We start from the raw sequence: 72,089 nt of genomic DNA, 5'->3' as shown, positions 1-72,089 counted from the left end.
ACTGAGTGCAAACACTGTGTAACACTCCAAGTGTTGATATTCTCAAAGCAACACCAGAATCAACACTTGTTAACTCGGAAAAAATTAACTCTGAAAAAACAACACTAAACAACACTCAAGATTTTGCTTTGTGAATTGTCTCTTTGACGATCTTTAAATGATCACTCTTCCAGTGAGACTCTTGATTGTGTACAAGCAGCTAATTGGCTTTTACAGTGCAGCCAACCCAACAGTGATAACTGATATTCTATTTTAACAGAATCAAATCTTCAAAACAGTTGTCAGCACACAAAACTGCTTGACATGTAGAATCCTAATTGCACCTTTTAAGCCCTGTTCTGACGCGCAATTGAGACACAGAAAAATTGTAATGAGAGTGGACCATGAGATAGATGCCTATAGTCAAAAGTTGAGCTGATTTTGTTTACCAAGAAAGTGAGTAATATTTTTAAGTAACTAAAAATAAAGCAAAACACTAATCAGAAATTAAAGTTTTTAAGCCAGAAATAAGATCTGTAAACTAAAAGAAAGTAATTTCTAAAGAAACACTAAACCACACAGTATTTTTCACTTTCAAATATTTAAGGAATACACATACTGATCTATATATGGTTGTTCTGGAAATGTCACATATTTTGTATCCCTGTGCACTTTGAGTTTGATTGTCTTGATAACCATGATATTAAAATTTAGTGCATTAAACGGTGGAGTCCAAAATAAAACTAAATGGAATCCTAACAGAACAAGAAGAAAACACTCTTTTTCCGGTATTCTTCTCAAAAAAAACTTGTATCAAAATTGAATCCCTTATTCAGAAAATAACAAAATGTGCACAAAAGTAAAAAAGACAACTCTAGAGTTGCAGCAAATAATTAAAGTAAATTTCAAATTATAACAAACCCATTCTAAGTTATTTAGAATTTTTTTTTGTGATCCTTGCAAGCATTCATTTGGTATGGTGCAACAAAAGCTACTGTTTTGTCATTGCATTTTTAACTAAATATGGCAGCTCTAAACATAAAGTTAAAGCAATATGCAAAAAATTATATTAATTTTAATATAGACATTTATTTTTCTCCATTGATTAATGTGGGAATTATATGTTAAAAGAATATTCTTGATATTTTGAATTTTAAAATATTTGTCTAAAATAAGTCATTTTACCATCTTGTTTTTATTTATTTTTAATAAATTTTATGATTTTTGTTGATGACATTAGTACAGATGGCATTTTGTGTTTCTTTTGCTGTGTTACGTGAGTGGCCTACAAAACTGTGTGACATCATGGGGCATGGGTAACGATGGCCATCTTTAAAAGAGGGAACTGAGTGCTTACTACATGTGTGCACTTTGTTTATCCAAGAAACAACTCATTGGCCAAAGATTAACTCCTTGCATTATTTCTTTTCCTTTGCTTTAAAATCTTGCCTGTATTTCAATTTCTGTTTTGCTTTGTCTGCTTAATTTTAGTAGTTGTTTTAATTTAGTATTTTCTGACTGATCACCTGCGGTGGGTTGGCACCCTGCCCAGGATTGGTTCCTGCCTTGTGCCCTATGTTGGCTGGGATTGGCTCCAGCAGACCCCCGTGACCCTGTGTTTGGATTCAGCGGGTTGGAAACTGGATGGATGGATGACTGATCACTTTCACTACTCTTTCGGAAAATCCCCTGTAAACAACTTACTGTCATTTGCAAAGTCTTCCATTTAGTACCATTTGACATATTGAAGTACTGTACATACATGGCCTTGGATTAGGATTACTTTATATGATGGCTTAAAAATTAACAACTGATTTTAAAACAACTTGTTTAATATGCCTACACATTAAAATGTTATGATTTCTCAATTGTATGGCTTAGGTATTAAGCAACAATCCTATCATGCAGTTTTCACTTTATTGTAAATGAAATTAATATTGACATCTGTACTGCTATTTTAGCTTATTACTAGTTGATTACCCAGTGGCTTCATTCACTGAGTGCAACGGAAAAAAATAAAATGTAGTCTATAAGTTATTAAACAGTAAAACATTAACATTTAAGAAGTAAACATACATTGAGCACTACTGGAGTGGTTACGGGTAAACTACATTTTAAAGGCGCTATAACACAACATGTAAGTAGTAGATCCCTTGTGAAAGGCGCTACACGACCGTTGTGATATAGAAATTACATTTTCTATGTGATCGTCCAAATTTTTGCCTGACAACCTTGCACTACATGCCTGTGATTTACTTGTTAAAATAATTAATCACAAAAGCAAGCTTGAATGTTGTGGGGTTTTAGTGACCCGAACTTACCTTAAGGGACAGTAAGTAGATGTGCAGGGCAATTTACAAACAGAGTCCAGCTTTGATGGCGCCAATTACACTCATTTGCAAAGATTTCCACTCTCCCAGGAGCCGATGGGGGACTTGAAGTGTCACAAACAGTGCGAGAAGAGAGGACACTGCCCGAAACTGCAAAGCCCTCGACTCGGCGGAGCAGCCCGACATTCCTCACCTCCCATTGTCCACTTTGTTCTCACGACCCCTTGCAGCTGAAGGCGGTCTCATCTTCACATTGTTTACAGCATGGCGCAGTTAAAAAGTATAAAGACGGAAAGCTGTTTTCCTCATCGCTTCTACTGTACTATCAAGTACTGCCAACTAAAAAAAAGTTACAATGTGGCAGTTTCAGCGACAGTCGCGTGGACAAATAAATAAAACTTCTCTGTCAGAACGCGCCTAGCTAGTTCCTGTATTATAATATGTTCTGTGGTCATAGGTAATTTCCATATCGTGTGGTCATACGTAATTTCCGTTTCATACGTGATTTCCATATCACGTGGTCATACATAATTTCCGTTTCAAACGCGAAAAGAATTTTATATATATAGATGGATAAAGAGGCTGAAAATATCCCTGCATTATTTCCCAACCCCACAGTGAAAGATACAATAGTTGATTTCCGTAGCATTTACAAGAATAGGAGGAGAGTATAAAAGAAGTTTATTATTTAATGGCAAATACCCAAACTTAAGTGAAAGTCCAGCTTTATGGTGTATGAATTTTCATGTATACAGTTAAAAAATATGCTCTAAAACTTTTATTCCTGTGAACTCTTATTTTTTCATCTGAATTATTTTTGTGTTGATTTCAATGAGATTTTTTGGGCGCACTGGCATGCAGAGCCCCAATAAAAATTGCTTCCAATTTTCAAGTTATGTTTTTCATGATTTCAAAGATGTGTTTTTCATGTATTCTATCTGAACAACAATAAAATAGCTAAAATTAAATCGAATGTTTGCATATCTGAGCAACTATGTTTGTGGGAACATTTCTTGCTTGCCAGTCCTGTGTTATGTCATTAGAGGTTTGATTTATGAATGTTTTTCATTGTTTTAGACACTGTGAAGACTTTAAAATTGTAGTTCTGGATATTCTCTTGGATTGCCATCTAACAGTACCTATTTTTGTTTCTTGCTGGGACATGCTCTGTTAGCACTCATATTCACCTCTCTGCTGACACACTAAAGCCTGTCGGGCTCCTCTTACTGTTGCTTCTGCCTTGCTAATCCTGTTTCCTGTTGTATTCTGTATTTCAAACACCCAGAGGTACACATACGATACATTTCTTAACCTTAAATGTTTTGTTCAGTGCAAACAGAAGCAACCTTTCTTAACCATATTTTAGTGACTGTTTGACTGTTCAGATTGAGTATGTACAGTCATATATAAAAAGTTTGGGTACTCTACTTTCAACAAAAAAGATAACAGTGGCATGTCTTTCATTTCCTAGGAACATCTGAGTACGGGAGTGTTTTCCGAACAAAGAATTTTAGTGAAGCAGTATTTAGTTGTATGAAATGAAATCAAATGTGAAAAACTGGCTGTGCAAAAATTTGGGTACCCTTGTAATTTTCTTGAGTTGAATGCATGTAACAGCTCAACATTGATTACTTGCAACACCAAATTGGTTGGATTAGCTCGTTAAGCCTTGAGCTTCATAGACAGATGTGTCCAATCATGAGAAAAGGTATTTAAGGTGCTCAATTGCAAGTTGTGCTTCCTTTTGACTCTCTTCTGAAGAGTGACAGCATGGGATCCTCAAAGCAACTCTCAAAAGAACTGAAAACAAAGACTGTTCAGTATCATGGTTTAGGGGAAGGCTACAAAAAGCTATCACAGAGGTTTAAACTGTAAGTTTCAACTGTAAGGAATGTAATCAGGAAATGGAAGGCCACAGGCACAGTTGCTGTTAAACCCAGATCTGGCAGGCCAAGAAAAATACAGGAGCGGCATATGCACAGGATTGTGAGAATGGTTACAGACAACCCACACATCACCTCCAAAGACCTGCAAGAACATCTTGCTGCAGATGGTGTATCTGTACATTGTTCTACAATTCAGCACAATTTGCACAAAGAACATCTGTATGGCAGGGTGTTGACAAAAAAGCCCTTTCTGCACTCACGCCACAAACAGAGTCGCTTGTTGTATGAAAATACTCATTTAGACAAGCCAGATTCATTTTGGAACAAAGTGCTTTGGATTGATGAGACAAAAATTGAGTTATTTGGTCATAACAAAAAGCGCTTTGCATGGCGGAAGAAGAACACCGCATTCCAAGAAAACACCTGCTACCTACTTTCAAATTTGGTGGAGGTTCCATCATGATATGGGGCTCTGTGGCTAGTTCAGGGACTGGGGCCCTTGTTAAAGTCGAGGGTCGGATGAATTCAACCCAATATCAACAAATTCTTTAGGATAATGTTCAAGCATCAGTCACAAAGTTGAAGTTACACAGGGGTTAGATATTCCAACAAGATTATGACCCAAAATACAGTTCGAAATCTACAAAGGCATTCATGCAGAGGGAGAAGTACAATGTTCTGGAATGGCCGTCACAGTCCCATGACTTGAATATCATCGAAAATCTATGGGATATTTGAAGCAGGCTGTCCATGCATTTATCTGAACTGGAGAGATTTTGTATAGAAGAATGGTCAAAAATACCTCCATCCAGAATCCAGACACTCATCAAAGGCTATAGGAGGCGTCTAGAGGCCGTTATATTTGCAAAAGGAGGATCAACAAAGTATTGATGTAATATCTCTGTTGAGGTGCCCAAATTTATGCACCTGTCTAATTTTGTTATGATGCATATTGCATATTTTCTGTTAATCCAATAAATTTAATGCCACTGCTGAAATACTACTGTTTCCATAAGGCATGCCATATATTAAAAGGAAGTTGCTACTTTGAAAGCTCAGCCAATGATAAACAAAAATCCAAAGAATTAAGAGGGGTCCCCAAACTTTTTCATATGACTGTATTTCAAAGAATGTGTCTATTAATTTCTTCAGAGATGTTTGATTATAACTATGTGATTTTTGCTGATGGTCTTGATTATAATTAAATTTTTGTCTTGAATGTATGTTATGTCATAGTAAACCCTGAACATTTACTGTGATCAACAGGGGGCATCACAGAACACCAGACACAAATACACAGATAAGTCCTGTGTTCAAAATAGAGGTTTTTATTTGAAAGATATAACTCCATACAGCACTGCTAACAACTCTTCTCCCAGAGGAATCTTACCTCTCTCCTCTCCTGGCACCGACTCGCCTGGATAAGGCAGTGCAGCTCTTTTTATTAAAGACCCGGGAGTACTTCCAGTGCTATGGCATTGTCCGTTTGGAAGCACTTCTGGGTTATACGGAAGTTCCATAAAATAGAGGGTGTACCCACGGACCCCAAAAGGGTTGCCCCACTGGGCTATAATTCCTAGCATTCCTAGCATTCCCTGCAAGTGTCCAAATAGGATCTGAAGCCAAGGGATACTTCTGTCTAGTGATCAGCCTTGATACGGAGCCTACCCCAATCTCTCCATTGTATTGGTCTCCTGGGTGGTTATTGGAATGGAGCCAATCCTGGCAGGGACACCAGCCCATGTGTATTGTCCAAAAACTCAAAAAGGAAAACATTTTCAAAAGAAAGGTTTAATACCTGTGAAATTACAAACAGAAACTGACACTCTGTTCCAAAATAATAACGTCTTAAGGATCATTTTGTTTTAATTTATTAAGTCAAGTCAAAAAGTCCAATATTAAAAACTGTTTCAAAAAGGGATAAAAAAAGAACAAAATAAAAAAAAATACAATACAATACAATACAATACAATACAGTTTATTTTTGTATAGCTCAAAATCACACAGGAAGTGCCGCAATGGGCTTTAACAAACCCTGCCTCTTGACAGCCCCCCAGCCTTGACTCTCTAAGAAGACAAGGAAAAACTCCCAAAAAAAAAACCTTGTAGGGAAAAAATGGAAGAAACCTTGGGAAAGGTAGTTCAAAGAGAGACCCCTTTCCAGGTAGGTTGGGCGTGCAGTGGGTGTCAAAAGAAGGGGGTCAATACAATACAATGCAGTACACAGAACAGAACAATTCCTCAATATAGTAAGAAATAAAAAATATAAATTTTAGGAGTACAGAGCAGAATTTAACAGTAGATGATATATCCCATAATAAGATTTGGATTTGTGTAGAGTCCTGGAGACCTCATCCTTCAAGCTGCCTCCCCCATTTGGCCATTCCACGGCTGAAACAGTGCTGGGCCAGCCAATCTGATGAAAGAACCCCTCTTTCCCACGATTCCTGCGATCCTCCATCTGGGATGACTTTTCCTTAGGCAGGGAAAACAACTTGGCAGGTGGGCCATGGCACCAAGTGCCACATTTGAGTACCGAGAAGAGAAACAGAATAAGTGAGGGTTATTATACAATTATAACTGTCATGTTACTTATGTTTAAGTGCTAATGACTAACAACAGAGATGCAGTCTGTACAGCTAATCAGCAGCTCTAGTCAGGATATGCTAAACTGAAGTAGTGGGGCATCTCTTATAGTAGCAGGCAGACTATTTCAAAATCTAATTGGAAGCAAAAGTCCAAAAGCAAACAAAACACAAACATGAAGAACAAATTTACAATGGGAGGTGGATAACAATATCAAAAAGTTAGCTAATGCCTCAACAGAGAACTGAGACAAACAGGAGGCATATACTGTATGTGTTATATTTCAGCCAAAGTTCATCCCCTGTCTGGGGTTCAGGTCCTTGTTCCATGTCCTTTTATGTTCATTTTTACTTTGACTAGTTATTGAAATTGTTCCTTATTTTTGATTTTGCTGTTTTACTGTTGCCTTTGTTATGTGCCTTGTGCCAATTACCTTCAAGAACTGCCCTATGCCTACTATATCCAGAGGGTCTCCCACAGTTCCTGGCGGTTCCTTTTGAATGCACTTGGGAGTGACAATTCCATTTTGTCTTTGTGCTCCATAGAGATTCATTGTGATTGAAATAAATCTTTCACTTTATAAAGATTTGGTCCTTGCCCTTATTACTAGCCAGGGATTGATGGTGATATCCCTGTCTAGCAGGCATTATTGGAAGTGTTTGGGACTCCTAGTTCAGGACAGTATAGGGTTCCTTAGGTTATATCTGTACGCCCTTATTCCAAACTAGTGGAAATGGGAGAAACATTACAGTAAATGTTGAACTGAGGGAACAGGGGAAACATTACAAAAAAAAACAAACAATAAAATAAAGACTTAATTCTAACAATCACTTGTATTGCTTGGCTCAACAGTTACTACATCAGTGATAAAGTCCAGTTACTTTCAGAATTCATTACAGAGTCTAAGCTGTATATATTATGTTGAACTGATGCCTAGTTATTTTACATTTGAATTCTGAATGGGATACCTTTGTTATACCAATTTTGGAACACATTTCAGAACTTGCTATAGTGGGGAACCATCTGTAATTTTTACATATGGCCTGAATGTGAAACTAATGTCTATTGAATGATTATTGTTTTCTGAATGTATGGCACTAAAAGTCAAAACATGTTTTAATCATATAGTTCAATATTGTCTTACATTTGGAAGCACAATTTGACTTTCATATGTAATTGGACTGACTTACTGACTCAATTGAATTCTCTTTTATTGACAGGAGTACTTCTTGGCAATTTCAATATAGAGACCGAGTTTCTTGAATGTGTTGACGCGTTGCGGCATTATTTCCTCTTATTCTGTTTTACTAGATTTGGGTTAGCTTCAGAGGTGAAGAGACATACAAAGGACCCATCTCATTAGTTTCCAATCAAGTTTAGTCATATCTTTCCATAAACATTAAGAGATGAGGACCAACTAGGTTAAATACTTAAACTATAAAATCGTTTTGAGCAATATAACTTTGTGTTAATGTGTTACATAAGTAAATGTTATTGTTATCTACAGTTGTAAATTGCCTTTATTGTTTTCTGTTTTCTAGCAGTTAAATATAATATTTGTCTTGTTCATGGCTGGGGGTGGATGCTTGAGACAATGTTTCGCTGACATTGGTGTTGTAATATGCTGTATTTTAATAATCTTGGTGGAACCTGTGAAAATAAAGAGAACCATTGCAAGAAAACAAAGAAGAGGTTCAATATTATATTTTATGCTTATAGTATTTGGACTGTATTGTCACTGGATATCTCTATTTTAATCCTTATATGTGTCTAGCCTCACGTTTGGAGGCAAAATGAGGGGGCAAGGGGCATGGGGGGAGAGAGAAAGAGAGCAAGCTATTTCTAATCTATCCTTTTAATCCTCATAATTGTAAGTGCCAATGTAACATTAGGCTTCATGGCAATAACTCCTGGGAAAACTGGAAATTAAGGTCAAAGCTGTCTTATCTTAAATTAAGACTACAAAATGACAACAAAGGTTCAGAAGCAATATCTTCATGACCAAACAGTTAACTTTGTGAGCTGAAATGTTAAAGGGATTAATCACAAATTAAAGATGAAGAAAGTATTCTCTCACCTAACAGGTCTAAACGCTAAAATAGTATTTTCACAGGAGACCCACTTATTAAGCAAGGTTCAGTTTCAGCTGCACAGAGACTGGACTGGTCAAATATTCCATTCCAGCTTTACAAAGAAAACTAGAGGTGTTGGAATTCTTATACATAGAACAGTCTCATTTGTAGTAACAAATGTAGTATCTGATCCTGAAGGGAGATATGCGATTGTCATGGGAAATTTATTTAACTGTAAAGTGATTTGGATAAATATCTACACACCCAATATGGATGATAGGAACTGCATCCAAAACATATTTGCATCCATTCCCAATGTGAACACTCATAAAATTATAATGGCTGGGGACTTTAATTGTGTTTTAAATCCAGACCTAGATAGGGTCTCCTGCCACAGGGGCGATGATGTCTAACAATGCAAAAACAATAACACAGTTTGTAACTGAACTTGTCAGACCCCTGGAGATTTCTAAACCCAAACGCAAGAACATTTTCATTCTACTCACCAGTACATCACTGCTACTCAAGAATTGATGATTTTTTATAGATAATAATTTCTTGCCTATGATTAAATCGTGTAAGTACGACGCTATTGTTATCTCCGACCACGTCCCTTTGATCATGGAGCTAAAATCATTATGCCCCACATACTCATCTCACAGATGGCGTCTTAACACACTTTTATTAGCAGATGAGAACTGTACAGAATTTATATTCAAGCAAATCGATTTTTTTAGAGACAAATACATTCTCTGAGATTTCTGCAGGAATACTCTGGGGAAACTCTGAAGGCTTTCTTAAGAGGACAGATTATCTCATATTTTACCCACAAAAATAAACTGGAAACCAAGAAGGTATTAGAGCTAATCAGTGAAATTTCTAGAACAGATCAAGAACATCCCAGGTGTCCAAACGAAGCACTTCATAGGAAAAGACAGGCTTTGCATTCAGAACTCAACCTCTTGACAACTAAAGAAACAGAACAACTCATTTTTATTTTTTTTATTTTTTGCTTTTTATTGATTTTAATAAAGTCAAATAACATTCCATACAAGCAAGTCAAGTTTACCAAAACTAGGTTCGAAACAAATCAACCCCCACCCATAAGAAAGAGAGCTAGGCCAGCAGAGTAAAACTTTAATAGTAGTAAAAATATGCAAATAAATGAATGAATCAAAATAAATAGAATAAAAAAAGAGGGAATAAAAAGAGAATCCGCTTCCTCAATTTAAATACTTATTCTAAAATTGGCAAATTAACATTAAAAACTGCATATGTTTGAGAGGGTGGAAAAAGGTGGTTCTCGATGTGCCTCAGATAAAAGTTTCTCTATCTTAAAATGCTTCCTACATTGGTTCCATATTCTGAGTGAGTGAAGCACTATTGGGTTGTTAGTATATTGGCGATGGCTTGTACTTACTGGGTTACAAAGCAAGGAATATAAAGAAGTAGTGCAGGATTTTATTTCTATTGCGGACCAAGCCTGTGTATGTTCATCTATTCGAGTCAATGTCCAGGTTTTTATCATTTGTATATTTGCCTTGCAAACATTGTAAAGTTTAGGAATGCAGCCAGTAATCCAGCTGAATATCAAACTGAGGCTGAATCACTTTGAGGTGTCACCTCTAACCATTTTTTGTAAAAGAAAATGATAAACATAGAAAACTTTTCAAGGGTGATACTGTTGTGCTAGGCGTATATATATTCACATTCCTCATATTTTAAAATACTATAATCTGTCAGTTTCAGTAAAATCATGGGCCGAATTCAATTGAGAGGAGTTGTTGAATGTCCAAAAATGAAACATTTTGTTTTCTATACCATTGTCTGTCAGGAAGTAACAGCTGAATGACTCTTGAGATTTAAGCTGCACAACTTACAAAAACCACTTCTAAGATGAAAAAACATAATATCCGCCTCTTTAGTTGAATATATTTTTTGGTAAGACTTCCCACCAGCAACATAAAACATGCACAGATAGTGATTAAGCTGGTGTATTTTAAATTGTCTACAATAGCTCTATATTTGCACACTGAACCTCTCTGCCTTCAAAGAAGTGCAGCTCTGTCTTGATTTAACTTGAGGATGCAAAGGACATTGCAAATTATGCATACTGTACTGTCCTGCAAGAACACATTACTGCAGAGATTAATCAAGTCGGGGCTGCTCTGAAGAATTTGACCTATAACTGCTTACCATCACCAGTCATTCTGTAAACAGAATTAACTCATGTCCGGAGATGACATATTTTCCAGTCTGAAAACAATCTTACTAAGAAGAAGCTTGGAGGCAAGTTTGACTAAGTGCAGGGTAGTACTGGACTCTACATTACAGAATGTTAAAAATTGTAAACTCACTCATTCACTTTCTGGAATTGCTTACGACAATGTGGTGCTGCAGAAACTTGTAGCATGAGGTAGGGGGACAATCTTGGGCAATGTGTTACCAGTCCTTTGATATTGTAAGCTTTCCTAATTACACCACCGACTTACACTTCAGTGAGAATCACATACATATCTCATTTCACTCTTGTTTGAATTTGAGAAGACATAAGACTGCTTGCTTTACACTAAAGCTTTAATACATTTGAGAAGCAGTTATGAGTTTTCTGTATCAAATGAGAATTACAAACACTGGGCAGCCTTTGTGCTTATAATTATTTGACATACATATCTTTAGAAAGTGGGTGGAAATCTGAGTACTCAGAGAAAGCCTCACTAAATATAAGTACACTAGTTGGTATATGACATCATAGAGCAATATTACTGTATTCCCTGTCATGCCTGTCTTGTCCTTCCTTGTTTTTGTCATGGCATTTTCTTATCTTTCTTGGTACTTAACCTACATGTACATATATTTTAAGGAATTAAACTTATTTAATACTAACAGTTGGAGAATTATTAGGCAATTTCCCCCCTCAGCATTAGAGCACTGATTGATTGCAATGCATATGTCAATGGAATCTATTTTTTATGTTGTTAATTTAAATTTAAATTCCTTCATGCATATGTAAGTTTTCTTTTAATTGCATGGGAGTACAGAACTTGTTCCTTACTATGTACTATGCATTATTGATGATTACATTCTTTAAGTCAAGAATTGTAAGAAATATTTTAGCCACTGTTCTGCCTCATTGTTATTGATTTGTTAGTACTGTACTGTGACTTGCATTACAATGATTTCCAAATACAAGCATGTTTTTCATTTGTTTCACTGATTTTGTAATAAGCGTCGCAAAGCTTTCACATCTAAACATCTGCAGTTGTATAATTTGTCAGCACCTCAGATGATTTGTCTAATGTTACAGGCTGGTCATGGTCATATAGTAATTTATTTTGTCCAAAAACGATGAGAAACTGTCAAAAACACAGCACAGCAATTAAAAATTTTATGTAACAAAGCTGTTGTCAATTGATGGTTTCCAGGAGGTAAACATTTTTGGAGGAGACCAAGAAATGGCACACTACAGAAGGGAAAGATACCAGAATATCCAGGGCTCTAGGGTGGTTCTAAACCCAGAGGAGACCAACCTTATTGTAAAAACACAATATGCAAACCTCAAAGTCAAAGTAAGTTGAAGCAAATGGTAATTTTGATGAGTTTTTCTCCATATAAATGATGTCTCTACAACACCATCTTAAACAGTCATGGTAATGGTGATGTCACAAGACAGTGTAAATCCTGTCCTTATCAATAAAATCTCACAAGAATAACATGTACTCAAAATGATAGTACAATGAAATAACATATAACGGTAAAACTTATTAACATAGAGGAAAAGTAAAATATTTTCTGAAGAATATGACAGAAATTGATACAGGAGTATCAAAACCAAAGGTTCAAAACAAAATCAACCATAATAACAAAAACAAAGTCCAATAATACTTTTTTTAAATTCAAGTTAAAAAAAATTCAAATAGAACCAAACTACAGAGAGAAGGGAAAAGAAATATTAAGATTTGAAAAGCAAAACAAAAAACAAAAGCACTTAATTAAAATGAAATATCAAATATACAGATATCAACCTAGAAAACAGAAAAATGATGGTACTACAGAATCAAATGCTAATTATACAAATGTCAAAATCTGAAATTCAAGATCCAAAAGCTTAGCCAAAATTTAAGTATTAAGAACAAAACTATAACAAAAAAAGAGGTGGGCGAAAGGAAGGTGTTCTGATATAACTATAGTTTTATCCTTGGCTTGTATGGCTCATATGAGTTTCTTTGTTGTGTAAACATTTTTTGAATATTGCCACAGGGGATGCACTAACCAGTGTGTTTCTTTGTGCCAGTCCCAAGCCCGGATAAATGGGGAGGGTTACGTCAGGAAGGGCATCCGGTGTAAAATTTTGCCAAATCAATATGCGGACAAGATGATCCGCTGTGGCGACCCCTAAAGGGAGCAGCCGAAAGATGAAGAAGAAGAAGATTTTTAAATATTATCTATATTTTGTTTTCTTTGTCAGTTATTATTTCTTCATGAATAACCTATATAAAGTATTATTTTATGTTAATATTTGTTATTTTTGCTATGTGCCTTATTCACTTAAAATAGAGCCTTAGGTGATGGGGCCTTCTAACACTGCAACTAAGAGACTGACCTCTTGCCTTTATATTAGGCTGTGTGGGGTAAGTTTTTTGCTGGGACATTAGAGTTTACTTGCGTTCATCGGCTGGCTTTCTTTCTGGATATTGGATATTGGATTTTAAGTACTGAATAAATATTACTCTCTTTTGTTTCTCTTTTGTGGTTTTCTTTTGCTTTACTTTTACTTTTATTATTGGGATATGGATTGGTTCCGTTTTACCTGAGGTTTGTTGCTTGTCTATGCCTTTTTGGACCTCTTTTGCTTTTTGTCTCAAGGATATTTTGCAACTAAATTCTTTAAATATTAAGAAAAAATATTTTTTTGTAGAGTGCCAGGGGGTTTTCAGTTCCCTCTTTCTTTGTATTTTTTGAGTATTAAAGCATTTACTCCTGTTTTTTGGGCCTGCAAGGGCCAAACACCTGATTTTTAAGTTTAGTATAAGCCTCACACTGCAGCGAGGCCTCATAAGCCTTAAGCTCTACTATGAAAAAAGATAAATAATGTTCAAGTGACTTAGTGCTAATCTAAAAAATATGAATATACATATCAATAATACTTATGAAATTAATTTGCATCTATAACAATGCAAGTAAAAATGATACACCAGAATCATAAATCATATGTTTTACTTTAAAGCTTTTCCATCCTGGTAACCACTTTTTTTAAAAGGTTTGTGGCTATAATTAATTTAAGATGTCATAAAATAGCTTGAGGTGATGGATTACATTTTTGCTTTACATAAAGGGTAATTCTAACATCTTTAATGGATTATTCAGTAAGGAAATTCAGGAAATTGCATTTCCTTTAATGCAATTAATGATATTTTGCTTATGCACTATTACTAAATGCACATACACAGTGATCTGATTTCAACACAAAATTCCTTGAACAATGCAACTGCTTTGCAGAAATGAACACACATTCTAGTTGTTTCAGCTCAATTTGCAATTTAATTTAGTCATGTGGAAAAACACAATTCTCATTGTATAAGCACACCAGTCATTATGAGAACATTTGGGTCGGCACTAGTAATACATAATTCACATAGTAAAACTCAAAGTGACCATGAGCTGTAGCAGTTTTCAAATATTTAGCTGTCGCAACAGCAAGATGGCAGCGTGTTTGAGCATTGCTTATTGTAGCTTAATTTAAATGCAGAATTTAGAGAAGATCAGCGGCTGATATATATAACTAAATGTTCACCCCACAACAGGATGCTGAAGTAAAAACATAATGTTTTCAAGTAATGCCCTAAGACTTAAGTTTAATGACATTACTAAAGGGCAATAAAATGTTTCATAATATAGGCTGTTTATGCATATCTACTGATCACAGACTGATAATGCACAGGATGTCTATGAAGTCAATATATTCTGAGTCATTTGAGAAAAATGGTGATTGTGTGAAAGAGATGTGCTACTTATACATACAGTTTTTTTTCAATTAGTCTTGGTGATGATGTCATCAGGCCTTCTTCTGCAAGGAATCTTGATGTCATTTTGATTCCTTCCTTTCTTATTCTAACCACATAAATGGCATTAAGAAACTGTCTTACTTCCACCTCTGTAACAAATATTGTGTTGGCTTATTCCACTCCTTTTTCCAATCCTGAGAAACTTGTCCGTGCTTTTATTACACCCTGCATTGACCACTGTAACTCCCTACTGGGAGATGACCCTTCTAATGTTTTATTGGAGCTCCAGTTGGTTTAAAACCTTGCTGCATGAGTCATTACACAGACTGGTAACAGCAAGCACATAACACCCATCCTGCTCTGCCTTGGGTCCACCACTGGCTCCTTGTGTTGCATAGGACTGAATATGAAATTCTATTAAAACCCTACAAATCTTTAAATGGTCTTGTACCTGACTACATCTATAAATTTCTCCATCACTATGCCCCTGTCTGCCCTATAAGGTCAACTGATTCTGGCAATCTCGTTGGACTCCAAACTAACCTGTGCTCTATGGATGACAGAGCCTTCAGCTCTATTGCCCCCAGACCTTGGAATGACTGCCCTAACTTAATGAGATCTGCTGACTCAATTCATTCTTTTAAAACAACTTAAATCACAATTGTTCCACCTACCCTGATATTCTGCCGATTCTTTCATTTTACCCTCTTTGTTCAGGTACTCATGATGATTTGTGCTTGTAACACAAATTACGCTATTTATGGTTTTTCTTGTAGTATTTGTATTTTTTAATTTATTTTCAGCATAATCACTCACTGTGATCATTAAGTCAGAAGGTTTCTTTCTTTTGAAATTATCTTTTTTTTTTTAATTCTGATGTGTGTTCAGAACATATGTGTGTGTATGTACAGTTTAATATACAGTATGATCTACTTATGTATGAATTTGTTGAGCTTTTTCAAAAAGCTGTCTATCTATCTATCTATCTATCTATCTATCTATCTATCTATCTATCTATCTATCTATCTATCTATCTATCTATCTATCTATCTATCTGCAATGCTTTGTGTTTCCTGAATTTGTCTTTATTTAGTGTTTTTTCTTGATATTATTTGTATCCAGAGCTGCATATGCTCTGTTGTTCCTTCTGAATTTATGTGAAGTGCTTAGAGCAGTTTGCATATCAGGAGAAGGTGGGAGCAGAGGATGCCATCATCTATATGCTACACCGATCCCTCTCTCACTTGGACAGAGGTAGTGGTGCTGTAAGAATTATGTTTCTAGACTTCTCTAGCGCCTTCAACACAATCCAACCTTTGCTCCTTAGGGACAAGCTGACAGAGATGGGATTAGATTCATACCTAGTGGCATGGATCGTGGACTATCTTAAAGACAGACCTCAGTATGTGCGTCTTGGGAACTGCACGTCTGACATTGTGGTCAGCAACACAGGAGCGCCACAGGGGACTGTACTTTCTCCGGTCCTGTTCAGCCTATATACATCGGACTTCCAATACAACTCGGAGACCTGCCACGTGCAAAAGTTCGCTGATGACACTGCTATCGTGGGCTGCATCAGGAATGGGCTGGAGGAGGAGTATAAGGACCTAATCAATGACTTTGTTAAATGGTGCAAATCAAACCACCTACACCTGAACACCAGCAAAACCAAAGAGCTGGTGGTGGATTTTAGGAGGCCCAGACCCCTCATAGACCCAGTGATCATCAAAGGTGACTGTGTGCAGATGGTGCAGACCTATAAATATCTGGGAGTGCAGCTGGATGATAAATTAGACTGGACTGCCAATACTGATGCGCTGTGCAAGAAAGGACAGAGCCGGTTATACTACCTTAGAAGGCTGGCGTCCTTCAACATCTGCAATAAGATGCTGCAGATGTTCTATCAGACAGTTGTGGCGAGCGCCCTCTTCTACGCAGTGGTGTGCTGGGGAGGCAGCATTAAGAGGAAAGACGCCTCACGCCTGGACAAACTGGTGAGGAAGGCAAGCTCTATTGTTGGCATGGAGCTGGACAGTTTAACATCTGTGGCAGAGCGAAGGGCGCTCAGCAGGCTCCTATCAATTATGGAGAATCCACTGCATCCACTTAATAGTATCATCTCCAGACAGAAGAGCAGCTTCTGTCACTGTCCTGCTCCACTGACAGATTGAGGAGATCGTTTCTCCCCCAAACTATGCGACTCTTTAATTCCACCCGGGGGGGTAAACGTTAACATTCAACATTATACATAGTTATTGTCTGTTTTTCACCTGCATTATTATCATTCTTTAATTTAATATTATTTATTGTATCAGTATGCTGCTGCTGAAGAATGTGAATTTCCCATTGGGATTAATAAAGTATCTATCTATCTATCTATCTATCTATCTATCTATCTATCTATCTATCTATCTATCTATCTATCTATCTATCTATCTATCTATCTATCTATCTATCTATCTATCTATCTAAAGGTGCTATATAAATAAACATCCATCCATCCATTTTCCAACCCGCTGAATCCAAACACAGGGTCACGGGGGTCTGCTGGAGCCAATCCCAGCCAACACAGGGCACAAGGCAGAAAACAATCCTGGGCAGGGTGCCAACCCACCGCAGATAAATAAACATTACTATTATTATTATTATTAGATAAGCAGTGAATTTCCATAGTGTAGTTCAGCAGTATGCACTTGTACCTAGTACCCTAAGCGAAATTCAAAATATCCCCATTATGTTACTACTGTACTATATATGTTTACGTCTTGTGGAAGCTGGCCCAGACACAGACAGGCGGACACGTTGACGTCACCCAACACACGTTTATTGTTCATATTTACGGTACACCACAAACCCCCAAACCCCAAAAGTCCAGGCCAACAGTCCAATGCCTTACTCTTCAGGCCGCCTCGTCTCTCCTCGCGAGCTCCGTCCTTCTCCACTCCTGACTTAATCCAACGAACGGAGGGAGGCGGCCCCTTTTATAATCACCCGGATGTGCTCCAGGTGCTTCCCAGCAATCTTCCATCGGCACTCCCCAGTGTGGCGGAAGTGCTGGCTGCGCACCCGGAAACACTCCAGGTGTCCCTTCTTCTCTTCCACCCAGCACTTCAGGGTGTGGCGGAAGTACTGAGGTCCAGGGCTCCCAAGGCATCTGGGCGCCCCCTGGTTGTGAACACGGGCCCCTACAGGGTTGAGCTTCAAAGCTCTGTACCCGTGGTCCCCATAGCAACCAGGGTGGTCGCCACCACGTGGTCTGAGGTAGATGTAAGCCCTGTTCCGGTCCTCCGGGGCGTCCCAGCTGGATCACCCCCTCAGCCACCTGTGACAGTGCCCCACCACCAGCGAAGACACGTCGGTCGAATCAACTCGTCCCGTGAGGGCAGCTTATCCCCGAAGTGGGTCCTACTGCTTGTCCAGGGTCCGGTCCTGCAACACATACAGAAACGGGGCGGAGACGCTGCCTGGACACCAACTCCTGGTGTCCTGTCGTGTCTCGCACAGGCAGCGCTCCCCCCTCCTACCGGCACCCCGGGACTTGCCTTTTCGGCACCCCCTCCGAGGTTTTCATGCCCCTTTGGTTGCAGCCACTCACACCTCCGTAGCCTCCGCCAGCTGTGGCTGCGTACCATCGAAGGCAGGCCTCCAGCTCACGCAGCGCCACTGGCAAGCACAAAAAGACAGTCGGCGATTGACTCACCTGGCTGTCAGTCATATTCACCGACTGCTTCCTAAGGGACCTCTCTGGTCCAATCGGGTCCTTCCCCGGCACGAGACGGACATTCCTTGGTCCCGCCTCCATCCAATCATCGTCGGGCACACAAGACACTCCGTCCAATCCCATGCCTGTCTCGGGGAGGGACTTCCGGTCCGCAGCCATCTTGTCTTCCTTCTTCCTGGTTCGGTGGCAAGCTCTTGTTGTGAGTCGCAGCGTCTCCTCCTTCGCAGCGTCTCCTCCTTCGCAGCGTCTCCTGCTGCCGCCACGCTTCTGAGGCCCCGCAGCCCGGCAAGCACCTGCCACCAAAGCGGATCCGGGCAGCCCCTGCCTGCTAAACACAAAACACACACAGCCCCCCAGGGCCGGTTGCCAGCAAGCAGGGAACTTACCTCCTGGGTCCCATCTGTCCGAGGAAATGTCATCTGCATGGCCTCGCTAGGCGACATGTCGTCCCCGGCGCCTCTTGCGATTGCGTGCTCATAGGAGCCCGCTGCACTGTTGTCTTTCTTCTGAACCAGGGGAACAAAAGCCTTCTGCGGACTGGTGGCGGTCCGTGGGGTAAGTCTCTCCAGCGGGGCTGGGTGCACGCCGCCCCTGCAGCATGTGTGTGGGTGCCCCACTGCGCCGGACCATCCACAAAATTATTTGTGATGGGTCCCCACCTTGAAACATGTGGAGAGTCCCATCTGGCATGCCATTGTGGAAGCCGGCCCGGACACAGACAGGCGGACACGTTGACATCACCCAACACACGTTTATTGTTCATATTTACAGTGCACCACAAACCCCCTAACCCCAAAAGTCCAGGCCAACAGTCCAATGCCTTACTCTTCAGGCCGCCTCTTGTCTCTCCCCCCGCGCTCCGTCCTTCTCCACTCCCGACTCAAGCCAACGAACGGAGGGTGGTGGCCCCTTTTATAATCACCCGGATCTGCTCCAGGTGCTTCCCAGCAGTCTTCCACCGGCACTACCCAGTGTGGCGGAAGTGCAGGCTGCACACCCAGAAGCACTCCGGGGGTCCCTGCTTCTCTTCCCCCCAGCACTTCCAGGTGTGGCGGAAGTGCTGAGGTCCAGGGCTCCAAAGGCATTGGGGCGCCCCCTGGCAGTGACCACGGACCCCTACAGGGTTGAGCTTCAAAGCTCTGTACCCATGGTCCCCATAGATACCTTCCAAATAATGCACAATATCAGCAAGATAATAGCTACAGAGATCTTTTTTAGTGTGCCAGGAGCAAAGGTGTAGGTAGAGCAGTGTTTTCCAACAATTTTCCCCAAATTTTTGTAACCCAAAAAATCGTAAGACACAACACGATTTTACCAACCACAAATGCATTAAATCTATATATGTGCTAAACTGTTTGAAAGGGTGGGGTGGGGGTGGCACAAAAAGCAGCTTGGAGATTGCCATTTGCAGACAAAGCACTTAGTGAGCACTTTGAACGCATTTTCCAACTGCTTCGTCCCTTTGCCCACTCATACAGGTAATTCTTTTCCTGCCTCACTCCACTGACCCAGGGTGAAAGGCCATTGGTATGTCCACTATCCCTCATCTCTGTGAGAGTTGCTGGCAAACATGCCCCAGGTAGATGGAACCCTTGACACATCTCCTGGATGATAAAGTGCTGGCTCCTCAAAACAGCAATCACAGAGATGCTCTTATGTTAGCTTAGGTAGTTCCATCCTCCCCGGAAAATGTCTTGACCACCTGAGAAGTGAGGATCCAGGGGAACTACACTGTTATTTCCATGGTTCACTAGTTCAAAACACCTATGTAGATTATAATTATCAAGTCGTTGATGATGAACAATTGAGGACAGTATTTATGGAATTTTAACACAAGTTTTAATGTATGCCCATTTAAGAGATACTTCAGATTAAATCAGTCTTCAGCAGTGCGTTCAAAGTCATCAGTCGTTTCGATTGTACAATTTTTACTTTGACACGTCTGTTAATTAATACATTGGTCTCAAGTTCTTGTTGCTTTCTTTCCAACTTGGCTTTTTGGAAGGCATTCAAATTCAGGTTGTAATTGCTAAAGTAGTATTTTGTTAAAAGTTCAGGCTTAAGGTCATTGTTTAAGTTTAAGCTATGCTGTTAATTTTTTTTAATTCCTTTGTGTTGATTCTACATTAAATTTGTGATTCAGTGTGTATTTCCTACGTGATTATTGTATTAATTTTATAATTATGTTTTATTGACAGTTTGACATCTGTGGCAGAGCGACGGGCACTCAGCGGGCTCCTGTCAATCATGGAGAATCCACTGCATCCACTAAACAGTGTCATCTCCAGACAGAAGAGCAGCTTCAGCGACGGACTGCTGTCACTGTCCTGCTCCACTGACAGATTGAGGAGATCGTTTCTCCCCCAAACTATGCGACTCTTTAATTCCACCCGGGGGTGTAAACATTAACATTATACAAAGTTATTGTCTGTTTTTACCTGCATTATTATCAATCTTTAATTTAATATTGTTTTTTGTATCAGTAAGGTGCTGCTGGAGTATGTGAATTTCCCCTTGGGATTAATAAAGTATCTATCTATCTATCTATCTATCTATCTATCTATCTATCTATCTATCTATCTATCTATCTATCTATCTATCTATCTATCTATCTATCTAATGTTAGATGTGATTAATTGTGATTAATTATGTACATTGATGCAATTAAGTTTTGTTAATCAATTCCCAGTCCTAGAACTTATTAGTTCTGTTTTTGGGTTGTCTTTATCTGTGTTGTATTCATGTAATAATATTGATTTGTTGATTAATTTTACTGTTATATTTTTGACAAGTATATATATTCATTGTTTTTGGTTATTTTCCCTGCCTACAATAAAGGAAAACTAAACTAAAAACATCAAAAACTGAAGAAGAATGATCACTCTTCTTTACATTCTATGCATGCTGTCCAGAAGATATCAAAAACATTTTTAAAGTGCATTGTGTGCACGTTGAAGTCATTAGCTGTCAAGGATAATAAAAGACATAAAGAGGCAAATGATGTGATCAGTAGGCTCTGCTTGAGTGTGAGGCCTGCTAGGACAGACTAGAGAAGCATTTTAGATAAAGTCTGGAATTGTTAATCCTTATTAAATCTGTATACCTATAGGAGTTTAAATTTCCACAAACCTTTCTTTCATAAATGTTGGACTTAAAATATCATAGTTCTGCTCCTTAGGGCATCAAAGCATGGCATCGCCAAAACAGTGCTAATGAGCTAAAAAAATTCATAAAGAAAATAAAAAAATGAACATAACTCTTTATTTTGACTCTTCTCCTTTTTTTCCGAATCATAATAATAAAGTATTTTAAATCGTACATACTGCTGTGGGTTGGCACCCTGCCCGGGATTGGTTCCTGCCTTGTGCCCTGTGTTGGCTGGGATTGGCTCCAGCAGACCCCCGTGACCCTGTGTTCGGATTCAGCGGGTTGGAAAATGGATGGATGGAAATCGTACATACTATAAAAATTTTTTTTGGATGTTCACAGGAACAGTCCACCCTTCACGGTGTTGCATTTCTGGGGAGCTGACTCATTGCCAGGCATATTGTGCCTCTTAGCTCAGTGATCTGTTTCAAAGGAAAGTGATTTGTGGTTGCAGGAAGCCAAATGCACATTCTTTGCAATTAGTTGCTTTTTTATTTATTTTTTATATATGTACATTCACTAGCTGTGTTAACTGGCTTTGCACAGGAAATTTTTAAAGACAATGGGCCTCAGTTATGGTGCTGTCAGCTAATTGCATGCAGGGGCATAGTCAGCCTCCCAGGTGAGGTGTGTGTGGTTTTTTTTCACAAAAAATGTGACTTTTTTTTTAGTTTGTTTTATTCATTAGTATATATTTTTCTCCAGCCTAAGGGGCGTTTTGTGAAAATGTTAAACAGAGATTCAAGATAGACTTATTGAAACAGTGACATTTATTATTTAGAGCATGGTTTTATCTTTCATTCTAATTGTTTAAACAGTATCAGATTAGTGCTAATTTCCAAGCAGAATGCAGCCAATTGTTTTTGTTTATAAAATAACTATAAAATAGAACACAATATTTGATAATGCAAAACACTAATACTAGTTATCATGAACAACAGCATTTAATTTTAATAATGTAATTCTTTGATTTTTGCAGTCTGTATTTAAATTTTCCTTATTTTTGTGGCTGTTTATATTTCATCATTAGAGTTACAGATGGCACATTTCAAAATAGCTTTTTATTTATTTATTTAAAATGTCTCTTTCAATCTGGTAACCTTTCAATCAATCAATCTTTTTTATACAGTGTTGCAGTTTTTCAATATTTAATGACTCCTATAGATTTCATTGATCTTTTTCTTGTAACTATTTCATAATTACCTTTTTATTGATCTCATTTTGGCACAAGTTATATTCCATATAGGCATCCAGTGTAAAATTTTGCCAAATCAATATTCGAACAACAATACAGATTTCCATACTGGAACAGTTGAGGCCCGGGTTAACAATGGCCAACAGGGTGCTGAGAGAAATTTGGCTAGTATTGGTCAAAGGAGAAGAAGAGGGGGAAGGCGTGTCCTGAGGCAGGAGGAAAGTTAGTGTGGAAGTAAGGGGAGGAACTTTGAATGTTGGCAGAATGACTGGTAAAGGAAGAGAGTTAACCTATATGTTGGAGAGAAGGAAGGTTGACATATTGAGTGTGCAAGAGACCAGATGGAAGGGGAGTAACACCAGGTATACTGGAAGCGGGTTCAAATTGTTCTACCATAGTGTGGATGGGAGGAAAAATGGGATAGGGGTTATCCTGAAGGAACAATATGCTAGTAGTGTTTTGTAGGTGAAAAGAGTGTTGGACAAAGAGTTGATTATGAAGATGGAAATTGAAGGTGTGATGATGAATGTTATTAGCGTGTATGCTAAGTTGGGAGAGAGAGTGGTGATTGGAGCGGATTTCAATGAACATGTTGGTGATGGGAACAGATGGGATGAGGATGTGATAGGTAGGCATGATTTCAAAGAGAGGAATGAAAATGGTCATATGGTAGTGGATGGACATGGCTGTGGTGAATTGGTGTTTTAAGATGGAAGGAACGGGATGATGTACAAGAGTGGAGGAAGATGCACACAGGTGGATTATATCCTATACAGGAGGGTCAGTCTGAAGGAGATTGGAGACTGCAATGTGGTGGCATGGTAAACCATGATTTTGCAGCATAATATGGAAGTCTGTAGCATGATGTTGGAGTTCACGAAAAGGAGGAGAGTGAGGGCAGAGCCAAGAATTAAATGGTGGAAGTTGAAAAAGGAAGACTGTAAGGTGGAGTTCAGGGAGAAGGCAAGATAGGCAATGGGTGGCAGTGAAGAGTTACAAGATAACTGGGCAACTACGGCAGAAGTGGAAAGGAAGAGAGCTAGAATGGTGCTTGGTGTGACATCTGGACAGAGAAAGGAGGAAAAAAACAAACCTGGTGGTGGAAGGGGAATTACAGGAGCATATACAGAGGAATACTTTGGCAAAGAAGAAGTGGGATAGTCTTAGAGATGAAGACAGTAGACAGAAGTACAAGGAAATAAGGCTTAAGGTAAAGAGAGAGGTGTCGAGGACTAGTAATAAAGGTATGATGAGTTGTTTAAGAGGTTGGATACTAAGGAGAAAATGACCTGCACCGATTGACTAGATTGAGAGACTGAGCTGGGAAAGGACAGCAGCAGGTTAGAGTGATACTAGCGCTTTGAGTACTGAGAAAAGCGCTATATAAATGTAATGAATTATTATTATTATAATTATTATAAAGGATAATGATGAAAATGTACTCACTCATCTAGACGAACATTGCTTAACTTTTATATATCCACTCCACATTTTCCATGCAGTACATCACCCAGTCCCAGGGGCAGCCTTAGGGGTGTGCGGGACCTAGGGCTGACCAACCCCATGCTTGGCTGGTTACGTCATGTGTGGACTATATAAACTTGCATGCGAATTTAATAAAAATAATGTTAATATACACTGGATTTTCTCATTACAGTATTCAGCTGAATTTTTGCAAGATAACAAGTGGACTTTAGCGGCGAACTGTGGAGGATTCCCCGCCCCTTGAGGTCAGGCCGGACCCTTTCTCCGAGATACATTTCCAATTTAATGAAATGCCGGCTTCTTTCAAACGGGAGCAGTGGAATGACGACTTCCTGAAATTCGTGAAAAATGCAGTCATGCTTCTCAACGGCCAATGCACTTATCAACCCATGCCACAGGGTCCTCACTTTGTGATAGAAAATGATCTATATATTGAGTAGCTGAGCATGAGGGGGAGGTGAGGAGATTGTTGCTAATTCCATGAACTTACTGGTGGCAGGTCTATGAGTTAGCGCATGCCCACCTTTTAGGAGGTCATTTGGACACCGAAAAGACTTTAGAGCTGATCAAGCTCCAATTTTATTGTCCGGAAATTAACAAGGAGGTTTGCCGCTTTTGCATCTCTTGTCCAGAGTGTCAATCACGACAAATTACTAGGAAGGCCCGAGCTCCTCTGATTCCCCTTACCCTGATTGATGTCCCCTTCGAGTGTATTGGGGTTGATATAGTAGGAGCCCTTAGCCCAAGGACATAAATGTGTATCAGTCCTCATGGATTATGCTATCCGATATCCAGAGGCAATTCCTTTGCGCTCTGCCACTTCTAAAGCCATCGCACAGGAACTTGTGGGGGTCTTTTCAAATGGGCATCCCTAAAGAAGTCCTCACAGACCAAGGGATGCCCCTTTACCTTGGAGAAATTCAGGGATACTGCCAAGTTACTTAAAATAAAGCACTTAAAGACTGCACTGTATCATCCTCAAGCCGTGTCATCGAGAGGTTTAATCAGACTCTCAGGCAAATGCTTCACAAGGAACTGGGAGCAGCTCCTCCCCCTTGTGCTCTTTGTATATCGGGAAGTACCACAAGCCTCTACGGCAGTGTTTTCTAACCTTGGTCCTGTGGCTCCCCTGTGGCTGCAGGTTTTTGTTCCAACCAGCTTCTGTTTTTAATTGGACTCCTGGGCTAATTAAGTGATGTGTTATTGTTTTAGGAACAATATAGAAATTAGAAAACTAAGTTTGGTAAAAAAAATATATATATATATACAGTAGACCCCCGTGAAGACTCAGTGATTTGCGGATTTTTCCTTAGATCCTAACTATTAATTGTTAGCGGAAAGCGCAGATATTCCCCGTAATTTTTTATAACTTTTTCCGTGGCAATACTCTGCTGTAGAGAGAACAGGAAACAACCGTTGAGGGAAATGCAGTTTGGGAAGGTGAAAGTAGCCAATCCGAGAGCGTTATTCATTTCTCCTTGCCGCTGATTGACTGCTGCCCCGTGATGCGTCTCCAGCTAAGTGGGCTTACCACCACTGAGGAAAATGCGGTTTGGGATGGTGAAAGTAGCCAATCTGAGAGCGTTATTCATTTCTCCTTGCCGCTGATTGACTGCTGCCCCGTGATGCGTCTCCAGCTGAGTGGGCTTACCACCACTGAGGAAAATGCGGTTTGGGATGGTGAAAGTAGCCAATCTGAGAGCGTTATTCATTTATTCTTGCTGCTGATTGACTGCTGCCCTGTGACACGTCTCCAGCTGAGTGTCCTCCTGTTTTCCGTTTTGTTATTGTATTCATTTTCTTATTCTTAAATGCACAAGATGTTGCCGAAACACCCTGCACCTTTTAAGGCTTCTGGCACTGAGCCTAAGCACCAGAAAAAGTTTAAAACACTCCAGGAGAAGGTTGAACTAGTGGATTTGCTCCGGGAACTAAAACGTTATGCTGCAGTAACGCGCCACTATGGCATTAATGAAAGCACCACACGCTACATAAAAAAGAATAAAGCAGCGATCTGGAGTACCGTATCTGTAAGTTTCTGTGATAGTGCCAAAAAGGTAATGACCGTAAGGAATAAAAATATTGTCAAGATGGAATCTGCCTTGGCATTGTGGATCACCGACTGCAGAAAGAAGAACATCCCCTTCGATGGTAACATCATCCGTGAGAAAGCATTGAAATTATACAAGCAGTTTGCTACAGGAGACAATGTAGCAACTTTCCATCACAATGTTCCTGAAAGTTATAAAGAAAAGGCAGCACAAAACCCCACCAGAAGAAGACCCGTCCAAAGATACGACTCCTCCTGAAGCGCCTGAAGAAGAGGCGCCACTCGAGGAGTTTTAAATCCTCTGCATCGTCCTGCACAGCTATTTCATCATCAATATCATTCATCATTGGTGAGTACCCGTACATTTTAGTGTATTTTAATTAAATGAAATTCTCATGTATTTACTCTACTTATAACAAAGAAAATGACAGCGCATAACAAAGAAAACGCGCTTGCATGAATTACAATACGTATAGCGGTAACATCTTTATTTTACATTCTAGCACCGCGGGAGACATAGCAGTACAGTTTTGTACAGTATACGGGTTTACCTTTACATTCTGTTTTTAGGTAATGTATTAAGGTAATTTTTTAGGTTAATGTATTAATGTATTAAGCTGAGTTTGCAACAAAATTAAAGTGCTTTGTGGGCATACTGTATTTAGGGTTTAAACTATAAAAATAGACATTTAAAAGGCACTTTTTAACCACATCCAAAAGTCGCAGTTTTTTACAATTCTCGGGTGCTCTAGGGGTGTACTGTGTATGTATATATATATCTATATATCTATATATATCTATATTAAAATGTAGTGGGTCTGATGCTAAAGTACTTGCAGCCTTTGACTATTCACTGTTGTTTGCCAGCATGTCTGCTCTGCTCATTTTTAATTGTCATTAATAAGATACAATGAAGGGGAAAAACTGCACAGAGAAAGGGCAAAATGTAATGAAATCAACAAAAGAGAGTTAAGCATTTAAATCTATAGCAAAAGCAGAAATATTTCTAAACATCTTATAAATGTTAAAATCATGCTGCTGTGATTTTCTGAATGTAGAATAAAAGAAAAATAATACCAGCTAATTAAATGAGATCAGTGCTATCAGGTGTTGTCACTGATTAGGAATCTGGTTGGAACAAAAACCTGCAGTCACAGGGGGTCCCCAGGACCGAGGTTGGGAAACACTGCTCTACAGGGTTCTCACCATTTGAATTATTATATGGACAAAAGCCCCGAGGAATATTGGATATTTTGAAAGAAGGATGGGAAGGAGAGGCTCTTCCCTCTACCAATATACTAGAGTACATCGCGCAGTTACGCAATCGATTTGAAAAAATTCAACCTATTTTAAAAAGTCATATGGAGGAGGCACAAGCAGCACAAGCCCGCTATTATGATCATGGCACGACATTCTGAGAACTTCATCTGGGGGATCGTGTCATGGTGTTGGTCCCTACCTCCCATTTTAAACTACTTGCCCATTGGCAAGGTCCTTATGAAGTTAAGGAGAGGAGAGGGCTCGCCGATTAGTTGGTGAAACAACCCAATCGTCGACCGAGCGAGCGGGTTTATCATATGGAAGCCATGGAAGGACAGGAATCCCGATCCCTCCTCCGCTCAGCCCCGCTCTTTCTTTGCTCAAATTGACGTCTTTAACTTCGGTCTGGAGTTAATTCTAGACAGAGATGGGAGCTCGAAGCAGCTATCCTGTCCGTCCTGGAGGTAGTGGGTGAGAAACCCAGAAGGACCTCTCTTATTGTGCATGATATAGTGACAGAACCCGGGATTATTGTTCGAGAACGCCCTTATCGACTTCCCAAGGTAAAGAAGGCAGAGATGGAGCTTGAAATCAAGCGCATGCTGGATCTAGGTATAATTGAGGAAAGTTATAGTTGCTGGTCTAGTCCAGTTGTCTTGGTTAGTAAGCCTGACTGGAGTTGGAAATTTTGCAACGACTTCCATTAATCAAGTCTGTCAGTTTGACATTTATCCAATGTCTCATGTGGATGACCTTCTTGAGAGACCTTGAGAGACTTGGACAGGCAGAATTTTTGACCACACTTGACATGACTAAGGGGTACTGGCAGGTTTCTTTAATGGATTCTGCGAAGGTTAAGACTGCGTTTAGCACCCCTAATGGACATTGGCAGTATCGTGTCCTTCCATTCGGGTTACATGAGGCTCCTGCAACTTTCCAGTGTCTGGTGGACAAAGTGCTCCGCCCCTTGACGTGTATAGTGCTGCCTATTTAAATGACGTTGTCATTTATTCCAGCACATGGAAAGATCACGTGCAGCAGGTTAAAGCGGTATTGCGGAGGCTGGGAGAAATGCTTTTTTGGATTGAAAGAAGGTAAATATTTAGGCTACCTAGTGGGTCTAGGTACTGTGAAACCACAGTGTTCTAAAATGAATGCCATATTGAACTGGCCCTGTCCGCGAACCAAGCGGCAAGTACAAGCCTTTCTCGGATTAGCCGGGTACTACCGCTGGTTTGTGCCTCGGTTCTCCAAGAGAGCAGCGCCCTTGACTGATTTAACAAAGAAAAGGGCTCCCAATCATGTGGTATGGACTGATAAGACAGATAATGCATTTTGTGACCTAAAACAGGCCCTCATGTCCACACCACTATTAATAGCAACTAATTTTTTGCTTCCTTTCATACTCCAGATGGACATTTCGGACACAGGTCTGGGTTATGTGCTGAGCCAAAGCATCAATGGTATTGAACACCCCGTCATATACCAGAGCCAGAAGCTGTTGGATTGGGAGACCAGGTATGCCACAGTTGAACGAGAGGCACTTGCGATAAAATGGGTGATTACACAGTTGAGGTACTACCTCTTGTGCTGTGAATTTACTTTGGTGATGGACCATGCACCTCTACAGTGGATGGCCCTACACAAGGAGTCAAATCCACGGGTCACTAGGTGGTTGATGTTCTACCATATAAATTCGTGTTTGTTCATCATAAGGGCTCTCTCCATGCCAGCGCCAATGCTCTATCTCAAGTCCATGACCTCTCTGTCAGGTATGCCCAACCCGATGGGTCTGGGCTGAGAGGGGGGGCCTTGTCAAACACGTGCGCATGGGAAACAGCTAAAGGGCCTAGAAAAGAGTAATTCTATGCCAGACCAGGTTGCGGCAGAATGTGCTGACTGTCTCTCTTTGTCTTTTGCAGACCATTCTCAGGAAATCCTGCTTGGTTCCGGCACCAATAATGATGTCACTTCCAGATATGAATACGCTACTTCTGGTGCCAATGATGATGTCACTTCTGGTCACGAAGATGTCACTTAGGGTTCCGGCGCCAATGATGTAATTTCCCATACTCTATGTTAAAAACGCCATTTTGTCTCAATGCCATCAGTTCTGTTTTGAACTCTTTTCTATGAACGTCTCTCGCTATCTAAAGCAACTTTTGCAGCCAGGAAACAATATATGGGTGGCTGCCCCAAACCTTTATGATGTCTTTGACTCGTTTGTGTGACATTATGCTCATACCAACTAGTATTGTTAACTCCCTTCATTGCAAGCCAAAATGCTCAAAGGATGTCTGCCATTAAATGAAAAAGTAAGCTTTATTGTTCAACTAATTAATATGTGATAACAAGTATTCACTATTTTGCCTTATAGTTAGTAGTACAGTGAACATCCACCCTGAGTGAATCCTCCAATGCCCCAATACTCACATTTCTGTTACATTGACAGTTTTGTTTACTTATGTTAATGTTCAAATTCTGAATTTTTCTTTCCTTTATATCTAAACACATAAGTACATCTGCTCTCTGTCTTTAGTAGCCTCATTTATGAAATGATAATAAAGGAGATTGGAAAATCTAAATGCGACAGAGCTTGAACCAAAAATTCTCATCTATTTTAAACAACTGCACACCCTAACATTTGATTATATGCTCTTGTCATATCGGTCAAAACGTATGGTATTTATTAAATGTAATTATTTACATAGAATTAACATCAAATAAAATATCAAAGCACTGTATTTGAAAAAAAAACTGTTTCAAACTGTCTTGTCAAGATAAATAGCTTCAAACACAGGAAAACATGGAGCAAGCAAGAGCAAAGGGAAAAAAGGTGAGAAATTGTAATCAATAAACTAAGAAGAGAAAAGCAAATTTATTTTGCATGTTGCACAGGGAAGTTAACTAAAATCAAAGTCGGAGTTTGGCAACAATTTACTTTTTGCATACTTTATATTTGTTAGATGTTTTAATGAAATCCTGTTTAAATAATTCTGTCATGTTTGACAGATCTTGTTGGCATAGGCTCTGGTTCCCTCTTCTTCTTCTTCTTTCACCTGCTCCCGTTAGGGGTTGCCACAGTGGATCATCTTTTTCCATATCTTTCTGTCCTCTGCATCTTGCTCTGTTACACCCATCACCTGCATGTCCACTCTCACCACATCCATAAACCTTCTCTTAGGCCTTCCTCTTTTCCTCTTCCCTGGCAGCTCTATCCTTAGCATCCTTCTCCCAATATACCCAGTATCTCTCCTCTGCACATGTCCAAACCAACGCAATCTCGCCTCTCTGACTTTGTCTCCCAATCGTCCAACTTGAGCTGACCCTCTAATGTACTAATTTCTAATCCTATCCATCCTCGTCACACCCAGTGCAAATCTTAGCATCTTTAACTCTGCTACCTCCAGCTCTGTCTCCTGCTTTCTGGTCAGTGCCACTGTCTCCAACCCATATAACATAGGAGGTCACTACCGTCCTGTAGACCTTCCCTTTCACTCTTGCTGATACCCATCTGTCACAAATTACTCCTGACACTCTTCTCCACCCATTCCACCCTGCCTGCACTCTCTTTTTCACCTCTCTTCCACAATCCCCATTACTCTGTACTGTTGATCCCACGTATTTAAACTCATTCAGCTTCGCCAACTCTACTTCCTGCATCCTCACCATTCCACTGACCTCCCTCTCATTTACACACATGTATTCTGTCTTGTTCCTACTCTCTCTTATTCCTCTCCTCTCTAGAGCATATCTCCACCTCTCCAGGGTCTCCTCAACCTGCTCCCTACTATCGCTACAGATCACAATGTCATCAGCAAACATCATAGTCCACGGGGACTCCTGTCTAATCTCCTCTGTCAACCTGTCCATCACCATTGCAAATAAGAAAGGGCTCAGAGCCGATCCCTGATGTAATCCCACCTCCAACTTGAATGCATCTGTCACTCCTACCGCAGATCTCACCACAGTCACACTTCCCTTGTACATATCCTGCACAACTCTTAACATACTTCTCTGCCACTCCTGACTTCCTCATACAATACCACAACTCCTCTCGAGGCACCCTGTCATATGCTTTCTCCAGGTCCACAAAGACGCAATGCAACTCCTTTTGGCCTTCTCTAAACTTCTCCATTAACATCCTCAGAGCAAACATTGCATCTGTGGTGCTCTTTCTGCCCCTGGGGAATTGCCTAGCAAATGGTGGTGGGCACGCACTGCCAGTCATTATTATTGTATCATTGCCACTATGCTTTCATATGAGGTCTGTTCAATACGAATGGCAATTTAATTTAATAAACTCATTACACTGATACTTGCATGTGGGTATGGATTCAGGTGTCCTTGCTATTCAAATGTTCATACGTTTTAGCCTTCTACTTTGAGTTTTTTATGTGTAATTTTCAGGAAATAATTTTTCTTTATCCTTATCATCAAGTTAATAATGTTAGCTTTTCTGGGGAGCCAAGGTTTTATATAAGGACAGAATCAGTTGCTCTGAGCTGTGGAGAGAAAAGGAGCGACAGTACCTCCTCACATACCAGGGTGGTAAAACATGCTGCAGATGAGCCCAAAAGGTGTCCCACTGATGTGCAATGTCTGACACTTTATAAAGTCTTCCATATGGAAATATTCAGCAGACTAGCAGAGTCCTCCAAAAATGTTTTTGACCACATAACTGGATAGAAAGTATTAAGCTCATGTTAATATAATGAACCTCTTCACTATGCTATGACTAATCCACTATGCCTAAAATGTGAAAACTTCTGAAAATTTTTATAACAAATGAGTGTCTTGGGCACTGGCTTTCATGCTTTTTAAAGGTCTTAACAAAGCCCAACTGAACTGATGATTGCTATAAAGTACTCACAGTTTTCCCAATCTCAGTGTCCCATATTTCAAACAATTCTTCTCTCTTGTTAATCTTCATGACCAGTTTACTGTTTCCCAGTAGTTCTTGTAATAGATTCCGGGCGGCACAGTGGCACAGTGGTAGCGCTGCTGACTCACAGTAAGGAGACCTGGATTCGCTTCCCAGGTCCTCCCTGCGTGGAGTTTGCCTCTGGGTGCTCCAGTTTCCTTCCACAGACTTGCAGGTTAGGTGCATTGATGATCCTAAATTGTCCCTAATGTGTACTTGGTGTGTGTGTGTGCCCTGCGGTGGGCTGGTGCCCTGCCTGGGATTTGTTCCTGCCTTGCACCCTGTGTTGGCTGGGATTGGCTCCAGCAGACCCCCGTGACCCTGTGTTCAGATTCAGCGGGTTGGAAAATGGATGGATGGATGGATAATGACTGACTGACTGACTGACTGAATAGATTCCTATGATATATTTGGCAAGTAGGAATGGTGTTAGTAATTGTAGTATACATGCATTTCTATGCACGTATTTTTGAATTACATAGGGTTCTTGCACATACAAAATTTACTTTGTGTTGCATTTTGAAATTAATAAATCATAATTTTTACCTCCTTGGTTTATATTGTTTATAGCAATTTTTGGTAATGGTCACATGATGACAATGTCGCACTTGTGACTTAATGCAACATTATGTATAAAATTCACAAATTCAGGTTATCCATATGGGGATTCAAAAACCCTTTTATTATTATTGGTAGTAAGCTTCATAACAAATACTCCCTAGTGTCATGTTTTGAAGTCTTTGATCTTTGAGCTTGATCTTTGTCTTGTCCATTAAGTTTGGTTGCTCAGCTTCATTTTGTTTCATGGTGTTTTTTTCATTTTCTACTACAATTTCTGTCTTACACCTTCTCGCAATCTTTACCTTACAAAAGGACATTGTGCATGTCATGACAGTAATTTGTTGATGTTTATATAGTACAGTGCATATACTATATAGTGCATGCCTAGCCAAAATTCAACTCATTGCCAATCTCTGACACAAATATAAATAAGACTTAAAGAAGAATCTGCTAGCTCGTCAAGATATGGAGAGGTTTTTTTTTCACAAAACAACTAGAAAGCACCTCAGAATTCCTTTGGGGATGTTGAATGAGTGCCACATTGTTCTGTTGTCTCAGCAACTTGGAATGTAACGCAAAAGTTACAGTTCAAAAACACCTTTTGTATGCTGTTGTAATCTTCAGCATACTCAAATACAATTTGAACACACAGTATGCATGCTATGATGGCAATGATTTTGACAAAGTACTTCTAGATCAATGACACCACCAAAATGGGACTAAGCAGGGGAAAGTGCCACAGAAATTCCCCATAATTCATTACAGCAAGATTTCTAGTCATATTACTGAAATAATACTGCTTACAGGTTAGCAATTAATGAACAAAGTGAATCATAAAGGCATCTAAGAATAAATATCCAACATTACACTCATCAAAGTAGACTCCACAAATTAAATTCATATAGGGCTGCCAATGAATTATTGCTTAACATAACTTAATATTGTTGGCTGTATAAAACTTATGCAGGACAGAAAAATCTTCAAGCCAAAAAAGATATTTGTCCCAATTGTAAATGATTTTTATCCAAATTATAAAGTCAATTGGTATCAATTCTTCAAGAAATTCTGTTTACCAAGGTACTACCAAAAATGACAGTGTTCCATATTTTTTTAAATTAATTAATAAAAGACAAATTTCACTCATAAACACAAATGCTAGATTTTGCTAAAAGACCTCATTTAAAGTGAAGAAAAGGGACTGCTTTCTATTATTGTACAAGTAATATATAGTAAAAGTGGGCACTTTATTCTTCACTAGCAGCAGCATGCAGCATTACCTTGATAAGTAATGTTAGGCTCTGGTTCTTTTGTGTCCTAGTCTACCTTCAGTCTGTCCTGCTGTTTCACTTACTCTGAGCCACCAGATGGCACTCTTCTTAAAACTCCCAACAGTAAAAATGAACCCCCAATTCCGTTATACCCAGTGTCACAATTTTTCGTTCCAAAGTAGTCTATGGTTTCTTCCTGACAAAGTGGGATATTTGTGCCAAATGTTGTTGAGGTTAGACCCAGGTTGTGGAATTGTATAAAGAACAAACACACACACATTGAGCTTTCTAGGGTAGATTTCTTATATAATGAGTATACATACCATTAACCTTGGAGTATTCAAGGTTGGTTGTACCCGCAGATGCTGGAGAAATATATTTTTTTCCACCACACTGTTTAAATTCAAGTTTGTCCCAAAAACAATAGTGTAGATTACTCATGCAGAAAAAGAAGAATATAGACAAATACTGTTTCAGTGATTTGCCAGCCTTGTGCTGTCCAGCCAAAACCTAGCAATGCAGTGGTTACCACTGCTGCTTCACAGTTCCACTGTTCAAATCACACAGTATATGTAGTATGCATGTACTTTCTGTTTTAGTGTGGCAACACAGTGTATCAGTGCATGCTCCTAACTTCTCTCTCTCTCTCTCTTTCTCTCTCACAACTTAAAGCAGGGCTATTTTACTTTGGATCTGTTACTGTTTCAGATTAGACATAGCCAATATATTTTGTTGAGTTGCAAGGCTTACAGTTTATATAATATTTAAACCAATACTAGCCAACCGGCGGCGTAGCATACGCCGCTTAATTATTTATAGATGGATGAACACTTCCTGAACTACACAGTTGTCCAAATGGGGTGGATTTGAGGACACGACAGTGAGTGAATGAAAAGATGGAACTCTGGAGAGAGCAACATTCAATTGTCCGTGAGTGAAAACTGGTTTTGGCAGATACAGGCATATCGTTTTGAAAGTTTGTCCCTGTGCCTTATTAATTGTCATTGCAAAGGCCAATCTAACAGGAAATTGTCTGCGTGTAAAAGTAAAAGGCAAATTTGAATCTGATGGGGTCAGGGATATCCGGGGAATAAGGACAGTTTGTGAGGTAGGAGCTGCAATAGTTTTACACTCCAGTACAGTGGAACCTCGGTTCACGACCATAATTCGTTCCAAAACTCTGGTTGTAATCCCGATTTGGTCGTGAACCGAAGTAATTTCCCCCATAGGATTGTATGTAAATACATTTAATCTGTTCCAGACCGTACTAACTGTATGTAAATATATGTTTTTTAAAGTTTTTAAGCATAAATATAGTTAATTATACCATAGAATGCACAGCGTAATAGTAAACTAAATGTAAAAACATTTAGAGAACAACAGAGAAAACTTAACACTGCAACAGTTCGCGCTATAGCGCTACAAACTGCTCGTTAAAAACACTTTTTTAATGAGTTTTAAGCACAGGGAAAAAAAATGAACATTTGAAAAATCTGTAATTTAATAAACCACCAAGAAAAGTAACATTGCAACAATGCACACTATGAACCGATCGCTGTAAACAGAAGTGAAAACAAAATCAAGCCCGGTGCATTCTTTAACTGCCTTCTCTGCCTTATGCGTCCAGCCCCATCGCTCTCGTGCATGTGTCTCTCTCGCGCGCCTGTGTGTGTGTCTCTCTCTTGTGCCTGTGTGTGTGTGTCTCTGTCTCGCGCACCTGTGTGTGTGTCTCTCTCTCTCTCGTGCACCTGTGTGTGTGTGTGTCTCTCTCACGCGCCTGTGTGTGTCGCTCTCTCTCTATCTCTGGCTTGCTCGCTCACTGCACAGGGAATGCACAGGGAGAGACTGAACACGTGCGGAAATCATCGGCGCACACAAACCGAAATGGAAACTGGCTTGTTCGTATACCGAGTGTGTGGTTGTGAACAGATGCAAAAGTTTGGCGAACTTTTTGGTTGTAAACCGATTTGTACATGTTCCGAGACGTTCGTGAACCGAGGTTCCACTGTACATTGCGGTGAATGCTGGTAACAGTCAGTCTAGTGCCATCACAGAGACTTCTTGCTGGCTTGAGGTTTCTGAGAAGCATGACGACTGAACCTATTTTAATTTTGAGTTTATGCGGAGGCATGCCAGTGGGAATAAGACTGTTAAGAAATTCTTCGGGAAATGAAACTTGATCTGCGGGATTGTCTGTGACGATGGAGGCAACGCTGGTGAAAGTTACTTCATCGGTAGAGATAAGTTTGAGTACTTGTTCATTAAGGTGTAGCGAGTCTTTATTGGTGACGCTTAATATAGCTCGCGTACTGAGTTGTTCTGGAGTCACAGTTGAGAAGTCAATGTCGCCATATAGTTGTTGAACGGGATCAGAAATAAAAGTAAAACAATGTGAAGGTAATGGACGCAGGAGGAGGGTTAGAGTTGGCGGGCGGGCCTCTGTCGTGCGTATCCCATGACGCGGGAGGAGGGTTAGAGTTGGTGGGCGGGGCTCTGTCTTGCATGCATGCGTATCCCATGGTCGGGCGACTTGGTGGATTATATATAGAAAAGCAGCCGGAACCGAAAAGAACAATGGAAAGTCAACGTGGCTCAGAGGTGCATGTGGACTCTAGCAGTGACGAAAGCGATTGAGGCGGTTTTTGGTGAGTTGTTGCGTGCTGGCACATGAGCAGGCAGTGTGCATGCCTCAAGAGCAAAGGTGGACTCGGGAGGAGGGTTAGAGTTGGTGGGGGGGGGCTCTGTCGTGTGTATCCCATGACGTGGGAGGAGGGTTAGAGTTGGCGGGCAGGGCTCTGTCGTGCGTATCCCATGGTCTCTGTCTTGCGTGCCATGGTTGGCTGCTTAGTGAATTGTTGGCGGGCGGGGCTCTGTGAGTTGGCAGGCGTGGCTCTGTCTTGCGTGCGTCTTGCTTGCCATGGACTTAGTGAATTATATATATCGATTGCTGTATTTTGGCAGATAATGATGCCAGAGGGGTGTCACAGTGGTCTGATGCAACAGGTGTTGATGTAAAAGCAGAGAGTAGGTGGGTCAGCACAAAAAACACATACCTTGATGAATCACTTTTCTTATCAAAGCTGGCTGCATAGTTTTACTCAATCTGCCAGCAACTACACATGGTCATACACACATTATTGAAGTAAGTATTGTGCAAATAAATACATTTCTTTGTACCTTGGCGATTTAGGACCTCGGGATAATCTGTCTCCTTGATTATATTTGCTATCCTGGTCTGCTCCCGATTCATTTTACATTACTCTACGACTAAAAACTGATCTGATGTTCATACCAACCCGGCTGGTGGCTCCGGGGTGATCACGCCTGTAATGCCCAGCGTTACTGTTTATGGCTGTATGCTGGATCTTCCATATCCTGCTACCTCCTCCTGCTATACTTTCTGCTGCTTTGCTATCGCCACTTATCTATGCTACCACACCCGCCTGTCCTACCGGCTCCGCTGTGCTGTGCTGTTTCTCCACTGCTATCAGGTAAGCATTACTCACTATCATGCTAAAATACTCTCATGACAAACTCCTTCTTATTAAACAGTTTATTCAGAGCAAATGGTTTGACTGGAACATCCTAAAAGATGGCGGGATTTTGCGGCGCCTGAAATATGTACATCGCGGGTCAGGTCGCCACCACCGCCGGGGTGCAAATGAAAAGACCACCGGTGGCATTTGCTCAGGAATACGCCATCCTTCTCATGGCCCTGGAAATAGAAGTGTCAGTGTGCTGAATTTACATTATGTGAAAATAAACTCCGATCACGGCTCTGTGCAAAAAGAAGCCTCATTAACTAATATTGCATTGTTTAATTCAAGATCTCTAAATGGCAAAGCATTGGTGCTGTCAGAATTCATCACTGACACCAAACTTGATATACTGTGTTTAACAGAGACTTGGCAAAAACTGAACAAATTCACGTCTCTCACGGAGACGACACCACCTGGATTCACTTTCCACACAGAACCTCGCAGCCCAAGACAAGGCGGTGGTCTTGCAGTAATTGTCAGAGTAGATTTAAACATCAAATGAATCCCAATTGACTGTCCATTTCTTTTGAGTGCCTGGCTCTTAAACTAATAACGGAATCAGGTCCCGTCTCACTCATTGTTCTTTATCGTCCTCCAAAATACAATGCATCCTTCTTATCCGATCTGATTGAACTTTTAGCCCACCTGAGCTCTTACTCTCAGAGAATTATCCTTCTCGGTAATTTCAACATCCATATTGACATTACTATATCTAAACTGAGGAATGAATTCCTATCCTTACTGGACTGTTTTGACTTGACACAACATGTTGATTTTCCAACCCACTCTGGCGGTCATATATTGGATCTGATCTGTACTTCTGGACTATCTGTTGCCAATATTTGCAGCACTGATTTGGGACTCTCTGACCATAAAGCAATATTTTACACTGTCTCATTGCCTCTCCCTCCTCTTACCTGTAAATGACAAATTTCTTACAGAAACCTTAAAAATATCTGTCCCTCTATCCTTTCTGGATCCATTTCTGATCTTTTACTGTCTGCACCTATTCCATCAACACTAGATAGTCTTGTTGACCACTATAACTCAGCCCTTCATTCAGCATTAGATAAAACAGCTCCTTTAAAACATAAGGAGGTTTCCTTTAAGCGTTAATATAAGCATTGGTATAATTCAGAATTGCGATCTATGAAAGCAGCTGGCCAATGCCTTGAGAGAATGTCATGTAAGACTGGCCTCACCGTGCACATCCAGGCTTTCTCTGACCACCAAAGAGCTTACAGAGAAGCACTAACCACTGCCAAGAACACCCATTATGGCAGAATAATAGAAAGTGGCCACGATAACCCAAGGGTTTTGTTTTCTGTAGTTAATAAACTACTCAAACCCACATCTGGCCCAACTACCTCTTCTACTGAAGTCTGTGAGGAATTCCTCCACTTTTTCCATAACAAAATTAAACATCTAAATAATTCAACTAACATAAATACATCATCTGTTTATATATCTTCCTGTTTTCCCACTCCATCCAGCTCCTTCTCTAAGTTCTCATCAGTCACATCTGAGTTTGTTAATAACTTGCTTTGTAAGATGAGACCGACTACTTGTGTACTGGACCCCATCCCCAGCACACTACTTAAATCCTGCTTTCATGCCATAATCCCGACTGTTACAACAATAATAAACTCATCCCTTGACACTGGCTCTGTGCCGATCACTTTTAAAATCGCTTCTGTAACCCCAATGTTAAAAAAGTCTGGTCTTGATGCTGACAATCTTAACAATTTTCACCCTTTTTCCCACTTACCTTTTCTGTCAAAAGTTCTTGAGTGTGTTGTAGCCTCCTAACTCACCAACTACTTAACTTCTAATAATTTGATGGAACCCTTTCAGTCTGGTTTCAGGGCGCAGCACAGCTGTGAAACTGCTTTGCTACGGGTTACCAATGATTTGCTTATGGCAGCAGACTCTGGACAAACCAGCATATTAATTCTATTAGACCTCAGTGCAGCATTTGACACTGTCAGACATGACATTCTACTGTTCAGTATGGAGAACATGCTGGGTATCTCTGGCACTGCCCTCCAGTGGTTCAAGTCCTATCTGACTGATAGGCAAGAGTTTGTTAGTCTTGGTAACAGCAGATCCAGCTCAGTGGCAGTCACACAAGGAGTTCCTCAGGGCTCTGTCCTCTGCCCTCTTCTCTTCTGTATTTATATGCTTCCCTTGGCCATATTATCCGTAGATTTGGACTGGATTATCATTTCTATGCAGACGATACTCAACTTTATTTCAATGTTAAAAGTGGAACTTCATCAGAGCTTTCTCGGCTCACAACCTGCCTCAGTGAAATTAATACCTGGATGGAGCAGAACTCTTTAAAATTAAACTGCAACAAAACTGAACTCCTGCAAATTGGGACAGATGTGCAACTTAATAAAATGAGCTCCTTCCCAGTCCATCTTGGTGGTGATCTCATCAGACTTGCCTCTACTGCAAAGAATCTTGGTGTAATTTTTGATTCCTCCCTTTCTTATTCCACCCACATAAACCACATTAAGAAACTTTCATACTTTCACCTCCGTAACATATCCTGTGTTCTCTCCTTCCTCTTCTTTTCTAATGCTGAGAAACTTGTCCATGCTTTTATCACATCCCGCATCGATTATTGTAATTCCCTACTGGCAGGTGCCCCTTCTAATCTTATATCACAGCTCCAGCTTATTCAAAATCGAATATAAAATCCTACTAATAACCTACAAAGCCTTAAATGACCTTGTGCCAAACTACATCAGTGACCTTCTCCATCACTATGTGCTTGTCCACCCACTAAGGTCCTCTGATTCTGGCAATCTTGTTGTACCCCTCACTAATCTACACTCCATGGGTGACAGGGCCTTCAGGTGTATAGCACCCAGACTCTGGAATGACCTACCGAAATTAATCAGGTCAGCTGACTCCATTAATTCTTTTAAAAAACAACTCAAAACTCATCTATTCAGGAAGGCTTTTAGCTCTACTTGACCTTATTACCCTTCTTTCAGTTTACCTCTATGTCAAGATGTTCATGCAAACTATGTGTGTGTGCTAGACCATCAATTATGTTGTCTGTTAGGCTTTTTCTCTGAATTTACTGTCTTAATCTTCTTTATTTATTTATCTGGTTTGTACAATGCTTTATACTGTATACCCTGCCGTTCTATCTTAAACTCTGTGAAGTGCCTTGAGCATGGGAAAGGTGCTATATAAATAAAATGTATTATTATTATTATTATTATTATTATTATTACTATTATTAAAATAGCAGTGGAGTGTCTCCATGACTGTCCCTGACCAACAATGCAGGAACAACTTGCTATTTCCATAGTCCTGATAAATGAACTAGGACCTAGTGTATACAGTGTGATTCTTGTCTTATTTGTTTGTCTGGGCTGTACTTCCACCTTCAGAATCACCAAATCCATCCATTAAATTGATGGAGGACAATCTGAATCAGTTTTTTATCCTGTGGAGGTGCTGGCATGCTTTGATGCTCTTGTAGTTTCTCATTGTTGATCAGTCCGTGCCAACATATTAAACATTTGCTGCATCTTTACTGTTACCTTACAGAGAATTCAACAATATTATGCATACATTTCTGAAAAAAGTCAGAGGTCACAAGAATGTCTTCTTTGACATTCTTTTTAATGTCATCTTAGGGCAATACTGCAGAGATTTATCTGGGCTCAAGGTTAAGCTCAGAAGAAGTGTGTAACTGTAGGCATACAATTTGCCATTTTCTATGTGTAACCTAAACATTTTACTGTGACATCTACCACAGAAAATGAATGAACATGCAAAGGTACAAGGATAAACTTCTGGGAAATCATGTTGGTTTTTACAGTCTCTCATGCTCATCAAACTATATTTGAATTGTTTCCTTTCATTGTTTCACATAAATGTACATATTCGGAAGTCACAGTAATTCTGCATCAAATGTAATACCTCTTTTGGAAAAAAATCAATTGGACTAAAATACACTTCCTGTAAGCAGGAAGAATTAATACAACTAAAATAATATCTATCTATTATAAAAAGAAATCCTGTCCTGGAAAGCAAAAAGCAAGTCTACGATTCGTGATCTTCTCGGGAGACATTTTAAAGACCCGCAAGACCAAAGACACACCCTACTTACAATCTATCAAATAGGACAATAGGCAGCAAAATATTCAGTCTTGTGGAGGATTTGAGCACACACAGATCCAGGGCTCTCAGCGCATATAAAGCGTATAAGGTACGTTATAAATTAAATGTCGACATATAAGTGAAGAAGAAAGCAGCATGGAGAAAAGAGACTCAAATGCGTTGGACAGAAAAAAGAGCAAAAAAGAATAATCGAGGTGCAAATCCAGAAAATAAGGAAAGTAATTATCAGCCCAGAACAAGTGGAATTGAAAAAAAAGCACGTCCAATCCAGCTCAGAATTAAATGACAGTGATTAAAAGACAAAGTAGAACTTCATAAAGACGTTTACAAACGTTGGCGCTAAACACATGCAGAGCAGGTTAGAGACTATGAAACCAGGGAAATTAGAAAGGCTCAAAAAAAAAAAAAACGGCACTATACACATGTGGAGAAAGTTAAAGGATATGAAAGTAGGAAAATTAGAAAATATAAAAAAGTAAAGATCGCAGTAGTGCAAACAAACAAACTGCCTCATTTAACTATGCACCAGTCTAACTTTGGTTTTGCACAATAATTACTACACTATTGCACCTTAACACTTAATTCTACTTTATTCACATAATTTTACTTATTTATTTTGTTTTACTATACTGTTATCTTTCAATCTATGACTTTTTGTTAATCTAACTGATATTCTTCTAACTTTGCACAGTTTTTGATAAGCGGATAAGGATGCATTTCACTGCGTGTTGTCCTGTATAACTATGCATGTGACAAATAAAGAATCTTGAGAATTTCAAAAACGGAGTTTACCGCACATGCATTTATTGGTTACTTTGTTAATGTATATATATTTATCTGTCTGCTTATTTAAAAACCTAAATTTACCTCAGGAGTCAAAAACGTTCTGTCTAGCCCTTGTACAAAAACCTAGACAAAAGCTCGGGTATCACCTTGGTAACCCCATGTACTTTTAGAACTGTGAGAGGAAAATAGCATGACTTTACAGACAGGAGTCCAATGCAGAACTCTACTTACTTTTTTACTTTGTAAAAAAAAATTATTAACTGCTGATGATGTAGATCGTTTTGTCTGTGCTGAAATTCCAAACAGAGAAACCTATCCTGACCTCATTAAAAAGATTCAGCATATTGGGACTCGCAAAATTACAAATATTGTTTATTCAGAAGTTCTGAAATAAAACTGAAACTAATGAAATAGCAACAATTCAAAGAAAAAAAAATCTTAAAAGTGTGTATTCCAGAAAACCAAACACAGGGGTTGGTGAGCGAAGCGAGCAGGGGGCGAAGCCCCCTAGTTTTCCATAATTTCATAATTTAAAAAAAAATGTATTTCTGTTTTTTTGGCTAAGTCATGTCTTGAGACCAAAGACATAGTATTACGGTATATTCTCATTTATCTGAAGTAGGATAGAGCCTCATTTGAGAAAATTACTGTTTCAAAGATTTAAGCTAGAGAGAAGTTTGGTGCCATCACACTTTTGTCTGGCTTACTGAGTAGCAAATGCATAGGTAATGGACTTCACAAGAGAATTATATACCTTATAAAATTAAATAACATTGGTTGCTATGTAAAGGTAATTTTTTTTTAATCTTTTATTGAATTTATTAAAAGCATGTAATATTCCATGCAATCAAATCAAACTTAACAAAACTAAATTCAGAAAAAAGAAAGAAGTCCTTTTCCCAAATATAAATGCTTATTGTAAAATGTTATTGATTAGATCCTTCCAAGTTTTAAAAAAAGGTTTGCAGAGACCTTCTAAGTGAGAATTTGATTTTTTCCAATTTCAAATAGTATATAACATTAGTTGCCCTCTGACTTAAGAGGTGGGCTAAGATTCTTCCAGTTGAGCAAGATAAGTCTATGTGCTAATAGTGAAGTAAAGGCAGTTACAGTTTGTTTGTCCTTCTCCACTTTAAGCACATCTGGAAGAACACCAAACACAGCTGTTTATGGATTAGGAGGGATTGTGACTCCAAGGCTATCTGATAGGCATTTAAAAATGTTTGCCCAGAATGATGTTATTTGATACTCGCCCAAAACATGTGGCCTAGTGAGGCCGGAGCTTGATTGCAACGTTCACAGGTTGGATCTTGCCCTGAAAACATTTTGGACAATTTTAAATGAGATAGATATGCTCGATAAAAGATTTTGAGTTGAATAATTAAATGCTTTACTCATTCGGAGCTAGAGTAAATTCTGTGCATGGCTGCCTTTCTCTCCTTTTCTGAAATATTGAGTGAGACAACCTTTTTCTACTATACTCTGGTATATTTTAAAGGAAGGGACTTTAATATGTTTTATATAATAGAGAAATGCTATCTGAGTCTTTAAGACTGATCTAAGAAGAATGAGACAAAAGAAAATGTCTCAATTTTATTTCATTCTGATCTTATTGTTGTCTAGGAAAAAAAACAAAAAGATATTAAAGAGATCTCTTTTTTCTTAACATTATTCCTTTTATATACTGTAGATATAACACTATTAAATACCAATAGATAGAAGAGTTGTTTTAAAATCTTAGTAATGTCTAAAACTTACCCTTACACTACTTAGAACAACATTTGGAAATAAATCATTCCCTTCAAAAAGAGTGTTCATCCTCAATTACTGTTAGATATGGAATAATAGAATTTAATAGATGTGATACTGTGAAAGCTGTCCAGCATTATACTTCACAGATTTTGCTTTGTCCTCAATCAAGATGTACCAGTAAGTTTTTAATCTTGCTTGAACTAATTAACAAACAAAATACCAATGGTATAAAACAGTGGTTCCCAAACTCAGTCCTGGGGATGCACTGTGGCTGAAGGTTTTTGGTCCAACCAACTTCTGTTTTTAATTGGACTTCTAGCCTAATTAACATTTTAACAATTTTTTCATCCTTTTTTTTCATTCTGCTTTTCCAGGTGTTCTGGTTATTTAATCCGTTATTTACTAAATAGTGGATCTGACGTTGAAGTAGTTACAGCCTTTCATCATTCAGTGTTGGTTACCTGCATGTCTGCTCTGCTTGTTTTTAATATTCTTTATTAGTACAGTATACAATGAAGGGAGAAAACTACACAGAAAAGGGACAAAGTAATAGAAAAAATTAAAAGAGTTAAGCATTTAAAGCTATAGCAATAAGAAAGATTTCTAAATGCCTTATAAATGTAAAAATCATACTGCTACACTTTTATGAATGCAAAATAGGAGAAGTCAAGTCAAGTCAAGGAGCATGCACTGGTACAGTGCTTTGCCGCACCCACTACACATCAAAACAACTCGGGATCTCGGTTTGCAACTCCTCAGGCAGACATGTGGTCCAGTCCCACCCTCCGGAAATGACCCCCTATCTGCCGCAGCCAAGTGTTACGTGGGCAAACCCTTGGTCTGGTCCAGCCACTTGGGTCCCCAACAATGAGGATCTTACGAACCGGATCACCCTCGGGGAAACGCGCCACATGGCCATAGTGCCATAACTGACACTCCCTCACAATGCAGGTAATGTGCCTCATTCAGGACTCCATGAGTAACCGCTCATTCGACACAAAGTCAAACCAACGGTACCCAAGGATTTTCTGAAGAGACACAGTACCAAAGGAGTCTGGTCTTCGTCTCAGGTCACTGGATAGCGTCCATGTCTCACAACCATATAGCAAGACAGGAAGGACCAGGACTCTAAAGACTTGGACCTTCGTCTTTTTGCATAGATATCGGGAGTGCCACACACCCCTTTCCAGCAACCTCATGACCCCACCATGCTCTCCCAATCCATCTACTGATTTCGTAGTGTCACGCTTGGGTCACAGATTTGCACAGAAACACAGGAGGTTGTAGAAAAACAGGAACACTGCAAACAAACATTTATCTCTTTTTCAAAAGTTTAACGTGTTCCATGACAAGTCAGAGATGACAGTTCCGTCAGGAGCAGAGAATGTCAGAGAGAGATAGAGAGAGAGAGAGAAGCAAACAATCAATTCCAAAACTGACTGGTGCCTGTACAGGCTTTTAAGTAAGCGGAGTACCGCGCAAGAGGCTTATCATGCCTCAAAGCCGCCAGTAAGGTAAGGAGCAATGTGAAGGTAGTCTGTCAACGTTTTTCAGGGGTTTTCCTAGGAACGTCTGTATTCTCGGAGGGTGTGATCAGCCCCCCAGCTCACCATAGGAAGAGTCACCAGAGACATGAATGTCGCTGCCAAGGTAAGTAAACCTCTCAACAAGGTCAACACTCTCTCCGCAAACAGACACACTGCTGATGGCTGTGCCCAAGAGGTCATTAAAGGCCTGGATCTTGGTTTTTATCCAGGACACTCGCAAGCCCAGACACTGAGACTTCTCGCTCAGTCTCTCGAGCGCCCCGATTAGAGCCTCCATTGAGTCTGTGAAGATCACAGCATCGTCAGCAAAGTCAAGATCTGTGAACCCTTCTTCACCAACAGATGCCCCACAGCCACTGGACCCCACGACCTTGCCCAACACCCAGTCCATACAAGCATTGAACAGAGTAGGAGCAAGAACACACCCCTGACGAACCCCAGAATCAACTGGGAAAAAACGCAGAGGTCCTGCCTCCACTCTGCACAGCACTCACAGTACCAGTGTACAGGCCGGCCATGATATCCAGCAACCTCAAGGGGATCACACGAATCCTCAGGATGTCCCACAAGGCAGCTTGATCAACTGAGTTGAACGATTTGTGAAAATCAACAAAGGCTGCAAAGAAACTCTGCCGATATTCGCGTTTGCGTAAAACCAGACTGTTCCGGTCGCTGGTAAGTGAGCAAGTGATCACGGATCCTATTGAGGACGACCCTAGCAAGGACCTTACCTGGCACCGAGAGCAGTGTTATCCCACTGTAGTTGCCGCAATCCAGGCGATCACCCTTCCCTTTCCAGATAGGAGTGACAAGTCCCGTTTTCCATTCATTTGGGATGATGCCAGTCTCCCAAAAGGAAGCAAAGATTGCTTGCAATGCCAGGAGGACAGCCTTACCACCAGCCTGGAGAAGTTCACCCCGGATACCACAGATCCCTTCAGCATTTCCCCCCCTCAGCTGGTTCACCATCTGTGCAATCTCAGTGAGATTGAGTGGTTCACAGCTAATTGGAGGATCAGCCTCAAGAACCGTGGACCCAGAGATATCCAACATCCTAGCTGGAGGATCAGCTTTGAACAACTGCTCAAGGTAGCCAGCCCAGCGGGTCACAACTGCAGTATCATCCGCAAAGACCGTTCCATCAGCTGCCCTGACTGTGACTCTCCGAGGAATAGATTCAGATGTGTGTAATGATTCGATTCCTCTGTAAGCAGGACGTGGGTCGCTAGACCACAGATGGTGTGTCATTTGCTCACAGATTCATCTAACAAACGCCTCTTTATCTGCCCTCAGAGCCCTCACAGCCATCCTTCTTAGTTCCCGGTACAGACCAGAGTTGCCATTGAGCCGTGCACTGCGACTCCTCTCGATGATATCCAGGGCGCCCTGTGAGATGAAACACCTCCTTATGGGAACACCGGGAACACCAACACAACCCTCAGCAACCTTCAGGGTCTTGTCACGGAAGGTCTCCCACATCACATTAGGATCGACAGATAGGAGAAGAAGGAGGCAAAAAAGACCAGCTAATTAAATTAGATCAATTATCATTTATTACAACTGACTTTGAATTTGGTTGGAACAAAACCTGTAGCCACAGTTGGTCCCCAGGACCGAGATTGGGATCCATTGGTATACACTATGTTGTTGCAGTCATTCTTTTTTTCATTTAAACAAGTTATTTATATGCTAACTTTAAAACAATTACATTTTTAATTCAAACAAAAAGTGCATATTTTATTTGGCTAAACAACACAAATCACTTCAGTACCAACAGTAACAAATATAAAAGGGGATCCTCAGTTACGGTCCTGGAGGGCTGCAGTGGCCCCAGGTTTTCATAATCAGAAGACAGGAGTAGCAGGTAATGAAATGTATTATTTAATTATGTCCTGTTGATGTTTCTGTTCTTCCAAGACACATAATTTTTACTTTTCTGAGAACATCATCCATATGTTTTGTAGTCAAGAACAGATTTGTACCTCTTTGTCCTTCTCCTCTTTCTCATTTATTTCATTTCATTATAGTATATTTACTTATTTGGCTGACACTTTTATTCAAGGCGACATACAACACTTCAGGTACAATTGGTTGCATTTCTTTTGTTTTTCCAGTTGTAGTGCAGGCAGGTAACTCGACTGACTCATGATCACACAGTGTTAGTAATGGAATTTGAACACACACAAACCTTTTTATTAGCACACAGATATTTCATCATGTATATGTACAGTTTTACATGGAAGCACATTAGCTGGAGAACAGGTGGTTCCTTTTTCATTTGCACCTCATTAACTGATGGCTGGATAAGAAAACGGGCAACATTTATAACCTAAAACCATATGTTTACAACTAAAATAGGCATTTAAGGGTGCTGAATCTTAACAAGTGAGTCAACTAAAAGTAATCCCAAAAACACTTATTGGTTCATTTGACTGAAAATAGTTGCCTATAAATAAATAATGGGTAAAAGTTGTAACTGCTTCTGAACATTTCTAAAAAACCTGAAGCAATTGAAAGTGGAAGGTTGAGGCTATAGCCCTGAAGAAGCAGAGAGCATAAACTGAACAAAGTATCTGGGTGATTGTGTTTTAAGTGTGTCTGCTCATTACTTGCATTTGAGAACTTCGTGACTATCTTTTCAAACCAATGCCAACAATCAGCCTCTTTAAGTTTCTTGAGTCTCCTTTATTTTTTGGTTTGAAGCTGAAATGAGTCTAAACTGTAGCTAATATGTTTGTCTTTGAAATATCCATTGTGATAAGGTGCTTTATTGGCGGCGACCCGACACAGACAGACACCAGAGGCACGGGTAAAACAAACAAAAATCTTTATTTTCTTCTTCAGCTTTGCGTGCTTTGGTGGTGTCGCAGGGTTGCGCTCTCCGCACTGCTGTGTAGTGCACACGGGTCGCCAAACAAAAAAAAGATTACAGGTCCCTGCATTACGGACGGCCAGGGATCCTGCCGACTATGCCAGTGTGGCAAAGGCGCTATATAGGCATCGACCCGACACAGACTGACAACAGAGGCACGTGTAAAATAAACAAAATGAACTTTTAATTTCTTCTTCAGCCATGTCCCACCGGCCCTAACACAGTCCCAAAATAACCAAAAGTAAATCACACCCCAAATCACACTCTTCTTTCCTCCACTCCTCCCAGGGCAGCTTCGTCCTCCTCCTCCCGACTCTGGCGCCTAGAGTAGTGGCTACAGGCTCCTTTTATAGCACCCCCAGAAGTACGCCAGGTGCTCGTTGACCTACTTCCAGCTGAACTTCCAGGTTTGGCTGCAGTCCAGCCCACATGGGCTCGTTAAGCCACGCAGCTCCCCCTGGCAGTGGCCATGGAGCCCAACAGGGATGAGCTCTAGTGTTCCACCATTGTGGCCCCGATGCAACCCATGGGGGTTGCCACCAAATGTTCCAGGGGATGTAGTGTGCATCCTATGGCTGCTCCCCCGGATCCAGTATCAAAGGGGCATCCTGGCCGTCTGCCACACCATCTTCAATGTCACTTCTTTTTATTATTCTTATTTATGGTCATTTAACAGGCCTGCGTATTTTTGGCACAAGACAGTTGTGCCAAAAACACTATAATTTTAACTAAAGGCAGAGAGTCTCTGATCATTGTTAGAATTTTTGGAACTTTGCAAAGCCTGTAGAGTGTGGATGCATTTTTGTTTTCACCAGATTTGTCTATCCAGGTAGCATCAGTGAAGCTTATGGGTTGTTTAGAAGTTCTAGTATTCTTATACTCTTTAAAACCTTGCTCATTTCTGAAATTACATTTTAATCATTGCTGCTTAATTACATTTTTTAAATGCAAGGTGCTCTATTTAAAAAAATAATGGAATATTGATAAACTAATCTACTTAGGCCTCTCTTCGGTTTGTTCCAAATAGAACACTATAGCTAAAATAAATTTGTCTTTTTAATTGCCAAATAATGTTACTTAACATGAAGATTTGTCCTCAATTTTCGCAATAGCTTAGGAATGTCATCTAAAATTAGAAAAATATGTGAATTAATGGGAATCAGTCCATCTTTTTCTTACAAAATATGATGGCATTTCTTGACTACAGATGTTCATTTGCATTCATCAGAGGAATCTGAGATATTAAACATTTCTCTTTTGCTGTTTGTTAGACCCTTCTCTCCTGCACTTTGTTTTGTCTTTAGATGAATTGATTTGACATTTTAAAAAGTCTGCAAATAATATTAGTGTGTAGAAATATTAAAAAGAGAGTCATTTGTGCAAGAAGGAGTGAGCACCAGACAATGAACCAGGGGGGTAGTGCAAAACACACTGGTGGCCCCAGAGCAAAAAGAGTAATATAGGTACCTAGCATCCTAGACACTGACAAATGTGACTAGATCATCCCCTTAAGTGTGAGGACGTTCAGGAGGCCAACCACTAGGAGTCAGTACACAAAATGTGACTTCATTCTACAGTATCATTATACTCTGCATCTAGAGAGTTGTGGATACCTGATGCTTTAATTTCTAAGAAGAGCTCAGGAGTACGTGAAAGGCACCTGGTGAGAGAAGCAAGTCAGAGAAAAACAGAAAGTTGGAAGTTTACAGGAACAGTTCTAGTGTAGTACTTTTAGGTTTGAACCCCTAGGAAACTCAAGCAGCTATTAATGAAGACTGGCCCAACACAGTAACAGGGTTTTATTCATGTTTTGTTTATTTGGTACATTTGAGTTCTTCCTTGTTTGACCTGCCTCTGCTTCCAATATGTGCTATATTATTGAATAATAAAGCAACCATTTTTCACATATCTGGATTCCAGGGCATATTTGTGGATGTGGAGGAATGCAAAGAGAGTTCTCTCCTGTTACAGTTCAGTGTTTTAGATGTTACTTTTGCTCTCTTCAGCTCTTCAGTCACTAGGTTGAGGAATGCCTTTATATATACTCCACATGGTCTTATTAAGTTCCCCTTCTAGGTAAATACTTTCTGATTACTTTAAATTCACTACTACATGTTTTAACATAAATGTCATTGAGAAAAATTGCCAAAAAGTTACTTGTTATAATTAAATATCAAGGTAATATCAATTTATATAAATAAATGCTCCCACTAAAATTTTTGCAGTGACTAATGCTAAAGTCAATGAAGTATTCATTTTATAAAGGGAAGACATTACTGAGCTTGACTCCTCTAAACTTTTTTTTTGGAAATAAAGCAATCCAGCTACTCTAGTCCTATAGTGCTGTATGAGTAACAGAAGCAATATTGATGTGGTAAAATAGGTTAAGAGTTATAGTCTTTGATGCCACAAGAATTGGTTGTTTGGATTGATTTGGTCTGAGCAATTTGGCTGTTGGGCGCAGTAAAAATAATCAGTGATGATTACTTCATTGTGATCTGGCCTTGAAATTGATTTGAAGAGCACCAAGTGTCATGAGGTGTATGTACATGAGTGGGAGCTTGATGGGCCAGCCAGTGCTGCTTCCAGTCTTGTACCCAGTGTAGCCCTGTGACCCTAAATTGGGTTAAGCAGCTGCTATATTATATACTGTATTGTTGCTATATTCACATGTTTACACATTTCAAAATATTTAAGTTATATGAAAAACATTAGCATAACATTATATACTTTGGTGTATTTGAATAGTTTTAAGTGTGATTTTATCTTGCCTAGTCACCAGACTGGTCAAGGCAATAGACGGAGCTTTTTTCCTTTCACTTAGCCAGTTTTGCCAGATTGTGCTGTGGCTGCATCCAGTTTTTGTACCTTGTCGCAGGTGGCTGGGGGAGCAACCTGGCCGGGACGCCCCGGTTGACTGGAAGAGGGCTTACGCCCGCCTCAGACCATGGTGGGGCGACCACCCTGGTTGCTATGGGGACCACAGGTACAGAGCTTTGAAGCTCGAACCTGTAGGGGCCCGTGGTCACCGCCAGGGGGTGCCCCGATGCCTTGGGAGCCCTGGACCTCAGCACTTCCGCCACACCTGGAAGTGCTGGGGAGAAGAGAAGCAGGGACACCCGGAGTGCTTCCAGGTACACAGCCGGCACTTCCGCCTCACTGGGGAGTGCCGGTGGAAGATTGCCGGGAAGCACCTGGAGCACATCCGGGTGCATATAAAAGGGGCCGCCTCCCTTCATATGGTGACTTGAGTCGGGAGTGAAGAGAGGACGAGGTCTCTGGAGCAGAGAAGGAGGCGGCCTGAAGAAAAGGCATTGTGTGTGTTGGCCAGGACTTTGGGGACTTGGGGACTGCGAGTACTTGTAAATAATGGAGCACTTATATAATAAACGTGTATGGGGCGATTCAAACGTGTCTGCCTGTCTGTGTCTGGGTCAAATTCCACAACCTATTGTACAAGTCCAAAGTCATGGAGGGGATGCCAAGCTGAGATGTACAAAACACCTATTGCCCTTCTAATAATAAACAGTATCTCACAATTGGCAGCAAATACTAATGGAGCAAGCATAATGGAAATATAGAGTATCTCACAACAAACTAACTAAACTGGATATGCCTTATAACCAGGGTGCAAAATAAGTTGGGTTCCAGGGTGTCAAGGCTCCCCTGATTAAACCTTTGGACCTCATTAAAGCCTTAAACTCAAAATTGTGGGGGGTCCTTGAATACACATTTTAAAAAGTTATTATAGATTATAAATTATTCAGTGTCAATTTTTGAGTTTGCAAGGAAAAATGGTCAAATATGAATTCAAAAGGTCTTTGTTAGAGTTTTTCCTTTTTTGTTTATTTATTTTAAGCCTGCTTTAGCCTCAGAAAGGTGTGCTTCTACCATCCATGTTCTTAAATTAAGCCCTCGTCACACTATGCAACTTATCTAGTGCATTTTCTGTCATAGATTTCTTTTAAATAATCTCAGTGAGTGGTGGAGTAGTCTGGGCACACAATGGCCTTAATCTGTTTGATTTCACTCCAAAGTGACCACTGATTGAACCATACTGAATTAGCTACATCACATCTGTATTTAACCTATGAGGTATAAGAGTTTTGAGATCAGAACATTGTGCAATGAAGTAAAAACTCTGTAAGGAGACACCCTCCATGATATACAACCTTTTCTAAACTAACTCCAATATGTTTACAGTAGCAAAGCTACACTGAGGTCTCTGGTGCACCCTTCTTTCATCCATTTCAGAAACAGAATGATCTTGCTCAAATTGTATTGCTGGGTCTGGTGGAGGTAATCATTACTCAGTGATAGATTTGTAACCTTACCATCAGAGATGATAGGATTTCATAAAAGAATGGGCCTCAATATGTCACAATTGGCCAAATGTTATTTTTATTATTGTCAAATAATAAAGTAAAAAAAAAAAAGTTCACATGTCCGTTCATACCAATGTAAATGGGGTCATCAGTGTGTTTTTTTTTAACTGCATGTCTAGTTTTGTTTAATTCTAACGTAAATCCACTTATAAATGCTGAAAATAAACAGACTGCTGGCCTTTTGATGATATGTGTGAGATACTAGCCCATCAGAAGGCCAACAGCCAAATACCATCCATTATAATTATAACATTATAAAACAGCAAACAGACTGATTGCCGTTTTTGGTGTTCCTTGTAATTTGTTTACTTACAAAGCCCTGCCCCAAGAGATTTACTTGATATGTCTGAACACTTCTATTGGATAAAAAGTTTAATTTATAAACTTAATAAACTTTAGTAGTAGTGCGGTCTACCATGTTAGCCGTTATGGATGCAATGAGAAGTCAAGCAAAATGACACCTTTTATTGGCTAACTAAAAAGATTACAATATGCAAGCTTTCGAGGCAACTCAGGCCCCTTCTTCAGGCAAGATGTAATAAAAAAAAGAAACTTCTAATTGTCAAACATTATTTAATAGATATATTTAAATTCTAATCACAATACTACAAATCCAAAGACGTGGTCACTCTTCTCTATGGTAGACGTTGTATTTAACTTATGTAATTACTTAAGCCCATAGATCCACATGAACTTTAGGTATCATTGACACCTCTCCACCAAGTTTGGCTGTAGGCTATTTTTTCTTGTCTCATTTCAGCTGGTGCCATAATCTTTTAGTTCTGCTTGTTTCCATCTTCCAAATGTTTCTTGATCTGCATCTTTTCCTTTTTCCATGAGGATTCCAGCTCAGGGCTTGCTGGGTGGTGTTGCAAGCAGGTTTCCCGAGGTTATGACCAATCCAGCCCTGATTTTAGTTGCCAATTGGCACTTCATTTTGTAGTAAGGTGGAAAGATTTAATACTAAAGTGAGAGCTGCTGTTGACATAGTTGCACCTGAAAAGACAGTTAAAAAATCTTCTAGCATTGTTATACCATGGAAGACCCAAAGAGTGTCTGATTTAAAGAGAACATGCCGTAGAGCAGAGCGTAAATGGAGGAAGACTAAACTAACTATCCACTATGAAATATTAAAAGTTAAAATAACAGAATACAATAACACAGTCCGTCTTGAGAGGCACTGCTATTTCTCTAAGATTATAAATAACAATGCTCGTAATCCCAGAGTCCTATTCTCCACGATTGATCGTCTGCTAAACCCAGGTAACTCAAAGGAATGCCTCCTAAGTACTTCCAGTAAAACCTGTGAGGCTATTGCTGTATTTTTCAATCAAAAAATTAATGATATTAGAAATAACATAGTATATCTCCCCAACACTAAGGATCATCCTAAACCCCAGCATTCCATTATAAACAAATTAAACTCTTTCACTAGATTAGATTTACCTGATTAACATAAAATAATTTCTCAAATGAAACCCTCCACCTGTGCCCATGACCCAATACCAACAAATTTTTTCAAAGAAGTATCGGGCGTACTAATTGATGATGTTCTTGACATAGTAAATTCGTCATTAGATACGGGGGTCTTCCCAGACTGTCTTAAGACTGCTGTAGTTAAACCCCTACCCAAGAAAAATAATCTTGACCCCTCTGCTCTTGAAAATTTTAGACACATCTCTAACCTGCCTTTCTTAAGTAAAATTCTGGAGAAGGCAGTCATTATGCAGTTAAATGAGCACCTCAGTAAACATACTATTCTTGATAAATTTCACTCAGGTTTTAGAACAAATCACAGCACAGAAACTGCACTTGTTAAGGTAGTAAATGACTTGTGGGTAAATGCAGACAGAGGCCATTTATCTGTTCTCATCCTCTTAGATCTGAGTGCCGCATTTGACACCATTGATCATATTCTTAGAAATCGCCTTAGTCTATGGGTGGGCCTCTCTGGCAGTGTCTTAAATTGGTTTGAATCCTACCTGGCAGGGAGAAAATTCTTTGTTAGTTTTGGTAATTACAACTCAAAGACACATGATATCCTATATGGTGTTCCACAAGGCTCTATCCTGGGTTCGCTGCTCTTCTCAATCTACATGCTTCCGTTAGGTCAGATTATCTCAGGACACAATGTGAGCTACCACAGCTATGCTGATGACACACAGCTGTATTTATCAATAGCACCTGATGACCCCGATTCTCTTGATTCACTAACACAATGTCTGACTTGTATCTCAGAATGGATGAATAGTAATTTTCTCAAGCTAAATAAAGAGAAAACTGAAATCTTAGTGATTGGCAATAATGGATACAATGAGGCTATTAGAAATAAACTGGATGCATTAGGATTAAAAGTCAAGACGGAGGTAAAAAGCTTAGGGGTAACTGTTGACTGTAATCTGAATTTTAAATCACATATTAATCAGATCACTAGGACAGCATTTTTTCACTTAAGAAACATAGCAAAAGTTAGACCTCTTATATCATTGAAAGATGCTGAGAAATTAGTTCACGCGTTTGTTTTCAGTCGGCTAGATCAGGCATGTCAAACTCATTACCATTGGTGGGCCGCTTCAACTGCCATACGTGCGTCAGCGGGCCGCATTGTAACAAATACTATTATACAAAGTTACTGTAGCTTTCGTTCCAATACTGACAACTTTAAAAAATATGACAACACTTAAAATTTAAAGAAAAGCAATTTATTTCCATACAATCTCCATACAACAGCGTACAATTAGCCTCTTAGCTAGGTCCTTATATTATTAAATTCATTATATTATATTCATTGCTTATATAGGAGTCTTACAGTGTGAGATCTATTTCTTTTGTCCTGACACCTCTTGTTAGTAACCAGTTCGTCAATATCAGGCTTGAAATCTTGTGTAGCTGCAACTTTTATGACGAATGAAAGGTGCTCGACGGTAAGTCTTGAGTGATGTGGGGTTTTGGTAGCTTTCATTAACGAAAACAATTGCTCATAAAGGTAAGTGCTTCCTAACATAGACTGTACTCTCGATGCCAACTTACGGATCTGCACATACGAGAGTGGCAGGTAAGCATACAAGCCTGGCACACCAACTTCGTTGTATTGTGCCTTCAGAATAGAATCTGACTTCAGTTCAATCAATTCCATTTGGATATTCTCAGGCGCATTCTCAACGTTGTAAGAGCATGGTGACGCAAACAGTGCAAAGTCCTGTTCGTGTGAACTGAAATTACAAAAACGTTCACTGAATTCATTGCTCAGTAATTCAAGTTGGAAAACAAATCCTCCAAAAATCAAATTTTACGTTAATAAGTTTACTTCAAAGTTTATATTGTAAAATAAGCCGATATACAAAAAGCCCCCTGACCTACACTAATTTTACAAACTCAAAATCACAAAAATTTGTTAATAAACAACTCACCAACTTCTCGCGTCCACTTCAGATCTTCAGCTGTAGTCTGCACTAACTGTTCATTACAATACTAGCACAAAATTACATAAAACTAGAGCAACACGTGAAAATATGCGAGCTATTACTACTTGTGATGGTCAGTTCTGCCCAGTGGCCAGTCTCAGCGGCCCAGCCAGTAGTGTAGCCTGCCAGGGGCGGCTCTAGGCTCGTGGCGGCCCTGGGCAGACAAAGAATCGGTGGCCCCTTCGCCCTCCAATGTCAATATGGTATCTTATGCACGGCGGATGGCCACATCCGTTGCGGAGACTGCATAGCCACCTCGTGCTAATGACACGCTTCTATATGCGCGTGTCCGTAACTTGAAAACTAGAGCAACACGTGAAAATATGCGAGCTATTACTACTTGTGATGGTCAGTTCTGCCCAGTGGCCAGTCTCAGCAGCCCAGCCAGTAGTGTAGCCTGCCAGGGGCGGCTCTAGGCTCGTGGCGGCCCTGGGCAAACAAAGAATCGGTGGCCCCTTCGCCCTCCAATGTCAATATGGTATCTTATGCACGGCGGATGGCCACATCCGTTGCAGACACTGCATAGCCACCTCGTGCTAATGACACGCTTCTATATGCGCGTGTCTGTAACTTGAAAACCAAGTGGCGGCCCATGATATTCTCATTACGGCAGAACGTTATAATATTACATATAGTTTACTGCTCCGACTCGAGCGACATTAGTAAATACAGTGTACTAATTAACAAGAAACACAATGTTTTTCGGCCACATTGCCGTCAGCTGTGTCGTTATTTTCTCTTTCTGTTTTATATTCAATATATATTGGCGTGGCGGGCTAGATTACTGTAACGCAATCCTCTCAGGAATACCCAAAAAAGAAATCGTTTGCAACTAGTGCAGAATGCAGCTGCTAGAATCCTAACCAGAAAAAGAAAATCCGAGCACATTTCTCTAGTTTTGATGTCACTACACTGGTTACCTGTGTCATTCAGGATTGACTTTAAAATTCTGCTTATGGTTTATAAAGCCTTAAATAATCACGCCCCATCTTATATATCGGAATGTCTGACATCTTATATTCCAAATCGTAACCTCAGATCCTCAAATGAGTGTCTCCTTAGAATTCCAAGAGCAAAACTTAAAAGAAGTGGTGAGGCGGCCTTATGCTGTTATGCACCTAAAATCTGGAATAGCCTGCCAGTAGGAATTCACCAGGCTAATACAGTGGAGCACTTCAAAAAATTGCTGAAAACACATTATTTTAACAAGGCCTTCTCATAACTTCACTGTAATTTAATCCTGATACTCTGTATATCCAATTCATTATAATAACTATTCATGGTGGCTCTAAAATCTGTACTAACCCCTACTCTCTCTTCTGTTTCCTTTTCCGGTGTCCTTTTGGTGGTGGCTTGCGCCACCACCATCTACTCAAAGCACCGTGATGTTCCAACAGTGATGGATTAAAAGCCAGAAGTCTGCATGAGCATCATCATCAAGTCCTTCCGTGAGAACCCAAATTACAAAGAGGACTATTTCATTTATGTTAGGTAGAATGCCCAGAGGGGACTGGGCGGTCTCGTGGCCTGGAACCCCTGCAGATTTTATTTTTTTCTCCAGCCGTCTGGAGTTTTTTTTTTTGTTTTTTCTGTCCCCCCTGGCCATTGGAACTTACTCTTTTTCTAGGTTAACTAATGTTGTCTATTTTAATTTCTTATTTTGTCTTTTACTTTTATTTTTTTCATTATGTAAAGCACTTTGAGCTACTTTTTGTATGAAAATGTGCTATATAAATAAATGTTGATGTTGTTGTTCATTTTGTTTATTGTCAGGCTACTGTAAGTTGAAGAAATTGTACATATCAACATGTGTGTATGCATCTGGTTAAAGACTGTACCTAACCTTGGGACGTGAATCCACATTGTGCCTGATAATGTATGGTATGTGATTAACATGCTTTAGATCTTCCTGAAGTGAGTTAGAAAAAGAAAACCTGTACTCTGTATAGAAGGAGACCATATACTTGTCAACAGTCTGTGTCTTACTTCTTTACTTGCCGTATTCAGTTAGGTCTGTCACCTGTAGAAAATATCATTCACTACTAAAAACCAGGGGGGGTCAGAATGCACACTATTAAATTACTCACTTCAATGTCCTCACTTCATTCTCCTAGGGCTTGTCTCTATGAGAGATTCGTGATAGGAACTAACAGCCTCGTAAATCTCTTCCTGTTGTTAGACCTTTACAGCCAACTCCATGAAGCAGTATGTGTGTCACTTTCTGAATCATTTCCCAGGTTCTATACATCTGTGATTCAGGACTAAGTATTTCACTGGAATCTACATAGTCGTGGTTTGACAATGTTCCAGAGTAAAATACCATAGTGCACATCTGAGGCAGATATGTGGATAATTAAAACCACTTGCTTATGCTGAAATCATGGTAACCCTGGGCCTACATTCTGTCTTGCAATATCTGGTTTAATTTAATTTGATTTCTATTTCACTAGGACCACATCCACTTTTTCTGATTGTTTGACAAATGTCTAAAAGCTCTGTTGTGGTTTCAAAGAAATCATATAAAATGCATACTACACTCACCACTGTCTATAAGGCAATCTATAAACCAATATGTATTTTTGTATAAGAAATCCATTCTTACCTAGTCAACAAGCAAGCTTTGATCTAAAAAGATTTTTTTGCAACTGGTCACACCAAATGGATTGGATTAAAAGTTATGACTAGCATTTTTATTTACTTTTTCCAAAAATTATTTAAGTTGGATAAAAAATAAATGAATGGTGTTCTGCTGTTTATAGCTGCAGTTAATTTTCATTAGAAAGCAAAATACAGTAACATGGAATACTCATACAGTGGTAAAAATCCCCACTGTCTTTTCTTACTTAGTGTTGACCCTGTTGACCAAGGTACTGTTAAAATGTATTTTAGTAAATGGTCAGCTGCATTGCCTCAGTACTGTATGTAGATCTTCATTGACTGTTCACAAACCCATTCATTTATCATTTTTCTAACCAGCTTATCCAGTTCAGGGTTGCAGGGGATCAATACCTGTCCTGGCAGTTCTGAGTGCAAGACTGAGTGTGGTAACAGTTGATCACAGAACAGCCTGTAGTTAAAGCAGGGACTTTGACAATATTTACAAAGTATTTGCATAAGATATTTGGACAGATACCCATTAACTAATTAATCACGTAAAGTATGACAGATTCATCGGTCTTCTCTCATTTGTCAAAATACTTGTATTCTTGTGTAACATAAAAAATAGTTTACTCTATAGAGCAGAATTTGAAAACCAGTTACTTAGGTTTAGGAGTTTTAGTCAATAAGAGGAATGCTTGCTGTTTTATCGTGGAAGGGTTTTGGGTTGACACTTTATTTATATATAGATTTGTTTATTCACTGATTCTTTGTTACGTAGACTTTCACATACAGTGCATTCAGAAAGCATTCAGATCTGTTCACTTTTTGCACATTTTGTTATGTCGCAGACTTGTGTTAAAATCATTTAAATTTTTTTTTTTTTTTTTTTTGCAAAACCTGGCATACTTATTACTTAGTTGAAGCACGTTCTGGTACCTATTAATGCTTGTAGTTATCTTGGGTATGTGGAAGATGAATGTTCTCTTCGTTCCCTTGTACTAATCCTTGTCTAAGGAGTTAAGCAGAAGTAAGCTTTAAAAACATGCTTTGCTGAGCAAACAGGAAAAATATTTGTCAGAAGGACTCAAGGTCTAAGCTTCCACACTGAGACTGCCTTATCATGTTTTCCCTTTGTTTACATCTGAACACCATAACAAGGAGCCAAGGAATCAAGTTGCACAAGGAGCATTGAAGGGGCTCAAGGATTGTGTATAATAAAGTGTTGACTGTTGCATTTTCATAATGAATATTAAATCACGCATTCTAGGGGTATAAAAACCTGCCCCACCCAATAAACAGGGTTCAGAAGAGCCCTGACGCTGTCATGTAATATTGATTGCCTGCTTTTCTGAAACCTGCTCACTGTGACGATGTGAAAATAAAGCTGCTATATGACCACACCTGCTGTCTTGTCTAAGTGATCGTCCACAGTTTTGGCGCCCAACGTGGGGCAGGAGACGGGCAGACGACTCCTCGGGCAGGATCGTCCAGAGGACGTTCGATTCCGGCCGGATCGATGGGACCAGCTCCGGTAAAAGTTAGGACTGGCCTGCCTTGGGCGTTTCCTGCATGGAGAGTCCTTGTCCTCCTCCTAGCCGATACGACGCACGACTTGACGGGAATTTCCAGGCAGGTGGAAGGTGTCACAGTGAGTAGATCGGGGGTATTCCCGTTGGTTTGACTGGTGTGCCGGAAGAAATAAAAGTATAAAAAGAATAGAAAGCATACTGTATCAGAACCATAGGAGGGTTTTAGGGACTCACGGAAAGGTGACGGCACAGTGTGAATGTTAGCAAGTCACCCCTTGTGAAGTGGAGTAGAAAGGGGCGAGTGGCACGCTCCTAAAATAATAAAGAGGAATGGGGGTGAAAGGGCATAGTTAAAAGTATGTGTGTCTAAATAAACGGGAGGTCGAGTTTTCCATCCGCTGTCTAGTCATACTCTTGTCTCAACGGGTTACTCAGGTGACGGAGACAATACCCTGGCAGATTGAAGCATACAAGGTGTGTTTAGCGGAAGGACTCGGGTTAAAAACCTCCATAGTCTGGATGCCATACTGAGTATTGATGTAGGATTCTGCTGACTCGAATAAACGGACACGAAGTCACCTAAAGTTGAAATCCGGGGATAGGAGCGGACAGTGGGTAGAATGGGGAGTAAATGAGGGTTGAGTCACTTTCTGCTGATATCCCGCCGCTCACTATGGAAAAAACAAATAGCAAGCCAGTCAAACAGGTCCCCCAGGGTCCTCAAAACCTAATGTTAGAAGGATTATTTTCACAGAATCACCAGGCTCCTAGTACACCGTCGGGATTGAAAGGCGGGTCCCCTAGAAAGTTAATAGAGAAGCAGACTGGGTTGGATTTTGAAAAGGCATGTCAGAAGTGGAATAAGCAGAGTGATGACAAATGGCCGTTAGATGGGACTATAGACATATCAGAAATACAAGAAATAAGGAAAATATTATGTAGAAATGCACAAGGATATTGTATGTAGGAAGCGGCGCAGAGGCGTAACGACCTGCTGGCTGCTGAAGTCAAAACACGAAAAGAAAAGGAAGCATTATTGCTAACGTTGCAGAAAATGAAGATAGAGACAGCGCTCAAGCCTGAAAGTAAAAGAAAGCAGACTGAAAAGAAAGACCCCCTATACCCCGAAATCTGTCCACCCCCTCCTTACCAAACTTCCCCACTTCCACCTCCTGCACCCTCTCCTCCAACTGCACCCCTGTTAACAGACGAACCGTCTGGAGCAGGCTTTTACGATGAACAATATCATTATGACCCGTCCTCACATATTGACCCTGAGGAAGATAATTCAGATCATTCACAAGGTCCTACTGGGTTGCAATGGCAGAAACCAGAAGAGTAATCTGTCTCCCAGCGCACGAGAAGTCAGACCTTCCGCTCTAAACCTAATGAGTGCTTTTACTTCCCCTTTCGGCTCCCCCAATCCTTCTGGCTCGACATTCTCTTGCCCCCTCATTGAAGTCCCCAACCCCCGACATGATCCCGCACAACCTTCAGGCAATAATAATCCCACTACTGTAATGATTCACTGAAATTGGGACATTCAAGAATTAAAAGATGTGGTGTCTGAACTGCCCGACCCCAAAGCGGTCGGTGGACTGAAATTTGTGGAGCAATTACAGCAGCTGGATATGAATAAAACAAATGCTGCAGAGTGGACACAGGTGCTCCGCCGACAGCTGAGCACCACATGGGCAACTGTAAATCACGGTGATCATAACGGTGCCCCTTGGCGTTGGAATGAAGCTCTTCCCCGAGGCTCCGGGAATGAAGGTCCTTTCCTCACCCAGTGAGAGCCTTTGAAAGGAGCCCTGGCAGAAAAATATAAAAAGGGCACAGACTGGTCACTAATTTCAGCCGCTAAGCAGAAAAAAGATGAGACAGTGGATTAATGGGCTCACCGATTGCAAGATCTGATGGCTAATCACTCTGGGCTAGACAATGCAAACGATAGAACTCGTGCTGCAGTGCCTCCTTTCATCTTGGGACTGAGAAGTGACATTCAAAGCAAAGTCTGCACGTCCTGCATAAGGCTGGGAGACCGCAACGTTCGAGGAAGTCAAGCGTCATGCAGAGCATGCTGACAGACAGACTAAATTAAAAGAGTCAGACACACAGACCAAACTTTTGGCTGCACAAATAAATTACTATACAGTAATCCCTCCTCCATCGCGGGGGTTGCGTTCCAGAGCCACCCGCGAAATAAGAAAATCCGCGAAGTAGAAACCATATGTTTATATGGTTATTTTTATATTGTCATGCTTGGGTCACAGATTTGCGCAGAAACACAGGAGGTTGTAGAGAGACAGGAACGTTATTCAAACACTGCAACCAAACATTTGTCTCTTTTTCAAAAGTTTAAACTGTGCTCCATGACAAGACAGAGATGACAGTTCTGTCTCACAATTAAAAGAATGCAAACATATCTTCCTTTTCAAAGGAGTGCGCGTCAGGAGAGAGAGAACAAAGCAACCAGTCAAAAAAAAAATCAATAGGGCTGTTTGGCTTTTAAGTATGCGAAGCACCGCCGGTACAAAGCTGTTGAAGGCGGCAGCTCACACCCCCTCCGTCAGGAGCAGGGAGAGAGAGAGAGATATAGAAAAACAAAGTCAAAAATCAATACGTGCCCTCTGAGCTTTTAACTCTTTTAGGGCTAATTTTTTTTTTTGTTTCTTTTCTCACAGGGCTGAATATTTTTCCAAAAACTAACATTTTTTAAAAAAGAACACAAAGCAATTGTTTAACATATCAAATCAACAAAAAATATTTACTTTTGACAAATGTTACTGTCTTGCATGTTGTATGAGCCTGCATACTCTATGATTTCACATACATATCACATACATTTTACACAGCAAAGTCTGATCTCGCTCAAAGCAGCCAATTTCAGTCATTGCCACATTGCATTCCTTACAATATGTGTTGCTTTGGTGCCTATTTTTCAATTGTCTGTTGCTGCACTTTTTAACATATATTGTTAGTGTGTACTGTAGAGAGACAAGTCACCCATTTGCCATCTGCCTGCATGAAAACCGTATTGTCACCTCTTTTCATCTTCTGAAACTTTATGAACTTTATGTATGGCATTATAGCCTGGCTCACCCCATGGGATTTGCTTCTGTTTATTACAGAAGTGAATAAAACTTTGCAGCAGCACGTACCTAAGCCACCAGGGGACAGAACACGTTTGGACTAATGCTCCTTGAAGTTATATCACCAGTTCTGTCCCATCTCTATTTGTAATGCCACAGCGCGCTTCATCTCGTCTTTCGTTGTGGGTTTCCACTTTGAAAAACGAGAATGCGATGCAAACGCAGCTCGCGATTCAAAAAAAATCTCTGCCTACCTGTTTGTCTCGTCTGACAGTAGCTGAAAAGCAGCATCAGGAGAGAGCAGCCTGAAGTACAGCAGCTGGTGATCTGTCGTGTCCAACAGCAAGCCATGCCGTCTTGTAAACTCCGGTAGCCAGATCGGCTCTCAACGGATCAATGTCTGTGTATTTATCCCATGCGAACCTTGCCGTAGATGCATCGGCTGCGCGAAGGCACTCAACTGGCAGCAGATCCGCTCGCGCGGCATCGGCTGGTGTCTGATCAGCTGATGCCTGCTTCTAACTCTCTTGCTTGATCTCCTGATCACTGCCAATAAAGTCCGATTCTGAAAAATCAAGAGTCCGACTCCGCGATAATGCGCAAAACATTGTCTGCCGAGTGTTTTCTTTTCTGCACTTGCTTCGCTGCCTTTTCACATGTCGGTGCCATCTTGCCTTTGTTTACATTTCGCAACTCACGCACACGCAATGTTTATTTGCCGAGTCAACGAGTCTAGAATTCCTCCAAGCACAGAGGGGATGCCTGTGACGTGACAGTGAGATTTGTCGCCATTAACAGCTGATTGTCGCCCCCTATCGCCTTCAACCCCTCCTGTCGACAAAAGTCGACATCCGCCCTAAAAGAGTTAAGTATGCGAAGCACCGTGCAGCATGTCCTTCAGGAAGCAGCTGCACACAGAAGGTAGCAACGTCCCTATCGTCTAGGTGTGCGAACAGCCCCCCTGCTCACACCCCCCTATGTCAGCGCAAGAGAGAGAGAGAGAGAAAGTAAGTTGGGTAGCTTCTCAGCCATCTGCCAATAGCGTCCCTTGTATGAAATCAAATGGGCAAACCAACTGAGGAAGCATGTACCAGAAATTAAAAGACCCATTGTCCGCAGAAACCCGCGAAGCAGCGAAAAATCCGCGATATATATTTAAATATGCTTACATATAAAATCCGCGATGGAGTGAAGCTGCGAAAGGCGAAGCGCGATATAGCGAGGGATCACTGTACTGCAAGAACTGACCCGGCTAGGGGGAGAGGACGTGGAAAATTCTTTGGAGGTCGAGGGCGAGGGCGCGGAAGAGGACGCGGGTTCCATTTATCAAACCCTAATAATCCTTTTGTTCAGATGCCTAACCCTTCGGAGCAGACGCCAGCGTCATATGCCTGTTACGGCTGCGGTGAACTTGGACATTTCAGACGCAACTGCCCACACAAGCGCCTCCGTCACCCCCTCTCCCTGAGCCTAATAACATTCCTTGGTCCTAAGAATTATCAGGGACCCCAGCCACTTTTTCCAGTTTCCTTTGCTTACTCATCATGCTGAAACTGATCTTTTATTGACTTTAATGGCAAAGAAACTGCCTTTGAAGTGGACACAGGAGCCACGTGCTCCACTTTGTCGCTGAAGGAGGTCCCTGCCTCGAAAGTTACAGTAACAGTGTTTACTGCCTCGGGACAGCCTCATATTTTTGCTGGTCTCAAAACCTCTGCAATTACAGCTCAGCACTGACAGTTTCATTATTGACTCGTCGCTTTCTGTTAAATCATTTGTGCCCTGTGAAACTGTTGGGATGGGATCTTATGACTAATTGTCAGTCTCAATTTCTTTAACTGAACAATGATTTTTGCTGCTCCATTCCTAAGCTCCTGTGCCAAACTACACACCCCAAGCCCTCTTTTGCTGCCTGGACCCTGAACATCTCCCCGCACACCTTCCTCTTGAAAGCCCTTCATTCTTTCCCCTCATGCCTATTTCCTCACTTACAAGTCCCGGACACCCTGCCTTGTACTGCCAAGTATTTCCCTGCTGAAGTGGATACACCTTGGTTAGAATCTTTTCTTTCCTCCAGCACATGCCCTGAAACTTTGAACATTCCATGTATTTTTGTTTCATCTACTAAAGCTGTTGCTTCAGTGCACCTCACATAGTCACAAAGCGTTTTCTATTTAGGAGATTCGGTTCCCCATGTTTCCTTAGCACTGTGGTCCCAGGGGAAAAATGATTATGGAAGGATAGCACACTGTGAGCCACTGGTGATTTTCCCAAAATCTTCCTTCCGCCCGCACCGTGTCCAGTATCCTCTGTCTCCCAAAGCAGAGGCTGGCATTTCCGCCCTGCATTCCGATCTCGTGAAACGTGCAGCAATTATTCCAATTAAATACTCTCCAGTCAACTCCCCCATTTTACCTGTTAAAAAGGCTGACAGTTAATGACGATTTGTCCAAGGTCTTTGACAAGTTAATTCTGCAATTTTTCCTAGAGCACCTATCGTTCCTAATCCTTCCACTATTCTTTCTATGATACCCCCGTCCGCCCATTATTTCTCTGTTATTGACCTTGCTAATGCTTTCTTTTCTGTTCCTGTGCATCCCGACTCTCAATTCTGGTTTGCCTTTACTTTCCAAAACCGTCATTGGACATGGACCGTTATGCCTCAGGTATACACTGAAGCCCAAGCACTTGCTTGAAATCTAGACGGATTCTGTCCAGATAAAGATAGTATATTGATACAGTATGTGGATGATATAATGGTGTGTAGTACTACTGGAAAAAAAAAAAAAAAAGTGCACATGACACTCAGAAAATTGCTATTGTTTTTAGGAGAAAATGGCCATAAAAAAGTGTCGAAAACAAAACTGCAGTTAGTCCAAACTACCGTTAAATATTTAGGTCATGACATTTCTTACGATACAAGAGCTCTCTCTAGCGGCCGTATAACCACCATTCAAAACCTTCCAAGACTGGTCACAAAACAACAGGTTAAGTCAGGATATTCTCTGTAGCTGCATAGCTTTTGATGGGAATGTTTTCTTGTTGTGGAGTTGTGCTGTGTGATTTTCCGACGTGGATTGTCTTTGATTTGTCGCTGGAACTTGGGTCGCCATGGAAATTAGTGTTTCCTTGTTTGTCGCTGACCTAGTTCCGCCACGGACTTTTTCATGATCTGGAAACTAGCGCGTATAAAACCACGGTAAGATGAATTCCTAATTTAAAAGTAGTACCAGCTTGCACCCTGAGAAGTTGTTTGATTGTAAATTTTTCAGGAAGAGCATAGCCTTTATAAAATCTAGCTAACACTGCCATCTGGCTGCATGCAGTGGAATAGCAGGCTGAGAAGGCTCTATGTCCTTTAAAAAGTGCACTACTCTCCCTGACTATTTCTCGTCCATTCACTCTGTTCATGGACGAAAAGGAGGGATAACAATGAATGAATACAGTTCTAAAAACTCCATGAAGATAAACAAATGCCAATAGCCTATTTTTCGAAAAAATTGGATCCAGTGGCTGCAGGATTTCCACCTTGTCTCAGACCTGTAGCAGCCACAACAAAGGCTGTGCTAACCAGTACAGATATAGTGCTCATGAGCCCCCTAGTGGTAAAAGTGCCTCACGCTGTACACTCCATTTTAGTACAGGCTAAAACCTCACATCTCACTACTGCTAGGGCAATACACTATCAAAATGTACTCTGTATGTTGTCAAACGGTACCATAGAAAGGTGCTCCACCTTATCCAGCTACTCTTCTTCCAACTGAAGAGGAAGGGGAGCCCCACAACTGTCACGACGAAATAACTAAGGTTATAATACCTACGATTGGAAAATGGAACATCTTCAACCAGCTATGCAGTGGTCAAAGGTGACCACCTGCTGGAAGCAAACCGAATTTCTTCAAGTTTAAGCACGCAGATAGCTCTCACCCGAGCTTGTCAGTTGTCAGAGGGAAAAATCATAACAATCTATACGGATTCCAGATATGCTTTTGGAGTCTGCCATGATCATGGAGCATTATGGAAATTACGTGATTTAAGACCAGTACTGGAAAGCCCATCCAAAATCAAAAACTAATCGAATCCCTCTTAGAAGCTATAACCAAGCCATCAAAACTGGCAATAGTTAAATGCCAAGCCCATACTGGGAAACAGGATCCTGTCAGCAAAGGAAATGAATTAGCTGATCACTTTGCTAAACAGGCTGCTTATAATAACACACCAATCTCTTTATTTCAACAGAAAGATGACAAAGACCCTGATAATCAAATTATCGCTTTACAGAGTGCAGCCACGGACAGAGAAAAGAGAAAATGGTCCAAAGAAGGATCCCTCTCTGATGGAGTCTGGACCCATAAGCAAAATAACAAACCTTTCCTCCCAAAAGTTTCTTTTCCAGGTATGGCAAAAATTGCACATGGCCTGGATCACGCTGGAAAGGATGCAATGGTTCAAGAGGTTGAGAGACATTGGCAAGCAGTAGGTTTCTCTAGATACGCAGAGCAATTCTGCAAACGTTGTGCAGTATGTCAGAAATTTAATGTAGGAAAGGGTATTCAGGTAAGTCCCGCCATTACACCTAACCCACTGGGTCCATTCGAACACCTCCAAATGGACTTCATTGAATTAACACCAGCAAAGGGGTAACGATACTGTTTAGTAATTGTTGATGTGTTCTCCCGATGGGTGGAAGCTTCCCTTCCAAACATGTAGACACCAAAACTGTGGCAAAAGCTTTGATAAAGGAAATCATTCCAAGATGGGGAATACCACAGAAATTGCAGACTGATAATGGCAGTCATTTTGTGAATTCTGTAATCAATGAATTGACTACTTGGCTCCAAATTAACATACATCACTATAGCAAGTACCATCCTCAAAGTGGGGGTATAGTAAAGAGATGCAATACTACCTTGAAATCTAAATTGGCTAAAATCTGTGAGCAAACAAATTTAACTTGGCCTTATGCTCTACCTCTGGCTTTAATGGGATTAAGAGGGAGGACACACCGACAATTAGGGCTGTCGCCATTCGAAATTCTGACCGGACGGCCCATGCCAGTTGGCATGGTCATAGGTAATGTTACACTGCATACTGTGGACAATGATCTTCTTTCCAGTCTTACAGGTCTCCGAGCTTCTCTGAAGGTAGTCCACGAGCAGGTTAATCAGGCCTGGAGAACTAATCCTCCAATAAAAGGACTCACCGATTCCGTTAGGAACCTGAATTCTGGTTAAAGATACTCGAAGGAAACATTGGCATCACCCTCGGTGGAGAGGACCGTTCCAAGTTCTGCTGTCAACACCACACGCTGTTAACCTTGAGGGACTGCCTGCCTGGATTCACATCTCACATTGCAAAAGATGGCACCCTTGACTGTGGTACTACTATGTCTTTCCTTGCCCCCTTGTCAACTGCCCTGGTCACCTTGACCTTCCCTTTCGGAATCACCACATCAGTTCAGGTTGATTTCTGTTCTATTATTGACTGTGGGACTGGTCGTCAAGTCCAGTGGACCTGGTCTGACAAATATGTATGTGTACCTGTTACAAACTCTGGATTCGAAAGTAACTGTGATGAGTGGGAATGGGTTTTTGGTAATACTGGAACTGATGACTGGGGTTATCAACCCTATAAGGCCCAAAAGTATAGTCTGAAATATCGGTTTTCTATTATAAAAGGACATGCCCCTCATGAATGTGCCGAAAACCATTGTAACCCCTTGATGATTACTCTGAAGAACCCCTCTTTACATGATTCAGGAACCTATATCTTAGGGGCGTATGTATCTGGAACAGATCCTCTAGGGAGATTTCAAATTAAGGTTGAAAACCCTGTTACTAACACCTCCCATTTCCCATCACACGCACACATCTCCCCTACTCCTGGTCCAGACCTGCCCCCTGTCAAGGTCATGAATATTTCCACCTTTTCTTCCACTTTTTCGATTGAAACTGAGTATGGCGATCAGAACCGTTGGCTGCAATGGGTATTGTATTCGGCTAGACAAGTAAATCAATCTGATTGTTATGCCTGTGCCTGTGTGGTCAGGATAGGTTTCTCTGTTTGGAATTTCAGCACAGACAAAACGATCTACATCATCAGCAGTTAATAATTTTTTTTACAAAGTAAAAAAGAAAGTAGAGTTCTGCATTGGACTCCTGTCTGTAAAGTCGTGCTATTTTGCTTTCACAGTTCCAAATGTACATGAGATTACCAAGGTGATACCCCAGCTTTTGCCTAGGTTTTTGTACAAGGGCTAGACAGAACGTTTTTGACTCCTGAGGTAAATTTAGCTTTTTAAATAAACAGACAGATAAATATATATACATGAACAAAGTAACCAATAAATGCATGTGTGGTAAATTCCGTTTTTGAAATTCTCAAGATTCTTTATTTGTCACATGCATAGTTATACAGGACAACACGCAGTGAAATGCATCCTGATCCGCTTATCAAAAACTGTGCAAAGTTAGAAGAATATCAGTTAGATTAACAAAAAGTCATAGATCGAAAGATAACAGTATAGTAAAACATAATAAATAAGTATAATTATGTGAATAAAGTAGAATTAAGTGTTAAGGTGCAATAGTGTAGTAATTATTGTGCAAAACCAAAGTTAGACTGGTGCATAGTTAAATGAGGCAGTATGTTTGTTTGCGCTACTGCGATCTTTACTTTCTTTTTTTATATTTTCTAATTTTCCTACTTTAATATCCTTTAACTTTCTCCACATGTGTATAGCGCCGTTTTTTGTTTTTTTGAGCCTTTCTAATTTCCCTGGTTTCATAGTCTCTAACCTGCTCTGCATGTGTTTAGCACCAACGTTTGTAAACGTCTTTATGAAGTTCTTTGTCATTTTACTCATTTTCTTTTAATTCTGAGCCATACAGTACAATACATAGAACAGAATAAATCCTCAATACAATATAAAAATAAAAATTCTAGAAGTACGGAATAGAATTTTACATTAGATGATATCACATAATATGATTTGGATTTGTTTTAAGTCCTGGAGACCTCATTCATCAAGCTGCCTCCCTCATTTTGCCATTCCACATCTGAAATAGTGCTAATCCGATGAAAGGACCCCTCATTCCCACGTCCCCATTCATCAGGGATGACTTTACCTTAGGCAGGCAATCTACAATTTAAAGAGATTGTTATTTTCTTGTGAATTGTTACATATGCATTATTTTCACTTTTACTTTAAAAACTTTTGTAAAAACAATACTTGTCCTTTATTTTCGGCCATGTGCCTGGTTGCATCTTTTTCTTCCCAGACGTATAATACTGCTCGTGTTGTGAAGGGTGTTGTGGCTGAACGTACGCTAAGGATATGCCTTTGGATATATAGCTGCTGTCGCGCTGCCCTTCGATCTCTTTAAAGCCTGTACAGCCGCTATGGCCCTGGGACAATCTCTGGGACATGACACCAAGTCTCATGTTTACGGTCCCCGCGAGATGCACTGTGGCAAGTCTCCTTGGTCTCGCGAGTCTTTTAAATGTCTTTCGAGATTATCACATATCGTAGCCTTGCATTTGCTTTCCATTCCAGGATTTCCTTTTCTATATAGAGAGATTAATTTTTATTTTAATTTTGTTCTAGTTTTCAGTGGAGTCAACAATTTAAATTTTTATTTAGTGTATTTGTGTTTAAAATTTTAGTTTTTATTTTATTTAGTTCTGGCCTTTTATATAATATTAGTACAATTTTAGTTCATTTTCAATTTACAATGCAAGTTATGTTTCAGTAAGCAAAATACACTCACAGTTCATAATGCCATTAAACACAGCTTGACTATCAATGATCAAACACATTAAGTGGCTTATGAGCATAGTCAACAAGAGCAAATGTTTCAACCCAAGAAACCAGTCTGTTCAAGCATGTTGCTATTAAGCTTTAAACA

Source organism: Erpetoichthys calabaricus, chromosome 10, assembly GCF_900747795.2.
Source record: "Erpetoichthys calabaricus chromosome 10, fErpCal1.3, whole genome shotgun sequence".
NCBI classification, from domain to species: Eukaryota; Metazoa; Chordata; class Cladistia; order Polypteriformes; family Polypteridae; genus Erpetoichthys; species Erpetoichthys calabaricus.
Note: the sequence above shows the minus strand (reverse complement) of the source record.